The sequence below is a fragment of the Herpailurus yagouaroundi genome, unplaced genomic scaffold (genome assembly GCF_014898765.1).
Source record: "Herpailurus yagouaroundi ecotype Mexico unplaced genomic scaffold, PumYag 29, whole genome shotgun sequence".
Classification (NCBI taxonomy): Eukaryota; Metazoa; Chordata; class Mammalia; order Carnivora; family Felidae; genus Herpailurus; species Herpailurus yagouaroundi.
Genome location: NW_024412377.1, coordinates 61,595,163 through 61,659,526, shown reverse-complemented (window position 1 = coordinate 61,659,526; position 64,364 = coordinate 61,595,163). Strand labels below are relative to the sequence as shown.

Below are 64,364 nucleotides of genomic sequence, written 5' to 3'. Positions count from 1 at the left end.
CTGTCTCTCTCTCTCTCTCTCTCTCTCTCTCTCTCTCTCAAAAGTAAATAAAACATAAAAAACAAAATAAAATTAAAAAAAAAAAAAACAGAAACCCAAGGCGAGTCTTGTAGTAACATCCCTGGGCTTTTGCCGACCAAGTTGCCACTCCTGTATTGAAATCATAAATCCTCTCTTGGCCCCTTTCTGTATTTTTCTGGCAGCGATACTCTCTCCAGCCAGGTTTTTGTACCTGCTTCTCCTTCTTCCACCTACGATGCTTACTCCTCCCACCCCCATCTATTCCTGCCAACACGTTCTCATTCTTCGGGTCTCAGCTTCCATGACTCTTCTTCTCTGACTCCCCTTTTGCACTATGCTTGTCCGTTGTGTCACTTGTCACAGTGTGTGGTCAATGTTAATGGTCTGTCCCCTCAATAATACTTGCGGGGACAGAGACCCTGCCACATTCATTGCTTTATCTCCAAGGAACCCAGTACAGAGTAGGCACTCAGCGTAGCAAGAAAGAAGGAGGGAGGAAGGGAGGCATGACCTTGCGCTATGTTAGTGCTGCTGTGTGCTCTTGGCTGAGCATGGCAGTGTGACTGTTCACACATGTGCAGATCAGGGTGCACGTGAACACAGATGCACGTGTGCCGTGCAGGAGGGCCACTCAAAAATGGGAGCCTACAAAAGCCACAGCCTTGACTCTCTTACTTCTCTCTCCTCCCAGCTGCAACCTCCCACCACGCGGCCTCACGTTTCCCACCTTCTGCCACACTTTGCTGGGTTTTTGTTCCTCTCTGCCTTTGCACTGCTCTTCCTTCTGCTGAGCTGCCCTTCCCTGTTTTGCAGTTAAACCTCATTTCAGATTGTCAGAGCAGATTGAACTGCCCTTACCCAGTTCATCCCCTCGTCCTCTGTGCATCCAAGACATCTGGGCCTCCACCTATACGCTCTTGTCTTGCTGAGTTATAGTCCACCTGTTCGCAGCATCCAGCTGGGAGCTCCCCAAGGGCTATCTCTCGGGGCACCTGCAAGGGACTATGTTGTGGCACCTCTGTGCTCACAGCTGCAGAAAATAGGCAAGCAAGCCAGTGTTTCCAGATTGAGACTGCACTGTCTGTGCATGGGTGCAGAGCGTACAGATGCATGGATTGGTCTAGAATGGGGTCTCCACATTTTTTTTACTCATAAGCCCCTTAAGTAATTTTGAAAACTAGATCTTTTTGGTAGAATCCATGCCACGCACAACTAAATTCATCTACATTTAATAAAAATGCACTGAGAATGAACAAATGAACAAGCGACAGCAAATAAGAGATTTACACCCAAGGAAAACATAAACGTGGATTTACGGTAGCCAGTAATCTTTCCGCAAAAGTTAAATGAAAATATTTCTCCTACCGGTCTGAACAAGTGTTCAAGAATATATGAAACACTAACTTCCATCTGAGACAAGATATTTTACTCAAATATGACCTGTAGGAAGTAAGTTTGGAACATTTCACCTATTCCTATTTGAAGTTGGGCAAAAATACTCCACAGAGACATGGACCAAGGAAAGGATGGATAAGAAGCACGAGGCTCTTTCTCATCACTGAGAATAGCGGCAACACAGTAGGGATGCACTTGGTCTACACTTGTATTTCCCAGGCTGCTTTTTCCAAATTATGAATGTTGTCATTCTAAGATGGTTCAGTAGATAGATAGATAAATAGGCAGATAGGTGGACGGATGGGTGAATAGATAGACAGGCGGACAGATAGATGGACAGATGGAAATTATCTATGAGTTTGTATCCCCTGAATAAGTTACTTCCATTACCAACACTCCTTAGTTGTGAGTGAATTCCAGAACAACATTTGCGGAATAAAGGAGGCAAAGTAATTAAAGAAAAATCGCCGGGGCGCCTGGGTGGCGTAGTCGGTTAAGCGTCCGACTTCAGCCAGGTCACGATCTTGCGGTCTGTGAGTTCGAGCCCCGCGTCAGGCTCTGGGCTGATGGCTCAGAGCCTGGAGCCTGTTTCCGATTCTGTGTCTCCCTCTCTGCCCCTCCCCCCTTTATGCCCTGGTCCCCCCTGGCCCCCCCCAAAAAAAAAAAAAAAAAAAGTTGGAAAAAAAAAAAGAAAAATCGCCAATACATCTTGCTGTGCAATATACCTGAACTCAGAATAAACCACCATGATCCAAAACGAAATCCACAATTTGCCCTGTTACAAAATAGACCAGTATTAAGGCAGGGGAGAGCATGAAGACTTCCCACAGATTCATGGCACTACGACCAAAGGGAGCTCCCCACACTCTCATCCCTTTATTCCATGATCTGGGCTTCCCTACACTCCAGGCAATGCCCACAGTGAGATGCAGGCAGGGTAAGACGTGCACTTTCTTTTCTCTCTTTCTTTCTTCTTTCTTTCTTTCTTTCTTTCTTCTTTCTTTTTCTTTTTCTTTTTCTTTTTCTTTTTTTTTTTAGTTTATTTATTTATTTTGAGAGAGAAAGAGCACAAGCAGGGGAGGGGCAGAGAGAAGGAGAGACAGAATCCCAAGCTCCATACCATTAGCACAGAGCCTGATGCGGGGCTCAAAGTCATGAACCCTGAGATCATGACCTGAGCTGAGATCAAGAGTCAGACACTTAACTGACATGTACCTTCTACTCTAAAGTAGAGGAGGGACTTTGTAGAAAGGGTGGTGAGCGGGGGAGCCTGCCGACCACAGAAGCATTCTCCAGTAGAACAATTCGGGGGAAAGCACTCAGGAAAGTTGAACATCTGTACGTTGATTCCCACAAGATGATTGTACCCATGGACCTCTTGGAAAGCCCTCGCATAGCCTGGAGTGTACGGGTCCCCAGTCTGAACTCCTGAATGAGAATACATAGCATATGGTGACAGTGGGGAGAATGAAGGCAAAGGAAAGGGGTAAACCAGTGGTCCTTAAAAATCCCAGGCCAGCAGCATCAGCATCCCCTGGGAACTTGCAAATTCTTGAGCCTACCCCAAACCTACTGAAGCAGAACCTGCAGGGGTGAGGCTCAGCAATCTGTATGTGAGCAAGTCCTCTTGGGACTCTGAGGCACACCCAAGTGGGGAAGCATTGCAACATATTTGTCTCGCTTTTGTCCCTTGGCTTCTGGTAAGAACACTTCCATATTCCTTTGGGAAACCACCCCTTCTTTGACTTACAGAGCTTATAGTTAGTTGGGTGGACTGGCCCATGCCTCCCTCACTCCAGCTCCAGGGGCCGGTGCATGACGTACACCTGGTCACTTAAACTAATCTGTCCCCCTGATCGCAGTGATTGATTCAAAGATATGCAGGAGAGAGAACTGATCCAATGAGAGTCAGCCCCGGGACTTGTACTGGAGCCTTTGGGAAAGATATGTTTTCTTTCCTCTAAAGTTATTAAGCCAGTAAGATATGAGCTTGGAACTACAGGGAAGCCCTCCTGAGAATGAAACCAACCCAGAAGAAGGCAGAGAGAGACACGCTTGGATCCAGCTTTGCCTGAAGCCCGATGCCTGTACACATTTCTGTTACACAGGCCAATACATTTTTTTATCGGCTTCAGTCAGTTTTCATGTGTTTCTGTCACTCGTAACCAAAAGAATCCAGAATAACACAGGGACAGAAATAGAGGGTTGGGAGGAATGGAGAGGTAAGACACTAGAAAACAACAGACCTAGCTTCAAATCCTGGCTTCACTACTTAGTAACCGTGTGACTTTGAATAGGTCATTTCTCTGATCCTCTATCCTTATGTAAACCAAGGTGACACTAACTCCTCAGGGGGCTGCTTTGGGGCACAATAATAGTCACGTGCAGGATTTGGGAAGTCAGATGGCCTTGAGCAGGTGACTTCCCTTCTCTGAGCCTCCGTTTCCTCATTGGTAGGAAGCAGATAAAAATAGCTGTCTCAGGCAATTGGGGTGAGAAGTAAGAGGGGGTAAAGTGCCTGCACACAGCTGGTGCCCAGTAGATGACAATTAGTCCTGCGTGGGGCAGGCAAACAAGACTTCAGTCTGTGACAGTCTTTTAAAATCAGCCTGGGCCTCTGACCCAGTGGGTGACCCACAGTCTGGCAGCTACGGAGTGGTCAGCCTGGGAGGCCGGAACATTGAAAGAGTGGCTTCTTCCGCAAGCAGAGGAGGTGGGCAGAAATTCTAGCAAGTGCTAATTAGGTCTAAGTAGCTACCCCAAGGAGGGGAGGAATGTCTGATTAAGCACTGGCCTGCTCTGCAGGGGGCCACACCCCCAGGGCTACCTGCCGCCTTTCCTGCTTTCCAGAGCTGGAAACCTCAGCCAGGAGGCCAGGCAGTTCTGGGACAGGACAGCGAGGGTGAGCCTCACCGACATCTGGTCCCAACTCCCCCCCTAATGTTTGTAACAGACCCACTACCTAATTGCATAGTTGGGGAGCAGCCGTCACATCTTTCACACCTAATTCACTATTGTTTCTTTGGAAGCCCCAATCCTGTGCCTGGGGAGGGAGGGTTCTGCCCAAGTTTATGAGGCTTTCAAGCCCCGGGCATCCCAGCCCGGTCTGATTAGGCTCCAGCTGTGCAGGCAGCCAGGAGGGCATCTCCACCCCAACTTCCTGCACTCAGCCTGGGGCTTCACAGCCTCCCCCTGCCCAGGCTCACCTGGTTTGGCAGGAACACCCCCAGATACAGCCTCTCCTGGTTGTCATGCCCTCCCCACCCACACAGGAAGGCCACTTTATTTCCCTTGCTCCGCGTTTTGGGGCTTTTTTGCCCTCTCCACCCCCAACGAAGGGAGGAAGGCAAAGTGGAAAGTGGGAACAGGGAAACCTGGGTTCAAATCTCACCTCTGTCACTTTTTACCCAGGGACCTGGGGCCAATCACATTCTTTTATAGGCCTCAGTTTCCCCATCTACGAAATAGGCCTCCTGACACTTATCTTGCCAAGTTCTTGTACCAGTCAAATGAAGTCACAGTAATAGCTAGGGTACCAAGAGCTCACTGTGCACCGGGAACCATCCCGAACAGGGTGGGTGCAGAGTGCTAGGATCATGAGTCCATCTAGATCAGATGCCCAATAAACATCACTTTCCTCTCCTAGGCCAGTGGGGGGATGGGTGGCCATAGAGGGGGAAGACTGAATGCAAACAATGGCCAAAGGTGGGGCAGGTAGAGAGAGCACTCTCATTCTCAAACCCACTTCTCTCCCTTTTGGGGGCCAGTCCCACTTTGCTTGCATGCTGACCCTGTGAAGTGCTAGGGCAAAGCTCCATCTTTCCTCACTTCTGGCACTTGGGTCACATGGTACCCCGATGGGGTGAAGAACAGAGGGGTAGGGTCTGGGACCAAGAAACCTCAGCCTTCTCCTCCCCGCCCTCTGCTTCCTTGGGTCAGAGAAGCAGATTTGGGAAGGATGCTAAGAGGGACCAGACTGGCCACTGAACTGGCCCTCGACCTCCCTAGAAGAGCCCCCACTCATCTCCCTTTGCCATATTCCATCGTGTTTATTAATCACTACCATCACTATCCATTAGTCATCTAATGGGCTCTGTCATGAACTCGCTGGGTGTGCTGGAGCAAGTCGATCTCCCTGTGTCCTGATTGCTTCCTCTCTAAAGCAACGGGGTTGAAGGGAAATGGAGAGAGAAGGCTGCGGGTGAAACACCTGCATGGGTGCCTCCTGGCTCTTACTGGGCAGGAATAATCCACAACTCTTTGCTCTGCTGTCTCTTTTGAACAGTACATTGGCCCTGCAAGGTGAAAACAATTGGATTGATGAGGGATACTACTCAAGGTCACATAGCTGGCAAAGGGCCAAGCTGAAAATAAACTCAGGGGCCATAGGTCCCAGATCCCTGTACCCTCTGTGACGCTGACATCCTGGAAAGGATCCAGGGGAGTAGGAGAGGAGCTGTCATCAGGGGCCTGGGAATGTGGTGTATATCTGCCCCCTCCCTCTGGTGGTTTGGGAGATGATGGACACCGAGACAGGAGTGGGGAGGCGGGAGGCGGGCAAAGACGGAAACCCTGGACAGGTGCCAGGAGCTCCAAGTTCTAGCAACCAGACAGACCTGGGTTCACATCCCAGCTCCATCATGAACTATCTGTGTGACTTCAGGCAAGTGACTCCACTTCTCTGACCCTGCTCTATAAAATAAGGCTAAAAATGCCCACCTCAAAGACTGTTGGGTAGATGCAGTAAGATTGTGCTTGGTACATAATAGGTGCTCTGAAAAGGCTCCCTACTCAGCGGGACCGTGGAAACACTCGGCTCCTCCATCAAGTGAACATCCTCCGACCTCATCCGTGTTGGGAAATCTTCCCACCAGTCCACTGTGCCTGTCGTTAACATATGTCGCATTTGCTCCGGATATATCCAGAAAGCTCCGTCTAGAGGAAAGCGAGGCTGGGCCCACACCTTCCCCGCTGGAGGGGCAGGAAAAGAAAAGAACCACTGGCCCCATTGTTCCGGGAGGTGGAGCAAAGGCAGGGTGTTGGGTGGGGGAGACACCTGCGGCCTGTAAGGGGGTGGGCAGAACCAGCAGCAGAAGGTGACCCAGGGTAGCGGTGAGAGCCCAGGTTAGGGCATCAGGCAAGCCCAGCCTGGGAACTGCCACCCTCCTTCACAGAGTAGCCGGAGCAGTCCCTTCACAGTGTAAGGTATGCCACATGTGGTCCCCCATCTCACTCTGGATAAAAGCCCGTGTCAGGGAGCTCCCGAGTGCTCAGTGCCTGAGCAATGCGAAATATGTTAACGACAGGCACAGTCTTGATTTGGGCTCAGGTCACGATCTCACGGTTTGTGGGTTCAAGGCCCGCCTCGGGCTCTGCGTTGACAGCTCAGAGCCTGCTTGGAATCCTCTCTCTCCTCTCTCTCTCTGCCCACCTCCGCTCATGCTCTCTCACTCTCTCTCTCTCTCTCTCTCTCTCTCAAATAAACTTAAAAAAAAAAAAAAAAAGCCAAGTCGTGGTCTGGCCCTCTCCAATACGCTGTCTTCTCCCCCATTCACTATGCCCTACCCCCCTGGCCCCTCCTTATTTCATGACAGGCCTCCAGGCCTTAGCACTCTCTTTCCTCTGCCCAGAATGCTCTTCCCTTCAGTGTCTGCCTGTACCCCCCACTCCAGAGGCCTTCCCTGAGCACTCTATCTAAAATAGCATCCCCATCCCCCTCTATCCCCTCACCCCATTTTATTGTTCCCTATTTTATGATTTACCTCTATCTGACATATTTGTATCTATTTGGTTTATTGTCGATTTTCCCCAATGGAATGTAAGCTCCATGAGGGCAGGGGCTCTATCTCTAGCCCTTGGAACAGCATCTGGCACAGAGTAAACTAAACACATTTCTTGGATGAATAAATAAATGATTGATTGAATGCTGACTCCATGATTTTCTACCTTGAATCGCTTTGGGCAGGTCATTTCACTTATCTGGAACTTCCGGTGCAAAAGATAGTGCACACCCATCTCATAGGGTTATTGTTTAAACTAAATAACAGTGTGAAAGGAACCGACACATAGTAGGTGCTCAATAAATGACAACTACCATCACGGTTATTATCACCAGGTGTCTCAGGCTCAGTCACCCACTCACTGAGTCCTTGAACACATTGATGGTCTCTCTGGACCTCAGTCAAGAGTACCCATGTCCCACACCGGGATGTATGGTGGATGCCCAGGCAGGGTATGTAAAATACCCAGCAGGGCATCTGAAACACAGTAGGCATTCACCAGGTGGCCGCTACTGCAATCCTGGAGAGTGTAGGATTTGGACACCAGCCCCAGAACTTTCTTATTCTGTGACCTTGGGGAAGCTGCTAAATGTTTCTAAAAAATGGGTATAATGATAGTATCTTCCTCGCAGGTTGTCCTGAGGTTACAATGAGATGGTGCACCTGAAAGGGCTTCATAAAATCCTAAGGAAATGTGCTGTGACACGCAGGACAGAGCCCAGGGATGGGGAGGGACCTTGATAATGCAGGGAGGAAGGACAGAACCGGGAGATGTGCTTGACCCAAGCTCTGAGGTGTGTTGCCGAGGGAGCACACAGTTCAGAAGCCAAGCCCCGATCCAGCCAGGAGTCCTTTACCAAGATGCTCCCACCCCCCCTTTCCTTCCTGTCTGTAGGGCCTCACTGGGGACTTCTGGACAGTTTTGGCAGGAGAAGGTTTCAAGGGAGGCAGGTGACAGCAGCAGGACCCCACAGAAGGCATCTTCCTCTTCAGTCAACCTCCTGCCCGATCTGCTTCCTACCCCAAGACCAACCCGGCCTCTTGCCTACCTCCTGGCCAGGCCCTGGGGAAGAAGACCTAGAAGAAAGTTTTAGAGGCAGACAGACTCCTTACATTCCAGCACATGAGAACCTAAGGTCTTCAGAGTGGACCTGGGCCCTCTGACCCCACTGCCACCAGATGCAGAACAGGGCCCCGCTCCCTCCTCAGCCTGTTTCTGGCAGAATCCAGATACGGGCTGCACAAATGACTCAAGCAATAACCCCTAGACTGCAAGCTCCATGATTTTTCGTCTGTTTCGGTCTTTGGTGAATCGCCAGTACCTAAAACAGTCCCTGGCACTTGGTAAGGCCTTAATAAATATAGGTTGAATAAGTGGTTCCATCAATAAATGAATGAATGAAGCAATGAATCGGTGAATACGTGACGTTCCCTGCAGGCTGGAATTTTTCTGGTATGTTCTTTGATACATGCCCAGTACACAGAATAACACAGGAGGTGCCGAGCAAATGTATGTGACCCTATGACTGGTGACTCCTTGGAATGTAATCTCTCTGAAGGCAAGGATTTCCAGAAGTAAAGATCTCTTTGTCTGAGGCTGCATTCCCAGGGCCTAGAACAGTGCATGGGAGCATGGTGGGGTGGAAGCAGAGGGGAGTTGGGGGGGGGGGGGGGGGGGGGGGCAGGGAGTGAATCAGTGAATGAATGAGTGAGGCCCCAGCTCTCAGCGCAAACACCAAGAAGAATGAAACACAAACAGGCCACCCTGCCTGAGCTCTGCACGCCTCCCCTCGCCCCACCTGCCACCACTCACCTCATGGTTTTTTAAATAATTTGTCGATTGTTTTTAATTGTTGAGGCAGTAATACTTGGTTCATGAAACTGCAATATACAGAGAGGTGAAATAAATAGCTTATATATATATAATATATATAATATAGCTGGTTTTAAAATATTCCCTTATCATTGGTGTACTAGGTCACGTGAGTCACGGAAGGTCGATAGCAGCATCCTCCAGAACTGCGAGCAATGCAGGGTCACTTGATTGGACGAGGCCGTCTGTCGTCGGAGGTCGGAGGTCGAGGCGCCGAGAATTCCCGAGGGGCACGCCTTCCCTGCGCGGTGTCTCGGGACAGCTTGCAGCGGACAATAAATAAATGACTGCAAACCAGAGAGCGATTTTTGTTGGAGATTGGGACAGGGACGGGGGATTGGAGAAGAAGGGGAGTTTGGGGGTGGGTACTACTTTCTCTTTGTTTTTCTCTTTTTTCTTTTTTTTCTTTTTTTTTGTTTTGTTTTGTTTTGTTTTTGTTTTTGTTTTTGTTTTGTTCTTTGCTTTCAGAACCTTTGGGAAAAAGGACTTTGGTTTCTCAGAGTGTCGTTTTCCTCATTCAAATCCTCCTCTGGGGACAAGTTTAGAGTTGTCGGTTCCTAGAGAGAGACAAGCACCTGTGCGTTGACAACAGTCCCTTCTCGTGAGTCTTTTGTCATAGACAGGGGGTTTCAAGTCAACAATAAAATCCTTATCGCTCCCCCTCCCCCCAAGAGTTTTGGTTCAGTTTTTGTCTTCTTTTAAACACAATGTACAAAAATAGAGCTTCTTCCTAATTTTTCATGTAAAAATATTCCTCTGATGCAGTTCTCTGTGAGTGTGAGTGTGGGCCTGGGGGCAGCCTGGGGGGCTGCGGTGGGGCCAGCCTAGCCTGGGTGCGTGGGGCGGATCCGCCGGGACCTCTTGGTCACCGTGGTGTACTTGAAGGGCTTCTGCAGCTCTGCCTGTCCCTTGGGGTAGCGCTTCATGAAGTGCACGTCCTGCTGGTTCTCCCGGGTCTTGGGACCCTTCCGTGGCCGCCCCTTCTTGGTGAAGCCCACGTACCAGCCAGAGTATTTGGCGGACATCAGGGCTGTGTAGTTGTTCTCCAGGACCTTCTCAATGAACACACACTCCTTGCTGGTGCCATCGGGCTGGAGGAGGCAAGAGAAGAAGGAGGTGAGACAGGGAGGGTGGGTGTGAGGGGCAGGCTGTGTGGCCCGGGTACAGACAGGTGACTGAGGGTTGGCGCAATAGCGTAGAGAGGGCCTGACCTGAGCAACTTCACTTCCTTGGTCTGTGGAGTGGAGTTGTCATGTTGGCCCCTGCCTTCTTCCCTGCCAGCCAATTAGGTAATAGATTCCCTCGTCATTCAGGAATCCAGCCCTTCCCCACTCTCTACCCTACAGCCAAGGGCTCCCACCTCAACTCTGCTAGTACATGAGACCCAGACCTGGCCAATAAAACATTCCTGTGACTGGGGCAGAGCTGGGCATGTGGTATGAGCCATCCAATCAGAATGTTCCTAAAGACCCCTGTATAAGCAATCCCCAAACACATAGGCTGATTTAAACATGAGGAAAATGTGAGGCTGAAGCAAAGGCAGCCATTTTACCACCATGAGGAGAAACGCCATCTGACAACAAAGCCAACACAGAGAAAGTGAAGCCAAGACGAAGAGAATGAGAGAAATCAAGTTCTGGTCACATCCTTTGGGCTCTGGACCAAGCAGCAGCTGCAGCTCATTACCTCACTGTGATGTGGGCCAATAATGTCTCATCTCCTTTAAAGTAGTTGAGATTATGTTCTGTCACTTGCAACAGAAAGAGTCCCCGCAGATGTGCACAAAACCCGATATAAAGTCAACTACTGCACTGCCACTCAACCCCACTGCCATATAGTTAAATTTCAATTCCATTTAATATGGGATATGGTGCCTTTTAAGTGTTTGGTGTGAAGAGGGGTGGGGACCTCCAAAAATACGAGTTTTTACATGGCCAAACGCCGAAGCCTATGCCCTTGGTTCTGAGACTGCAGGCTCCCGAGCAGATGTGTGAACTGCCCAGGAGACAAGGGATGCCAGGAAAGGAGTCAGAAGTTGAATCGACTCGAACGCTTCCTCACGTGACCTCAGGCTAGTTAATTCCACTCTCTAGACCTCGGATTCCTCATCTTACCAAACTGGGACGGCGACCCCTGCGTCACAGAAATGTGAGGAATGACGCTTATAAATGAGCCTCATACACAGCAGGAACTTGCTAAACTATTTCTGAAAAGCAGGTGGTTCAGATGGTTCTGGCCTCCCTCCCTGGATCGGCTCTGGACAAAGGATGGTGGGAGGCAGGGCTTTGAACCTCCTCCCCGAGACGGCCGGACTGGTCCATGTAGAGGAGTGGGAAGTGCACAGAGTTGGAAGGCCTGAATTAGCAGCACTTGAGTTTCCAACTAACATCTCCAAATTTAGGCCGGGCCCACTCCTCGTTACGGACGGATGCCCCGCCAAGTTGGAAGCCCAGCGGTCTGGCCGTGCGTGGAGACTGAGGTGCGAGTTCCAGCCTTTTGTTTGAAGTGGAAAACAGGCTGGAGCTTCCAGGAACGTTCACCTTTGAGTGGAGGGCAGGCTCAGGCCCTGCAGACAAAGTGCTGAACTTTGCAGAAAGGGACAGGCAGGGTAAGAAAACATTGTCTGGAGGATGAGATCCTTCGAGGAGGCTGCGGAACGGGCAGGGGGTGGGGCCGGAAGACATGTAGGACCCAGAAGACAGTGCGTGTCGGGCAGCACGGGGTGGGGCTGGGCAGTGAGGAACTCTTGTGAGGGAAGTGGGGCTTATGTGCAAGGTAGACGGGAGTGGTCTCTGGGCCCCCCATGGATAATTCTGGAAGCTGCCTATCCAACCTGGGCCCAGGTCCTTTGGCCAGTCTCCATGGAACAGTGACAGCAAACTGAGCAAAGCCTCTACCGTGCTGTTTCCCCATCACAGAATGCCTGCCACTGCCTGGAAGACTGCTTTCGTCCTCCAAGGTTCGGCTCAGTAACCACTTCCTCCAGGAAGCTTTCCTTCACTGCCTTCTATCTCCCTGGGCATTTCCTCTTCTTCCTTTAAGACTCCATTCAAGCATCCGGTTTGAGTGGATTCACGTACTCCATCTTCTTCCCTTGGCACCCATTCCTCCTCCTGCGCCCCAACAGAGCAATTCCATATCTGCCTGCCTCCTCACTAGCCCAAGAGCTTGAGCAGGTCAAGACCACTTGTCAGCTGCCCGCAGGGCTCAGCACAGGTCCGGGCACCCAGAGCATTTGTGGTCGAACGAATGAAGGGTTCTGGGATAGACTCACCAAAGGGCTTTCCTCTAAAAGAAAGTAGCCTTTGCGTCCCAGACCCCTCACTGATGTCCCAGAGACAGTCAGTCATGAGCCGTGAGAGGCCCTCCTGGGGGATGTGCTGAGAAGGGGACACAGCGAGCAGAGGGCCAGACCTACTTGGTCTCCCTCCTCATTCATTCACTCATTCCTTCAACTTTTATCGATTGTCAATTATAGGCCAGACATTTCCACATGCATTATTTCATTTAATCCTCTCGACTTGCTGAGGTAGACTCTCTCTCCGCGAGAAGAAAAGGGTAAAATGGCTTGCCCAAGGTCATGGGGCTTGTAAGAGGCAGAGCCGGCTTTTAACCTGCATTTGCCACTGCAGCTCATTTCTCCTCTGTCCAGTTCCGGAGAGGTCCGTGAGGAGAAAGGGTATGGAAGAGCGGGCACCCACTATCAAGGCACCTCACCTCCCCAGGGCCCACACAGCCACCATCAGCATGAAGCAAGGTCTCGGATGTGCAAGGAGCTAGCACATGTGCTTGTACAGGTTTGGGGTTACTTATGAGAGCCCAAATTCCCAGCACCCGAGACCTCAGGAGCTCCTTGGGAGGAGCCATGGTGCCAGTGACGGTCATAAGTTCCCCCCATGAACTCAGACATAGCAGATATGAAGTTAAATGGCAGGCTGCACCTGGGCTTGACCCTCACCTCTGCTCCCGACTACCTCCAAGGTCCTGCTTATTGCCTGCAAAGGTTTTTTAAAAACAAACACAAAAACAAAAACCCGTGCTTGGGCTTCGCCCCCAAAAATGCTGACTCAATTGGTTCGGGCAAGGTAGATCATCAGTATTTACGGAGTGAGTGAATATCCCATCCCAGGACCTCGGTGATTAAGTAGAATTTGAGCATCTCTCCCTGCCCACTACCTCCAACCTCCTCCTTTCCAAACCGGAGTCCCATTCCTTCTATTTGATCTGAAGACCGAATCCTAATGACATCATTTGGCCCCTAGATCCAGTCTAACTTGAAGCTACAACTACCCCCTGGACATTTTAAGTTTTGTCAGCCAAAAGAATTCCTTTTTCGCTTAAGGCCTTTTGAGTTGGGTTTCAGTCATCTACAAATGAAACAGTCCTCACAAAGATGGGGTGGTGGGCAGGGTACCCCTCTGCCCTGAAAGGTCTGGGGCCATATGTTGCCTCAGCCCAAAGAGGGTTCACCAGGGATCACACAGGGGATTGGGTTGAATAGTCAGAGACGGGGAGGTGGGGGGAATGCCTGGCACACAGTGCTTCATACTTAGCAACTGTTTATGGAATGAAAGGGTGTACTCCTTCCCAGGAGTGGGATGGTTGTGGGGTCCAGAAAGGTGACAAGAAGAAAAGGGGCTGCCTGAGCACGCAGGGGCTCAGCGCAGAGCCTTGGTGTGTGATTGTTACAACAGAGAAGCTACAGCCGGGGTCCAGAACATCTGAATGGTCTCTGTTGGGGGCTCAACGCACGTGCCCTACCAGGGCCAAAGACGTGCAAGGTTGGCACCCACGGCCAAGACCACCCAAGAAAGCTATCCTGTTAGGCCACTCCAAAGGAGCCAGAGCCTAAGCTGAGGCCACAAAGGTCCTCCTTCCCACAGGCGAGGGAGTAACGTCATGGCCTGGCTTCAAAGGGAAAGGGAAGGAATATTTAACAAGTGCCAGTAAATGCCAGCATGATCACTGCCATTTTACAGAGGAGAACACTGAGGCTCAGCAGTTAGGGCACTTGACTCCCCGGCCTGACGTGAATAATTCTGGCGGTAGGTTAAGACCAACCTCGGAAAGCATGAACTATTTTTCTACTTCTTTGGTGGGTGCTTCTGAGAGGCCAGGTACACAGAGCATGGATGGCTGGACCCAGAATCAGCCCTCAGTGAGCTCTCAATCTAACTGGGAGGTGTAGGCACACAGACAAACGTGACAACTCAGGTTAGCAATAGGTGATGGAGGACTGTGTGAGGGACTGTGGGCTCCAGGGTGGGTGTGCTGTACGAGGGGCCAGGGAAGTAAGAAGCTGTTGAAGGCTGAGCAGGACTCGGGGCAGACAGACAGAGGGAAGGGCAACCTGGGCAGAGGGAATGGCTTGTACACAGCCGGAAGGTCCCGTCCACGGGAGTGGCAGTTCGCAGTGTTATGTGTCTGTGGCTTAAGAATGTGAGGATGGGTGGCAGGGCTGTGAGGCCAGGGAGACCCCCCCCTCCCAGGGCCTTGTGTGTCTGTGTGTCTCCCCAGAGAGTGTGGCCTTTCTCTGGTAGATGGTAGATGGTGCGGACCCAGGGATGGGTTTTGACAGGAGTTGGGGTGGAGGACAGGGGGTGCGTTTTAGAAAGCGGAACGTGGTTAGTGAGCAAAGGCAAAAGCCTGAGGCTAGCAGCCCTAGGGCAGCTGGGGCAAAGTATGAGGTCAGAACAGAGGCAGTGGCAGCAGTGAAGGACGGAGGGGTAACCCCAGGACCTTAGCCCCTGACTGCCTAGGAGGCTGTGATGGAACAGCACCCCAAGAGCCTGTGGCTTTTTGCCCCGGGGGCGAGAGGCAGTAAGGGGAGCTGAGCTAGGCAGAGGCCAACAGGGGGCCTGCCCAGGGCCATCCTGGGGCAGGTGGATTTGGGGGGCAGGCTCTGGGCCAGCCCAGAAGACAGACGCCTGTACGGGGATGGGGGAGCTGCCGCGAGGCGGGGGGCGGGAAGGAGGGGGCCCTCCCTGGGCTGCGCCGAGCCGGCAGAGCCAGCGCCAGCTGAACCGTCCCCAATATTAATGACGGGAGAGAGGGCGAGGGGGCAGGAAATCGGAGCCGGCTCCTGTGGAAGCGGTGACTCAGCGGCCAGCCGGCGGGCGGGCAGGCGGGCGGTGGGCGGTGGGCGGCCGGCGGCGGGGAGCGGGGCTGCTCTTTTGACCCCAGCACGGCCCTCCTGGGGTCAAGCTGCCGGGAAGCGCGCAGACGGGATGGGGGGGGGGGGCGGGGGCGCGGGCACCGGGCACGGCGGGCTGCCGCGCGCCCCTCCTGGAAGCCGCGAGCAAAGGAAGCCGAGCGTCCAGCCGCGGGCAGGTTGGGCCTGGGAGGCGGCCCGGGCGGGCAGGAGAACAAAGCGCCTGACGCGGGGCCGGGCAGCGCCGCCACAGGAAACGCACGGCCAGGCCAGGGGACCCGGCGCCCGGCCCGCCCCTGCCCCGATCCCCTCGCCGGCCGGCCGGCCTGCCGGCCGCCCTGGGACGCGGAAAGTGAATCACTAATTAAAACCACTCCCGGGCGTCCCGGGGCCGCGCTCGGCCGATTACTATTATTGTGCTCGGTGAGCGAGCGGCTTCAGTCGGTGTGGGCAGTGCGGCTGGAACCTCTGCCTTCCAAGCTGGGCTTTGAATCCCCGCCCAGCTGTAGTGTGGGACCCGGGACAAGTGCCTGGGCGGGGGCCAAGCCTCGGCTTTCTCATCTGCGAAGTGAGGATGGTAGTGGTACGGCCCTCGTGGGATTATTTGGGAGTATTTTTTGCACAGTGCCTGGCAGAAAGTAGGTGCTCAATTAACAGAAGCTTTTGGTCCTGTTATTATTAAGAAATAATAAGCAACAATACTCTGGCCTGTGACACTCTCCCCAGCCACTAGGGTGTGGAGGAGGGGAAGAAGGGGAAGAGGGGAAGAGTTGGAGGTCTCAGGGAAACGAAACTATGTGTTATTACAGGAATTGGGGAAAGAGGAAAGAAAAGAGAAAAGGAATAGGGAGGGGAGGGGAGGGGAGGGGAGGGAAGGGAAGGGAAGGGAAGGGAAGGCCAGCCGCATCCCTGTTCCTAGACAGCAGGTGCATGTAGGCAGGGAGCCCCCAAAACCCCTCGAAGTCTACACCCAGCAGGAGGGATCAGGACCCTACGTGCTTCCCAAAGTCCTAGCCGTGGGTACCTTTGCCTGGTAGGCTATGATAGGGTGGCAGAGAAGGGGCTAAAGGAAGAGGGTACAGCTGGAATCTCATACACACACATATTCCCCCCCACCCCCCGCCGTTTTCCCTTTGGGGCTGACAGGGCCCCCAGCACCCCGTGCCAGCTACCCAGGGATGCCAGGGAGATAACACCCAGGGAATCCCAGACCATCACTCACCTTCCCCACGAGCTTGCCTTTCCGGTTCATACACAGGTAGAATTCCGTCTCCTTGCCCTTGATCCGGACTTGACTACCGAAGGTGTCTGTCTCCACTAGGAGCTGGGCTTCGAAAGGCAGAAGGAGAACGAGACACATTTTTTTTACCAGGGGCAAAGATCCCTGACCCTGTCCTTGGACCCTCACTGCTCCAACATCAGGCATGAGGGAGGCATCTAACAGGTCTCATTGGAGCGCCCTGCCCCTTGGACACATGAGACTGTCCATCATTTGTTCTCTACCCCCAGCCTCTGTCGACGCCACTCGGCACCTAGATGGCTCCAGCTGGAGGGTTGTTCTGCCCCTTGCGGCTAAACACCAGTGTGCCCTTCTCCCCTCATCACCCACCCTCACCAGCCCCTCACCTCTGTTCCCCAAAACAGGACAGACAGCCACATGAATAACCTCAGAGAAGTAGCAGTCTCTGGAACGAGGGGACAGACAAACGCAGGCGAGTTTGCACGGGTACTCACGCACACTGCCTTGGGGGACATCAAGCTACCTCCCCCAAAATTTAGGTCAAAGGCCCCTTCCCCCAGGGCAAACATCTAGAACCCCTGCTAGTGTACCCTCCCCACTCCACACTTTTGCCACTTGAAGTGGGGAAGGTCCAGGGAGGGGAGGTTCAAGGCCCCTGGGAAATGAAGGCTCTCTTCAGGATATTCTACTTTCTTTAGTCAAGGCCACCAAGGCTGAAAGGTGGCTAACTTCCAGGAGCCCAGAAGTCCCAATCAGGACCCAGTAGCTATCCCCTGATCTGGAGTAGGAGACCCCACACTAAACCATCCATTCTCCACAGAGCCTCCCTCAGGAGAGGGGTGTCCAGAGCTAATGCCCCAAGCCCTGACTGAGAAAGAACATCCAATGATCAAAGGGTGACTGTCCCTTGAATAGGCAAGCTGTGTCCAGACCCCTCTCTGTCCCTCTGTCAGTTCATATTCTCTCACCAGTAAGGTGCTGTGTGACTTTGGTAGGCCATGTACCCTCTCTGAGCTCTCTCTCCTCTCTGGACTTGAATTCCTGTGCCTGATTCCCTCCCCAGCATCTCCTCCCACTGCTGCCTTCTTTGCCTATGACCCCCCCCCCAACTTAATTCTCACCCTCCCATCTCTGAGCCTTTGCTTCCCGGCACCTGCCCCTCCCTCACCCGCAAACTTTTAATTTCAGTGACAAGGGACTTACTTCTCCATAACAAAAATCATAGCCCTAAATACGGCATCTTTGGAGCCACAAAGAGTGTACCTCAGTGCCCCTAAAATACACTAGGTATGATTTTAATAAAAAAATTTAAAAATATATACCCTGGTGCCCTGCTGTGAAAATTAAAACCATCTGGAACTCAGGATTTCCAATAATTAATCTAGCCCTCCTTTGACACCACTACTAATTAAAATATGATACCCCACCTTTCCAAGGAAAATAAGAAGAATTTACATAAAATTTAAAGATCTAACAAGAATTCAGTAATTCTAGAAACAGGGAGGGAGCGGGAGGCACATTCTTCTCTCCACCTTCCCCCATCCCTAGTAAACACTGAATGGAGAACATTAAGCAACAGTGAGATAGGGGGTTATGAGCCCTGCATCCTCCCTGCTCCCCTTTAATTCAAACTCCCTATAACTCTCCCTGGGAACCCAGGGTCAAACATCAGAGCAGCCCGGGGCCTGCTTTCTGCATCTGCCCCACACAGGATGGAGGTTGTGGGGGTTCAAGAGGGTCTCCAATCCCAGGAGCTTCTAAAGAAGCCAGCACATGTTAAGGGAAAGGCGAGAGCTTTGGAATGGACAGAGCTGGGTATAAATCCCTGGCCCCACTTGCCAACTCTATGACCCTGGGCCTCAGTTTCCTCATCTGTAAAATGGGTATAATCAACCCTAATCTTCAAAAGTTATTGTGAGGATTCCACAACATGAAGGCAGAAAGGGCTTAGTCCCTTGTACTCAGAAGCCAGGTAAGGCAAGTAACTATTGTTTACGTTTCTTAATAACTGCAAAACAAAACTGTTTTCCTCTAACACACACACACACACACACACACACACACACACACACACACACAAACGCATGCGCGTGCACCATAGTGGGAAAAAATCAGATGTGTGTAAAAGGGCAGAATAGAGCCAGACTTGCCTCCCCAGGCACGCCCTCTGACCTGAACTTCTTCAGCGTCCTCCGGGGTAGCAGGCATCTCACACTGAGAAGTGAGTGCATCAGGAAATGCCTTGGGCTGGGACTTATGGGGTCTGATCATTGCCATGCTGGGCTGTGTGACCCTGAGTAAGTCACAGCCCCCTCTGAGTCTCAGTCTCCTTACCTGTGCAAGGTGGGGGGTGGGGGGTGGGGGGTGGGGTCAAGCCTATTCTGATTCTCTCCCGGATTGGGGCAGAGCCTTGAAGAGGGGTAGAAATGGGAGGCAGCATGTAGGAAGGGGATTAGGCCCCAGGACCGCAGCCCAGGCAACCCCAAGGCAACCCCAGACCTCTCTGTCTGCCCCTCTCCCCGCATGTGCCTAGACCTCCATCCTCAGAACATTTCCTACCGTTCTTGCTCCCACATGAGCCCACTGAAGTCACACATCACCACGAGCTGGGGTGTCTCTGTCCCCATTTTACAGTTTAGGAAACTGAGGTTCAAAGGAGCAACTCAGCAGGTCTACCTGACTTTCTGATGGGGCCTGGGCTCCAGGGGAGGGCCCCTAACTCTGGGGAGATGTAGTTCCCTGCCCCCCCAACCCCCAGTGCTCATAAGCCACAGCCCAGCACAGGAAGCCCCGGCCTTTGCCTGAGCTGTCCCAAAGGCCTAGGGCTGGAGCTGGGCTGCACCTCCACCCCCACAAACCTCGCTACCCCCACCCCAGCCTGGGGAAGGTCTGCTCCAGATGCCATGCCAGGGAGCCAGCAGTCTGTTCTCCCCGACCACAGCAAGCCTTGCAGTGACCTAGACTCCACTCAGCGCATGACATAATGAGGAGGGAGCTGGGCCAGAATTATGTAAAGTCTGTGGGGAGTAATAGCGGCAGCAATTCTCAGAAAGAGAGAGAGAAAGAGAGACAGATGGAGAGAGAGACCCCACCCACCCAGGCCAGGTTTGCTCTAGAGCCTACCTCGTCCTCAGCATCACGCTCCCCCTTCTCATGACCCAAGCCCCCAACATGCAGCTCTCAGGAGCTAAAGACTTCTTCTGGGCTCAGTTCCATTCTTGAGGCCTGTACCAGGCCAGGCAGGAGGAGTCTGGAACTTTATCTGGCTCCACTCATCAGACCTCCTCTCCAGGCATCCCCTCCAGACTGCACAACTCAACAGCCTCCTCCCTCTGCCAGAGAGATCCTTTAAAAATATAAAATTAATTCTCTCTCGTCCCTGCTAGAGGCCTCCTAAGTGATCTCCAACTTGCTGAAAATCCAGCCTCTTCATGGGGACCCATATGGGACACATGCTCTGGCCCCTGCTGACCATTCCTACATCCCAACCTCACTCACAGCCCTCCAGTCAGCAAGCCTCCTTGCTATTCCTCTCTGACATACCAAGCACACTCCCACCTCAGGGCCTTTGCACTTGCTGTTCCCTCTACCTGGATCTTCCCACAGCAGCTTCTCTTCTCTTAGGTTGCCACTCAAATGTCACCCCCTGAGAGAGGCCTTTCCTGGCCACACGGTCCAATGTCATACCACCCTCCCCAGTCCAGCTCTACCCACCCCCTGCTCCATTTTCCTTAGAGCTCTTCTCCAAATTGTCTTAGTTGCTAAGACAATTGTCTGTCTCTATTTACCGGAAGGTAAGCTCCACCAGAGCAAGGGCTTATCTGTCTTATTCACCACTGTGATTTCTAGCCCCTAGCCCAAACTTGGCCTGTAGTAAATGACCAACGAGTAAATTTTAGTAAATGCATAAATGGCTTTGTGAAGTAGATATGAGTAATACTATTTAAGGGTTAAAGAAAGCAAGGTGAAGGGAGGTGAAGGGACTTGCCCAAAGGCACACAGCTGGTCAAAGCGGCGCAGATGCTGGGAGCCAGTGTGACGCCACAGTCAACACCCTTGGCCACGCTGCTCCCCACTGGTGTCCTCCAGTACTACTCCTGCTCTCGCTAGAACCCGGAGCTCCCACCCACCCGTCCCCCCAGGCTCAGGAGACTCGCCGTGTGACAAAGGGAAAAACCCTCTTCCTCTCTGGGCCAGGCCTAGTGACCTCCGAGTCACTGGCTTTCAGTTCCGCCCTTCTAGAAAGTATCATTTATTTGGAGCTTATAATGTCGTGGCCACTGTTCTCATTCCCCTCTATGCATCCTCTCACTTACAATATCCTCACAATAATCTCCCGAGGTTAGAACTGTTATCCTCATCCCCATATTACAGGTGAGAAAACTGAGTGCCAAGGTTACACAGTGACGGAGGTACAACCCAGGCAGGCTAACTCACAAATCTTGGTCTCGCCCTGTCCACCCCTCGCTTTACCCTTCCTCTGCAGCCGTTCCTTTCCTGGGGCAGTGGGTGAGTAAACCAAGCCAGGGAAGCTCTTTGCTTTGACCTCACTTTCTTGAGGCAGAGGGCTATAGGTAGAGATGCCCACAGAGCCCTTTCTATAAAAAAACACCCATGACACTGGCAGAGTCACTCCAGAGGTAGTCTGAGGCAGACGAGAGATTCAGAGGTAGGCAGAATGCGACAGACATCACGCAGAGCAGCCATGGTGGAGAAAAGGGAAGTGACGTTGACTGACTGATTGATTGATTCCAGTGTGATTCCCTAGCGGGGCCTCCCAACATGTGATCCAGGGCCTCACTTGGAAGACTTTGGGCTTGAAGGGTAGGAAACAGCAGGGAAAGACACAGAGAGGCAGCCAGAAACCAGAGAGAAACACAGTACAAAGAGAGACACAGGAGACAGGAACCAAAGAGAGGAAACCCGAGAGAACAAAGCTGGAAATGGGGATTTCTTTTTCCCCAGCCTCAGGCTAAAACCCCACAAGACCTGCAAGAGCAGTACGGGAGCCAGGAGCCACCTGGACCTTGCATGAGGTGACCAGCAGCTGGCTCACCGCTACGGTTCCAGTGCCGACTGCATGCTGGCCACTGTCCAGGTGTCCTCCAGAGAGGAAATGTCCTTGCCACAAAAGGCACTGGGAGGTCATAGCAAATCAGTCTTCCCTTCCTCCCTTCTGAAGGTGGACCAGGTCGACAGGAAGGGGTGGGGAGAAAGATGCTTTCTGGAGATGTCTCCACATCACTGTCCACACACACACACACACACACACACACACACACACACAGCCTTTCTCCCAAAGTCCCCTTCTCCTAAAGTCCCCCAAGGAGGTTTGCAGGCCACGTGGGCTTGCTGGAAAGGAACAGGGAAAAAAAATCAATAGGATTGATCAGGAGCTATATTTAATCCCAGCCATAGCTCTAGTATGGTCATTTCAGCTGCAGAGTCAGCGAGGTGTGGGGGATCACTCCTCACTGGGGACAGAAGTTATGGGACATGAGCTCAAAGGGCAGGGGTTTTAATGCCCCTTCCCAGCTGCAAAAGCCCTAGGGGAAGCCAGGTCTGTGGCTCGCTGTATCCCCACCGCACGACACAGAGCTGGCAGGCTGAAAGGATGGGAGGGAGGATGAGAGGACAGCAGAGGAGAGGCAGGGAGCACTAATTTGCCAAGTATCTTCTGAGTGCCTGAGCTCTGTGTCAGGCACCTGCCCCAGGGGGAGCACTCCCAGATGCACACATGGCTCGTCCATGCATTCACTGGGCTCAAGTGTCTACCGAGCACCTGCTTGTGGTTGGCTCTGTGCATGGTGATACAGCAGCAGACAAAATAGACAAAAGCTTCCTACCTCAAGGAGCTTGCATTGTAACAGGAGAGACAGAGAGCAAATAGCCAAATACATAATAGAATATCTAGTAGCAATAAGTGCTAGGAACAAAAATATGCCCAGGAGGAGACAGAGACGGGAAGTCTCTGATAAGAAGAAAATTGAACAGAAGCCTGAGTGAAGTCAGGGAGCAAGCCATGAGGGTGTCTGGGAGAAGAGCCCCATCAGGTCAAGAGAACAGCAAATGCAAAGGGCCTTAGCCGGGGACATGCTTGACATGGTCCGGGGATGGCAGGGAGGGGCTGGGGCCGGAGCTGTGTGGGCAAGGAAGGGGCAGTGCAGCCAAGGCTTGAGTGGTAGCCAGGAGCCAGGCCATTCCGCGCTTTCCTGCTGACCCAAGAACTGGGATTTTAATCTCAGTAAGACAAGCGCCTTTGACAATGCTGTGACACAGTCTCACATCTCAGACTGCTATGTGGAGAAGGGGCTATGGGCATCAGACTCAGAGAGTAGGGGGTCCCTGCTGCTCGTTTCTCCACCACAGCCCTCCAGCAGATGCCAGAGTGAAGGAAATGCAGACCAGAGGACCCCACCTCACCCCGGCTCTTGTCATCTGCTCAGCAAAAGCCCTGGAACACCCCACATGTCTTTCGATGTGAGCCACACAAGTCAGTCCCCGATTATGCTTTGAGTCGCCCCACAATTACTTTATACGTTCATCCAGCAACCTTTAAGTGGGGACCTGCTTTCTGCCAAGCCTTGTACTGGACATGGGGACATGCAGAAGGGTCACTATTTCCAAGGGGCTCGCGTTCTCAGAGGGGCAAGGCTGAGCAAGGGATGCAGGAAGCTGGCCCAGCTCAGCAGGCCTATGCCGGGACAGGCTGAGTCCTCATGATCCCGCACAGCAATACCACAGCTGGAGTCACAGACTGATCCATGCCTGAGCTCTCGAGGAAGCCATCAGACTGCTAACTCCACCCCCCCGCACCCAGCCCCCATTCATGGTGAAGAAGCCCAGACTCAGGGAGGGAATGAGGAGGACCCAAGGTCACACTTGGAGGTTAGAGAACTAGACTCTTCCTACTCAGAGTCAACCGCTGAGAGGGAGCACAGTCTCTGGCCTGGGAGCAGCTTGAAGGCTGGGACCAGGTGTCTTACCACCGGGTCCCAAGGGCTCAGTAATTCTGTGCCGAGTGAGTGAGGGACCCCAGTTCAAACTAAGAAAAGAGCAGACCACACCCAACAAGAAGGTCCAAAGACCCTTCTTCCTCTGGCCAGACAGCAGCCCGAACAGGCAGTCCCGCTGCCTGGAATCGTGCTGAAGAAGCCTCTTAAGTCTGCAGCTGACCTGCCAGGGCCCCACTGATGAGTGAGAGAGACAAGGTTCTTTCTGGAAGCCCCAGGAATCAGTTCCTGAGAGGGGAACCTCCACCAGAGCCCGGGATGGCACCCCCAGCCCCATACAACAGCACCGAGTTCAAGCAGTTATTACTTATATTTTTGCTTTAATAATCATACAATCTTTGAGCATTAGATATGCTCTCTTTCCCATCACCCCACTTCACAGAAGAGCAAACAGGACCAGAAAGGCTAACTCAGATCCTAGGTCTCGAGCTCGCAAGTGGGGGAGCTAGACTCAAATCTTGTCCAACTCCAGAGTCTACCTGCTCGACTCCTCCAAAGATCACCTTCCTGGCTAACACAGTCCCTCCAGTGGCCTGCCAGGGGCTGTTCCGAGCACAGTCAGTCCTGGGAGCCTGGCCTTCTGCAACATGTTGGGTTTGTGCTTACCATTTTTTTTTTTTTCCTCAAGTAGAAAAACCTTTTTTTCAAATGAAAACCGGCAGGAATATCCAATCATAGAGTGCATATCAAAGCAGAGTCACCTCCACGCCACCACCCCCGGTGCCAGGGTCCCTCCCTGCTCCCTGAGCACAGACTCAGTTGGTCCCAGCCCTCCCCTTCTAAAACGCCAGTTCTGTCACTGTCAGCCCTGCTTCCCACGGCCAAGAGGATCTAATGCCTCCACACCTAGGGCTTAAGTGCATCCATCCCAGAGGCAGGTGGAGTGTGGCTTTCTCACCCTCACTTGGCACAGGAAGAAGTGGAGCCCAGAGCCAGACAAGCTTGCCCCAAGCTCCGCGGGCTGCTCAGTGGCATGGCTGCAACAAAACCCAGGTGTCCTGCATGGTCTGGTGCTGTTTCTTCAACATGGTGACTGCCGATAAGGCAGAGGGGGCCAGGACCAAGAGCCGGAAGGGGAGAGGCTGCTGTAAGAACCCCAGGTGGGCAGGGTGACCAGGTCCTGAGCCACTGGCCTGCCAGGTGTCCCACGACTTAAACTTCCAACTTCCTGGCTCCCATTCTTGGCCAGAGCCTGGCCCACCCGCAGGGCCCTCAGGTGCTCTGGGAAAGCTTTAGGGAGTCATGGGGAGACCCTCTTGCAGAGCAGCATGGTGTGGGGGTGTGCTCCCCTCCATGCAGATTTCACCAAAGACTGCTCATGGGGACAGCAGGCCAAGAGCTCCTGGGCAGGGCACCCAGACTAAGGTGGGCCTGTGCCCTGGGCCCGCCCAGAGTCTAACACCTCTGGACGCCACTGAATCTGAGGCCATGAGTGTCTGTCGGGGTTCCAGACTCCATGTGTTCATGGGGATTCTGTTTATACTTGGTGTTTGCCGCAAGTCCCCGACTGCATTATAATTGCACGTAGATGGAAGCCGTGGGCTGCATCATTCTTTCAGCTGCACAGAGTCCTGAGAAGGAGGGAGCAGGCTCTCGGACTGTCCGGGGAGGCCCCCCCCCCCCCGCCCACCGCCACCGGCCTGGCTGGGGGCTACTGGCTGCCCATCCCCCCACAGGCAGGGCAGGCCCCTAACACAGCCCCATCCTCCAGGCTGGCTTGGCCACATAAATCACCCTCCCAATAATATTTGTATTGATTATCTAGATTGGAAGCCTCAATTGGCTCCATTGTCTCACTTCCTCTCCCAGGGCTCACAGATGGGGTCCCTTCGCCTCATCTGCGTTTCTAATGCGACACTTAAATGAAGCAGCCTCCTCAGTCAGCAGAGCCCCACGCTGCCCTGGGTGTCAGGGGGGTGGAGGAGTGATAAACATATTCCTTGAGAGAGAGTGATTAAATCTGGGGTTTGTGGAGCTGGAGAAGCCAAAACGGGCTAGTTCCTGGATACTCAAAGTGCGGTCCCTGCACACCACCTGGGCACAGGTTAGAAATGCAGCGCTCAGGCCCCACTCCAGACCCACCAAATCAGTATCAGCATTTAAAAAGGTCCCTGAGTGATTCACAGGCATGTTCATGTTTAAGAAGCACTGCTCTGGTCCAACCCTTGTATTGTACACATGGGAAACTGAGGCCCAGAGCAGGCGAAGGGCTTGCCTGACGTCACGCAGCAGGTGAGATCCCCTAAGTCTCTGGCTGAGGCAGAGGAAGTGAGAGGCAAGTAACTTCTGGATGAGGGGGTGGCCATTTCTGGGCTCCTCTCCCTCCCGAGCTCCTACCTCCTGTCTCAGGGCGTGGACAGATGGCTCAGACCAGAGTCTGACCCCCCTCTACTCTTCCCAGCCTGGAGGGGCCAGTGAGAGCTCCGGGGACTCCCCAGGAGGGCACCCTCCTCCCGCCTGGCCGGCCAGCTGCCCCTTCCCTGGCAGCAAGAGGACAGCAGATCCCAGGGAAAAGCACCACCTGGGTCTGCCCAGCACAGCGGGGGGCACAGAGAGACAGAGGCCCCTGAGAGGCAGCCAGCAGAGGACCTGAGAGAGGTGGGGCGGAGGGACTGGAGCGCTGTGGTCTGAGGGAGGGAGGCAGGGAGGGCAGAGATGGTGGGGAGGTGGGGGGAAGAGGTGGACAGAAACAAAGAGGGGAAGGGATGAGTACCCAGAAGGATAGGAGAAGGACTCAGAGAGAGGGGCCGGTTGAAAGCAGCAGCAGCACCAGCAGCAAGACTGAGAAAGGAAGAAGGGGAAAGAGGGAGGGAGGGAGGGGAACGGAGGCAGTAAAGAGTGACGGCACAGGGAGAAGGGAGGCAGCTGGCCTGGAGACGGGGAGCCCGGCCCGGCCCAGCCCTGCCCGGCCTGGCCGGCCCCAGCCCCCAGTGACGGTGCAGCTGCCGCACTTGGGCCCTACCATGAGGTCAGTCTTGCCCTGGGGCGGAGGGAAAATAAATGGTGTCCAAGATAAAAGGTCCAAGAAATTATTTGTCTTGTTGTCACGTCTTGACTGCAATGGGCAGGGGCCGGCGGGCAGGCGGGGGGCATCATCCCAGAAAAGCCTAGGCTGGCAGTCCCACAGTGCATACACAGGACCCCGGTCCCAGGCCCATGCCTTGGCCACCCACAGCCCCAGCTCCCCTGCCCAAGGCCGGGGCCCGGGACACCTCCCACCCAAATCCTGGCCTAAGAAGGCAAGAACCCATGGGGCAAGGTCAGTATTTGCTCAGTGCCTCTCCCAAGATCCACTCCAAGCTCTAGGAAATTAGAGTCCTGTTTCTCTTACTGCTGAGGGTCTTTGTGGGCAGGGGGCCTGGGGAGGGAAGGGGGTCAGGGTGTCTCATTCCTCCCAGCCCCCTTGCAGAGGCAGCATGAGGCGAGTGATGGTTCCCAAACATCTCAGAGGAGGGCTGGACAGTTCCGGGGTCAAGGGCAGGTCAAAGGGACCATAGCCCAAGGTGCTAAGAGCGAGCGCTCCCATTCCTCACAGGTGTTCAAGCTCAAGCTCGCAGAACACACACCCATTTGCACACAGGAGCACCCACCCTCACCCCAGGCCGATTTCCAGCACCACCGGCAGCACCCAAATAACATTCCCTAGAGACTCCCCGCTCTCCAAGCACCTGAACCTGGGGCTGGTGAAGCAAGGCCACGGGGAGCAGCTACCCACGACCACTGGCATTTGCCGGCAAAAGCACTTTTGATTCACAGCTTCAGTTAGTGCCCCACAAAGGCTCTCAGGGGATACACTACTTACTGCAGCTCCATTTTACAGATGAGGAACCTGAAGGCCAGAAAGGCTCGGTGCCAGGTGCAAGATACACAGCCGGGACGCGGCAGAGCTGGGATCTGAACCTGAGGTCTCAGAGGGGCCCAGTTAGGGGGGCGGGGCCGGCACCTACCATACTTGTCCCCGTCCTCGCCGCGGGCACTGATCCTGCGGCCCAGGACCTGGATGTGCTTCCCGCTGGTCCGGCTGTAGAGCTGGTACAGCCGCAGCTGCTTACGGCTCACATCGTCCCGAGCCCGCGTCTGGTTCTCCACGTGGATGCGGAAGTCCACGTTCTCCTCGGCCGCCAGCACCTGGGCAGGGAAAGGGGCATCAGTGATCTACCTGGGAGGTCCTAGGTCCCCTGCAGATAGGAGCTGCATTCACAGCAAAGAGCCAGAGCCCCTGTGTGCTGGCTCTGTATGAGGCCTTGGCCCAGACTCATACCTGCCCTGTTACCACCCCTGTTTCACAGATGAGGCAACCAAGTCTCGGAGAGGTGAGGCAAGTTGACCAAGGGGGCCCAGCCAGGAAGTGGCAAAGCTAAGAATCAGGCCTAGGTCTACGGGACAACCACACTTGCCATCTTTCCACCACAGCACCAAGTTAAAGGAAGCAACATGGAGCATTTGACCTTGGCCACACCGACTCCTTCCCAGTAAAACGGCAGAGCGGAGCCCCGACCCCGACCACATTCCAGGGTGGCCATGAGGATAAAGCGAGCAAGTGGGGAGTAAAATACCAACATGGACACGGAGATGGGAGAAGTGTGGTGGGCATATCACTGTCGTTTGGGTGCACGGCCGGGAAGGACAGAGGGTGACAAGTCACCCTGGGAAGGAATGGGCCAAAATCCACTGTCACTCGTCCCCAGGAGCCGGGGACTCTCCTCTCCATGTCCAGAGAGTCCTCATGCTCACCCACACTCGCCCAGCATCTGCCCACACCACTGGCCGCTCTTGGAGAAGACTTCATTTTGCACCTCCCACCAAAAGTCCCCGTATCCCCAGAGGTTTAGTTCATGTCTGACCACATCCTCCAGGAAGCGGCCTCTGGCTATGCCGACATACAACTCTCCAGTCTCACTTCCTGAACATGGCCTCTCACCTGGACAACTTGCAGCCACCTCCTCGCCAGTATCCTGTTCCCATTCTTGCCCCCTGGTAGTCTGTCTTCCACCAAACCCAGTCACTTAGTATAATCCTCCCTCTTCACACTCTCCAGAACTTCCATCACATCTCGACAAAGGTCCCCACCACGGCCTCAAGGTCCTTCATGATGAGCCCCCCCCCCCACCTTCATCTTTTACCACTCCCTCACCACCAGTTACACTGGCTGCCTTATTACGTTGCTGAGGATTCCAAACACAAAACATACCTGCCTCGGGGCCTTTGCACATGCTTTTTCCTTGGTTTCAATATTCTTTCCCAGATTTATACATTCTGGCCCCTTTACTTCATTAGGGTCTCTGCTCAGTGTCACATCCTGAGACAGGCCTTCTTTGACTGTTTCTCTGAAGCAGCCCCCACTCCTCTGTCACTCTCCATCTCTCTATCATGCTTTGTTTTTTTCTTTCTAACACTGACCAACCTGACATGACTTCTATTTATCTGGTTTTTGTCTGGCTCCCCCTGACTAGGCTGACAGCACCATGAAAGCTGGGGCTGTCTCTTTCTTGCTTGTTGCTATATCCCTAGCACGTAGCATGGTAGAAACTCAAATATTTATTGAATGCATGGATGAATAAACAAATGAACATTGAAAAGATGTGGGGTTCTGGCATTCCATTTAGTATTAAATTAGGTTTTCCTATGCTTTCCTTTCCTAAATGTACATCTGCCCCATTCCATCTGAACTGAATTATTCTTGAAGCCCGGACAGTGTTCTCGGTTTGTTCTGTGTGCCCATGAGGTCTGACACGATGTTAGGCATGCAGAACCCCATTCCCATGACAGTATGGCCCCACTCAGCCCAGGGCAGGGCTCCAGGGACCAGGGCTGCCCAAGCAACTGTCTCACCTCTCAACTGTGAGCTCCCAAGGGCAGGAACTGTGTTTTCCTCATCGCACGCCCCGTGCCCGGCCCAGGGTCTCTGTCCCCAAGCTGACTTACACATGTCCTCCGACGCTGGCCTGGGCCCCACAAGCAATTCAGCAGGACCACAGTATTTAACCTTCACTATCATCCTCGGGGTGGAAGTATCATCCCACATTACAGGTGAGGAAACTGAGGCCCCAAAGCTAAACTGACAAGGTCACACAGTACAGGCAACGGCAGAGTAAGCCCCAGTTATGGCCCCAAAGCCCTTCATTCAGCCCCACTTGGCTGGGCCCCACTTGCCCCTCCGGCACGATCGGGAGGAGGTCCCAGATTCGAAACCCAGGGGTGCGCCACTCACTAGCTAAGAGACCCCAGGCAAGTCACTAACCCCTCTGTACTTCAGTTTCCTCACATAGAAAACGAGAGGGATGACAGTGACACCCACGTCACGGGCTGCCCTGCAGATGAAACATGGAAGTCTTAGAACAGGGCCTAGCACAGAGTATGCTCTCAGTAGGTGTGAGTGAGGGAACCCAAGGGGCATTAAGAGGCTCACCGTGAATCCTCTCCGGAAACACCCTCAGATCACACTCCTCGTCCCTACACGCAGGGCACTTCTCCTCGCAAATCACACTTTGGGAAGATGCTATTGCTTCCGGTCCTTCCAGACACCCCTGCAGCATGGGGATGCTTACCACCTCCATTTAACAGATGTAGAAACTGAGGCTTTGAGCCACACGGCCAGTGGTGCAAGGCCCACCAAGGGTGCACGCCCTTTACTTCCTCTATTCTCCGTGGCCAGCCGCTGTCACCATTCACAGCCAGGCTCTGACGCCTGGGACCCACCCCCTTCCATATCCTGATGCTCAGGGAGGGAAAAGCTCCATCGGCCCCTGAGGTTCACACCTGGTGGGCGCATGTCCTCAAGACCCCCCCCACCCACGGCCCTCGACCTTCCTGGTATGACTTCCTGAGGTAGCCTGGCCCTGTCCCCTCCCCCAAGGGCAGGCCTCCAGACTCCTTCCCTGTCCTCCAACTCTCCTCCTGCTCACAGGAGACCTTATCGACCAAAGGTCAAACCAATCTCCTTACCCTGGGTCCCCAAGGGGAGCTGCCCTGCCCCAGAAGCCAGCCTCCCATTAACGATTTTCTCCCTGGCCCACTGGACAGAGGCAGTGTGGGTGACCCAGGGTCAGCAGGGGCTATCCGGTGGCCCTTCTCCAGGATGTGGGGGGAACAATCCATCTTGCCCAGCTTCCACCATTTAAGCCACGTTCTGTGGTCACATTCTTCCCAAGGGAGGTAGCAGGGGTGGGCCTCTGACACATACACAGAGTCCATCCTTCTGAAAAGGCAGTGAGGCTCCTGGGCTTCCTGAGCAAGACCTCTGGGGAGCCCCAGGCCTTTGCACAGGTCAGGCCCTCTGCCCAGGGTACCCTGCCCCCTCTGCCCAGCTGACACCTGCCCTCAGGTGCCTCCTCTGGAAGCCTTTTCTGCTCCCCATCCTCCAGCTGGGTTAGGGCCTCTGGGCACTACAGTAATGGCTTAGTGTCCCCAGAGTTTAGCCTGTCCAGCTCATCCGGGGGTCTCCAGCTCTGGCCCCAGGAGGTTGCCTGGCCGATGTGTGCTAAATGACTGTGGTGAGGATGAGGGAAACCTAGAGGCCAAAATCAGCCCCACCACTTACTACCCAGACAAGCAGAATGCCCAACAGAGTGGTGGCAAGGGGCGTCTGCAAAGCTGTCAGCTGCTAGGCTTTCCTAGGCACTTCCTTCCAGGCACTGTGCTCCGAAGCCCTCTGTGGTACCTGCTACAATTCCCTCAGCCACTCTTGGAGGTGGGCACCAGGTAGAGCTCGCTTTGCAAAGGTCACTGGACTTCTGAGGCATCTCTCCAGGGCCACGGAGCCAGAATGCGGACAAGTGGGGCTCCTGCATCTGCCTCGGGACCAATCTCTCCCTCCTCCTCTCCTGCTCATGGGGTAGCAGGCCACTTGGCCCCGGTGCCTAAGAGGGGGCCTGCCTTCCAGGCCTTTCCTAGAATAGTCAGAGCGGCTGTCTGCTGGCTAACGCCCCTCCAGGTGCCCAGTCGTCTGGGCTGTTGAAGAGCTGCACAGTGAACAAAACCAGACTGGCACAACTCTCACAAGGTGAGCAGGGCTGGCACAGACAGGATGTGTCCTTAGGCACAGGAAGGCACCTTCTGTCATTCTGCCTTCCCCCCACCCCAAATTACCTTTTGGGTCGAAGCAGCTTTTCCCACAGCAGGATGGCATATAGAGGGGTCCCCATGCAGCCCAAGACTCCCAATTACCACCCCCCTGCCAGCCCCTTCCATGCCCTGAGAGCTGGGGCTCTGGTGAAAATATTCACTCCCCCATCCAGGAATTGCACAGAGGCAACAATGGGCTGACAGGTTCACATCTCCCCGCGCCGGGGTCCACCTAGGTCCCAGGCCTGGCACAGACAAGGTGTCTGGTGGGACAGAGCCCCCAGCCTTCGGCCTGGCCTGCAGTGGAGCCCAGCTCTCTAAACGCACAAGGCGAGTTCGGTTCCTACCCCACACTCTGCCTGGCTCCCCACCGCCCACAGCACCCACTTGGGGGCCTTTACAGTCTAGCCTCTCCTACCTTCCGAGCCTCCTCTCTCAGGCACCTGGGGTGAACCTTCCATGGGGTGATCTCAGTGCCAGCTTCCAAACATCAACCCAGGTCCCCTCCTTCTGGCGCATCCGTCAGCCACGACTGCTCCCACTGGCTGAAGATCTCGGCCTCATGGACCCACTCATGCTCTGAAGACACATGTGGGGGCTTCCTATATCTCCCCACCTTCCACAGACATGGTCACACATCACTTATGTACACACGCAGCACGAGTGAGCACACACCACATGTAGTCAACAACAAAATGACTCGCACTAACTGACGTCTGGGGTCACCTGGCTCCACCCTGAATCACCACTCGGTTTGGTATCTTTTTTTTTTTTTTTTTAAGTTTATTTCTTTGGCGGGGGAAGGGGCAAAGAGAAAGGGAGAGAGAGAGAATCCCAAGCAGGCTCCTCACCGCAGAGCCTGACACAGGGCTTTAACTTACAAACCGTGAGTCACAACCTGAGCTGCGACCAAGAGTCAGACGCTTAACTGTCCGAGCCATCCAGGCGCCCCAGTTTGATTTCTTTAACCCCTCAGTTTTCTCACTAGCAGAATGGGGATTGTTCGTAATATCTATCTCAGGAGCGCCTGGGTGGCTCAGTTGGTTGAATGTCCAACTTCAGCTCAGGTCACGGTCTCCCAGTTCCTGGGTTCGAGCCCCGCATCGGGCTTACCACTGTCAGCACAGAGCCTGCTTCAGATCCTCTGCCCTCCTCATTCTCTCGCTCTCTCTGCCACTCCCCTGCTTGCGTGCATGCTCTTTCTCTCTCTCAAAAATAAACACTAAAAAAAATCTATCTCAGAGAAAAAGACAACACAGCCACAACTTTTTTCTTGTTCTTTTTTCTTGTATTTTGTTTTCTGAACAGCCACACCACGACTTACTGAGTGCTTCCCTCTGTGCTAAGAATCACTTGAGGTAAACTATCTTATGTGATTCCCAGGGCGGGCCTATGAGTTCTATAATTATCGTACCCACTTTACAGATGAGGGAACTGAGGCTTAGAGAGGTTACATCGCTTGTCCAAAGACACTCACTACTGAGAAAAGGAATCCAGATTCAAATCCATCTCAGTCTAGAGCTCAAGCTCTCCACCCCTTCACCCTTCACTCTCTCCTCTCTCCACCCCCGCCTCTACCTCTATTCAGGATGGCAACTGGTTCTGGCCACAAGCCATGGCTGGGGCAGGGATTGGAGCAGGGATTAAACATGAAAGGCTCAAGGCCTTGAGCTCACTCCCCCTACTCAAGAGGAGGATGGGGTCACACTGCCCCCTCCCGCCCAGGTCCCCATCCTTGAGGCCTCATACAATCCATGCCCCTGTCTCCAGGCAGCCTGCCCAGAAAGGGAGGGTCTCCCCGTCCCAGGAGGGGCAGCCCACAGACTTCCGGCCACATTCCACCACCGCCTGCCTCCTCCTCCAGCAGCAATGTTGCCAGCCCTGCTGAGGGCGTTCAGAGTTTCTCCAAAGTCTCAATTCCCCCCTCCAGGAGTGGTCTCGGGTAAAGTCAGCCCTGCTCTCCGTCCCAAAATGCAGCTCCCCACAAACTCTTCCTAGAGAGCGGGCCTGGACTCAGGCCCAGGAGTGGCTGCCAGCCCCAGTGCTCTGTGGCTTCTTATTATTCGTGAGGGAGAAACTAACACTGGCTCCCACTTGCTAGGTACTTGCTTTGTGCCGGGGCCTGAGCTAAGCACTTTGCAAGCAAGGTCTCCTTCCTCCTCACACAATCTGGGCTGGTCAGAATGATTCCCGTCCCTGTGACAAAGGGAGACACAGACGGGCCAAGGGACTCATCCACGTTGTACACAAAACGACAGAGCCAAGATCTGAATCCATCTCTGGTTCTAGAGCCCATGGATTTTCCCCAGCCGGCATCTGTAGGCAGAAAAGGGAGGAGGAAGGTGGAGCCCACCTCTGGATCTGAGTTTGGCTCAGGTTCACGCTCCCACCACCCCCTTCAGCCCCAGGCTTTCCCCCTCTATCCCGTCACAGTCCCTACACCCAACCCAGCCAGAACGGTGATGTTGGTGATGTGGTAAAGGGCCCTTCCCCACCCCCAGTCTGTCCATTAAGCTCCCAGGGCTACCAAGGTATTGATTGGCAGGGCTGAGCCATCAGCATGGGAGGGAGGTGCTGCCACCCAAGGTGGCTGACTAGAAGCCCCTCTCCCCACACATCAACCTTCTCCATACAGATCGTCAATACGAGTACCTCTGGTGGTCAACCCTGGAGCCAGCTTGGGGAAGGAGGCAGGACCCCTAAAGACCCACATCCCCTTCTTTTATTTATTTTCCCCTCTCCTTCAAACCCTGTTTCACTTCCCTGTCCCTTAAAGCATGTGGGTGGGGAGAGTGGTCATGCATACCGACCAGAAACAAGCCCTTTATTCTGGCATTCAATGCCTACCATGGCCTTTTACATCACCCCTCTTCCTAAACTTGGTGCTCCAACAGGCTTAGAGTCCCCTGGGCATATCAGGCTGTTCCCTGTTTCCATCTAGAGATATTCCATGTGCCTGCAATGGCTTTTACACACACACACACACACACACACACACACACACACACACACACACTCATTCACTCACACATGTACACACAGGTTCACACCATCTTCACCTGCCTTATTCTTAATCTAAGATTCAAACAGGGCATCTTCTCTGGCCAGATCCTCTTCCCCCAGTCTGGTTTCATGGCCCTTCACCAGGGTACCCATGGCACCCTGGAGCCCATGTCCCCCTGCACAGACCCCTCTGATTTCTCTCAAGTCCCCAAGGGCTGGGACAGGTCCTGAGTCTCCTTGCCCCATGCCTGGTGCCAGAAGGGACCTGCCCTAGAGAAGCTATGGCCCCTCCACTCACTTACTCAACATTTATCCTGCATGCCAGGTCTGTGCGATGTGCCGTAGGGCCCTCGGGATGGGTCCAGCCTCCCTTGACTTCCAGGAACAGGCCTCTAGACACACCAACGTCAAATGCCCAGCTGCAGCGCGTATTACTTAACATTTACAGTGATCCAGGTGCTGTGCCCCCGGGTGGATCACAATTCACCCTCGCAGCAACCCCAAGAGGGAGGTTCTACCCTGACACCCACAACAAAGATGAGCCACCGTGAGGCCGAGCAATTTGCTCAATCTGAGACTACCAAGGGGCCAAGGCGGGGTGTGATCTGGTGGGCCAGATCCAGAGCCTGAGCTCCTATGCATCCCTGTGAGCCTCACGGAGAACACACTGGGGCCTGTGACAGTGACAAAGTGCAAGGAGGTTCCAAGGCAGAGGCGGAATGGGGATGAGGGAGGTAAATAAAGCTGCCCAAAGCATCAGCCCAAAGTCTCTTCACAGGGAACACTTTGAGGAAAAAACTGAAGCCTTGGATGCCTTCTTGGCATTCTCTTTAAAACCCAGTCCAAGGCCACCCAGGCAGCGGATGTCCCATAAATGTTTGCTGATTGCTACTGAGGCACAGCACCATAACTGAGTACCTACTGCATACTTGGCCCAAGACATGATTCCAATTACACCTTTGGGGAGTGGTATTATCATCCCTATATCTCCTGTGATGAGGAGGCAGAGACTCAGAGAGGTTAAGGATCTTGCCCAAGGCCACACAGCCTGGGAGTGGTGCAATGAGGATTAAATGCAGGCCTAAGTCCAAAGCCTGTGCTCTCAACTTGGACAAGAGGAGCCTGGAAGTCACCGGACGCAAGGAGTATGTCCCTCCTAGCCTTGCCCAGCACCCTGCAGCACGGTACCCACCTAACGCACACACAGAGCATGTAACTGATTTAACGAGTACCGTTACACATTGTTGAGTGCCAGCTAGCTACTCTGTGTGCATTAGCCCATTTAGTCCCCACAATAACCCTTAAGAACTAGGTATCTCTCACTGCCCCCGCTTTACAGATGGGGAAAACCGAGGTGCAAATTGTTGAAGGTTAAGAAATTTGCCCAGCAGCACACGATTCAAACCGAGGTCTCTCCTGTGCCAAAGCCCATGTGTTTAAACTCCACGGAAGTCATCTAGCTCACGTCACTGATACCCAGGTGGGTAAACTGAGGCCCAGGGAGGGAGGCCATTCAGTGAGCCAGTGACAAATCCAGGACTGATCCCAGGGGTCCTGAGAGTGTTTCTGCTCTGTGGCCCACGGGAGGCTTGTCCTTGGCCCCATCTTCGGCACTGGAGCATTTTAAATGGCTCATGGGCGTGACGCCATTTAGATGTCAGAGCAATGAACAAACACCTCCCAGCCCCTACCAGCAAGCCTGATTAAAGCCTGAGGGGCCCGCTGACCCACCAACGTTTCAGAACAAGTCCCCAGACTCAGGCCCAAAGTGGAGACAGCAGGCCTCTGCCCTTTCTGAGGCCCGGTGGCCATCGCCCAGCCCAGGCCACCCTGACAAGGCCCTTAGCACTACCGCTGTATCCCTGGCATACGGGGTCCCTGTATCCCTGGCAGTGTTCTGCCAGTCTGCGAGTGGGGGCAACTGCACCCAGTAAGAAATGCGGAGCACACAGAGGTGAACCAGAAAGTCCCCGCCCTCAGAAAGGAAACAATCCACATCTCCCCTCTCCTGGCCACCAGGAGGAGACAGTGCCCTGGGGAAGGGGAGCTTACCACCCTGACAGGGGCGTGGGGGCCAGGGAGCCCTCCCCAAACAAGAGGCATTAGGGCTAGAGCCCTGGACAGAGGACCAGGCTCCACACTGGCCCCTGCTCTCACCCTTAGGAAGCAGGGACCACTTTGTTGGTTGTTTTCTTCCCATTCTACACATGCCAAAGCTGAGACCTGAGAGGTTAAGAAACTTGCCGAGGTCATACAGCAAAGGTAAGGCAGTGCGACAACAGGGAGCCAGTCTAGCGGACTCCAGAGCCCTTAGGCTGCCGTTTAATAAGGCTGGGGCCCAGAGCCAGGTGACCCAGAGTCGAAGCCAGCTCTGCCTCTGTCCTGCTCAGTGGACAGAGGCAGGTTATTTCATGCTTCTGGGCCGCACTTCCTTGTCTGTAGAATTCCCTAGTGCCAGGCTGGTTGTGAGGCTTAGCCTCCGTGATGTGAGAAAGTGCCTGCCTGTCACATGGCGACCCTTTCAGTCCAGAACATTCCAGGAAAATCAGGGTCTGCAGACTCTGAGTCAGATGCCTTCCATCGGAGACACCTACCCGGGCTCTGACCATCTGGTACGACGGAGACCCATCAGGAGAATCCCAAGGGAATCTCTCACTGAGGAACCCTAGATGCCTCTTGGAACTCTCCTTTCCCACCAGTATTCTTTCTGAATAATTTTGGTATTCTTTCTGAAAAAGTCTGTCTGGTGTCGGGGAAAGCATACAGAATCTTGAATCCAGAGTCTTGACTCTTGGCATTGGCCTTGAACAAATCCCCTTCCCACTCTTTGCCTCAATTTCTCCAACTGTCAAGTAGAAATGCTACCCCTCCTACTTCAGGAAGAAGAATGGTAGGAAGAAGGAAACGAGCTTCCTGATGCAAGAGTCTTAGAGTTTTCCTGGGCTGGATATGCCAGCCTCCCTGCACTTCTCAGGAGGCAGGATTAAAGGAACTCAGGTTTATCTGGCACTCTCCCCTCTAGCCTGGGTGCATCTTGAGGCCAGAAACTGACTTGGGTTGTTCCCAGGGCTGGCAAGAAGCAGGTTTCCAGCAAGTGTTTGTTGAATGAATACCTGACCGGATGGACAGAGGGATGACGTTGCTGCCTTAAGAAATCAAATGCGCTACCCAATAGGATAGCTTCCCATCATCCTCACATCCCAAAGGACTCTGTCTCTGGCTTTCCTATTGTAGCCAACTAGAAGAAAGGTTCAAATCCTCACTGAGGAAGCCAGGTGTGGGGGGTGGTCAGGCCAAGAGGGGGCGTGGAAGGAAACTTCAAAACTTGAACACATCATGCGGTGAGGGAGGAAGTGGAGCTCTGGGAGTGACAAGGGCTGGGTGGCAGAAACCCCCCTTCCCAGGCTTGCCTCAAGCCTGGCCTGTCTGGGGAAGGCCAGGACCTAGCCGAGCCTGGCGGTAGGAACAATGTCAGGCAGGTGCCGGCCAAGCTGCGTGAAAAGCCCAGCCCGGTGTCATTGTCAGCGCTCAGCCAAGTGCAGAAAAGCAATTTACTGGTCACGCCGCCTGCTCCCCTCGGAAATTTTTAAAATTCTTCCGATTTGAGCTATCCGTGGCGTCCCAAGTTGTATGGAGAAGGGATTTTATTAAATTCCCAGCTTCCCGCTTCCTGGGGTGGCCAGCAGGGGGGAGGGGGCAGGGCGGGGCTCACCACATGGTTGGTTGGGGGGGAGCGAGGGGGAGGGCAGTGTCTGGCATTGACTGTGCTGTCTCGAAAATGTGGCTAGAGATGGGGGCTGATGACTGATGGCTGGGGAGAAGGGAGGAGCCCAGAAACTCTAATGCTAAGACTGGAGCAGTCCCCCAAAACATAGAGGTGGGGGAAGGGAAGGGCATAGGTGTGTCCATTTCCCAGCAGAACAACATACTCTCCTGGGTAGGTGAGAGTTTCCAAACCCTTCTCCACACTTAGCATGTATCACTTCAGCCTCGAAGCCACCCATCTCCCAAATGATGAAGCTAACACTCACAGGGGTCTACAAAGGAGGAAGGAGGAAGCTGGGACTTGGGTCCAGTATGCCAGATTGTAAAGCCCTGAGCCCTTCCCACCATGCAGGAAGGCCTCCCCTGGCCCCAAGGGAGCTCTCGCCACCCCTGCTAAGTGCACCCCGCCAGCGAAGTAGCTGCTCTCCCAACACCGCCTCAGCAGGCAGCGGACCTCAGCTCCCAGCAACTACCACTCCCACCCCTCATCTCTACCTCTCATGGCCACTCCACCTTTGTCCCTAAAAGCATGAGTGGGGACATAAACCTGCCGTTTCTTTATTGTTTGGGAATCATAGGTGCTTTTGAAAATCCATGGAGAGCTGAGAGTCCTCTCGAAGATGTGAGCGCATCTGAGCACCATTTTGGTGCAACGTTTCAGGGGCCTGCCTCCTCCATAAGCCCGTCCTTACATACTCTCTGGGTGCATGGACCATGGGTTAACTACATCAGCCTGATGGCAGTTCGGATGGGGAAAGGCTGCCAAGAAAGGAAGAGGGAAGAGAGCGGGGAGAGGAGGCGCCATCACCTGCTTGAAGCCCGAACCCAGGTGTCCCACCCAGCTCTTTCCTAAGAAGCTAGCTCTAGCTCTGGCCAGGAGGTGGAGGTGGGATGCAGAGTCCAGGTTCCCTCCCTCACGCTTCCCCAGAGAATACAAAGACCATACTGCAAACCCTCCTGGGCCCTGTTTTAAGGACCAAGGGGCAGCCAGCACCAGGAGGGCAACCAAGTCCACAGCCATTCCCTGCCTCCAATGCCCATTTCATCACGGCCGCATTCCCGGGTGCAGCACTTAGGGAAAAGAGCTCCCATCCAGGTAAGACAAACAGATCCCCTGGAGTGACCCTGGGACCTGCCCTCTGCTTGGAGACTCAGCTGTAAACCAGGCAGGCCACGCCTGGCACTGGCTCTCTGACACCAGCCATTCCCACCCCTGCCCCCGCCATCATAGGGTCACATCTGCTTTGGCAAACAGCCAGTTTTAAGTTACTGACTCCAGTTATATTGATTCAAGGAGTCACTGGGGACCCCGGCCTGACTAACAGGAGAAGAGAACCCATCAGTCTGTCTGTCCGTCCACCCATCCATCCATCCATCCTTATAGCCCCCCGCCCCAATTAGCTGCCCCAAGCTGTCCCTGACGCTGAGTCCTCTCCCAGGAGTGGAAGGCGAGGTAAGCAGACCCGCCACCACACCAAACACTGAGAGAGGCTGCTTGAGTCTCAGCAGCACTCAACACTCACAACACTCCTTATGCCGTAAAACTGGGAGAGCCACCATTTTCCCTGCTCGAGGGTCTTTTGGGGCACCTCTGGAACCCCAAAAGCTAAAACCTGAGCATCTTCTCTAACCCTGCAGACACCTGCCTTCAACCCAGGGGGTAAGGGGCAGATAATCTCTTTTGGCCCCTATCCAGCTCCTCCTAGGGCCCCTCCCTTGCAGCTCTAAGTGGGTGGGGGGCTAGGGCAGCTGGCACTTCCTATTCCCTTTCCCTTTGCCGCCCCCCCCCCCCCCCCATGCGGGGGCGGCCCTGGTCTGGTTCGGAGGGGGGCTGAAGTCGCCCCCCCCTTCCCAGTTTTTCTTCTCCCCCCCCCCCCCCCCCGCTTTTCCTTCATTTCCAGGGCTTTGGAAGCCAGCGCGTTCCAACTGTCTGCGTGCCAAGACCTTCCCGAGTCTGAAAGCTGCTGAAGTAACAGATCAGATTTTAGCAAGTGCTTTCCAGGCTGAGCGCCAAGCCCTCTTCTGATTCACAGGGAGCGAGCAAGCGAGCGGGGAGCAAGGCGGGGAACAAGCCGAGGGCCACACCACCTTGGGCAAGGGTGTACAGAACGTGGCCAGTTCCGTAGCGGCTTCCAGGGCAATGGCCCCTCAGTCCAATAGCCCGTCTCTGCTACCTCTCACCGAGTCTCCTAGCGCTCGCTCGCGTGCTCTCTCTCTCTCTCCCTCTCTCTCTCCTGCAAACGCCTTTGAAACCACAGAGTAATTTACAACTGAAGCTTTCTCCCTGGACTCAAAATCCATTCGGCTGAAAGGAGCTTTTTTGTTTGGAAGAGTGAGCGGAGATATTAAGGGACGGTTGGCAGGAAAAATGCCCAGGTCCCAACTCCTCGCCGATTGTGGGCAGGGGGGCTTGAAGCAGGGCACATTGCAGCGGGTGAGTCCGCTGGTTCCGGGGATCTCTTCCCAGCCGAGGCCGACAGGGGCCGCGCCAGTCTGAGCCCTGCAGCACAGCCCCTTGCCCTTGGCTGGTCCCCCGCCGGCGCAGGGCGCGCGCGGAGCCGCCCTTTGGCGCCCTGGGAACAGGTGCACTGGGCTCGGCGCCCAGTATGGGTGGGGCACAAGGAGGGGGCGCGGCCCGGGGAAGGGGGGTCGACCTGTACCGAGAGGCAGGGGCAGGGGGAGGTCAGAGTCAGGATCCCACATACCTGTACCTGGAAGCACAACAGCAGGAAGTGTAAACACCTGCGGGAGAGAGATGGAGAGGTGGTCAGTGGGACTTGAAGGAGGGGGGCGCACGGACAGACAGACCGATACGCAGGCGGAAAGTCAGACGAACGGCCGGGCGGGCAGACAGAGTCACAGGCACACGGACAGACGGCAAGGCAGGGTAGGCAGCCCCGCGCGCGGGCGCTTACAGGCAAGTGCAGGCGGAGGGCGCTGAATACATCGCTGGGCGGGGGGGAGGCGGCGGCTCCTAGCCCAGCCTGCACATGTCCGCTCCGCGCGGCCGGGACCGGGCGCCTCCGCCGCCGCCGCCGCCGCCGCCGCCGCTGCTGCTGCTCCCTCCTCGCCGGCTGCTGCTGCTGCAGACTCTGCTGCTCCGGGGCGCTCCGCGGCGCGCCCTGCGGCATCAGCGCCCCGCGCGGCTCCTCCCGAGCGCTGCGCCCTCCGGGCTGGCGCGGGGGCTACGGGGTGGCCGCCGCTGTGCAAGAGGCGCCCGGCTGGTGCGGGGAAGCTTGCTCACTGCTAGCCGTCCGTCTGTCCGGGCGTCTGCGGGAGGCTGGCTGCTCGGTTCACTCCGGGGGCAGCATGCGCGGCGGGGCTGGAAGCTGGGGCGCGCTCTCCGGCCAGGGCCCGGGGCGGTGCGGGGCCAGAGGTCAGCGCTCCAGGGCCGGGGCGCGCGGCTGCAGCAGGAACGCGTCACGGCCGCACCGTCTGGGCGCCCGCCGGCTCATGTCTCCTCCTCCGCGTCTCTCCGGCCGTGCGCATCGCCGCCTCCCACCACTGGCGGCGGCCGGGGCGTTTTCTACGCGCGGGCGGCGAGGGGGCGGGGGGCCGGGGGCGGGCCCGGGCCCGAGTCGGCACAATGAGGATGCGGGGCCCGGGGGCTCCCCCCTCGGGGCGCGGCCGGACGGGCGCTCAGCTCGGCTGGGTGCGCCGCGCCCACATCAAAGGCGGCCCAGCCTGCTTGCCTGCCTGCCGCGGCCTCTCCACTGCCTCCGCCTTCTCCTGGCGGCTCCGGGTTGGAGGGAGGCGCTCAGACTCTCGGCGACAGGACCGGCGAGGGGCAGAGCCCGCGAGGCTGGAGCTGGTGAGCGCTGGAAGCCGTCGGAGCTCTGCGCCCGGACGCAATGACCCGCGCCGCGGCGCAAATGCTGCCGGAATTGGGAAGGCTGCGGTCCCCAAGAACGCAGTTAGGTGCGGGGCGTCCTCACTCGCCCACATTCGCTACTAGCACTCACTCACACCCTTTAGCGCAGGAGTGGGGAGCCAGGAGGGGGCGGGTCAGGCCCAGCCCCCGGGGCGGCACCGCTTAAGAGGGTTCGTTTTTACCCGCCCTGTGAGTCCACGCAGGAACGTGGCGTGCCCCAGATGCCTACTCGGATGGCTGGCACTCTTAAGTGAGACCCCTTCGTATCTCTCCGTCCTTGCCCCTGCGGGAAAGGGGTCTCCAGGACTTCTCTCCCCCTCAACCCCTTCCAGGACTCTCGGGTCGCTTCTCCCGCTCCCAGCTGGGCTCCCGGGTAGACAAGCCTGCTTTGGAAACGCGCGGCTGCCACCTAGCGGCACTGAAGCGTCGCTGCAATCCCGCCCAAGAAGGCTACAGGAAGCAACCAGCAGGACTCTGGTCAGCGACCACTCCAGGCCCTCCTCCCGCCACCTGGCTGAGACTTGCTTCCGTTTGCACACTAAGCGAATTTAGTCCCTTTTTAACCAGGTCAACAAGGAGAACATCTCTTCTCACCGCCTCTCCCCGCTTCAGAGGCGTCACTCCCGTCCTTCCCACAAACTTCAGAATTGTAGGTGTTCTTGTCATGTGCAACTGCCTCACTCTCTAGTGAAGTTTCTAGTGGCAGGCTTCCTGATGCTAAGGGAAAGAGGTCATAGTGGGAAGGACACTGAAGAACAAACTCAAAAAGCAAAATTCAGAAATCCATGCTATCTGGCTAGATCCCTCCTGTGTCCTTGGCGGCAGCTGACAGCCTTCATTTCACTAGAGCATAAACTGAAGTAGCTGCTGTCAAACAGCGCTATTTCTCAGTTACGGAATACGAAATTTCAACTGTTCCAAGTATCAGTCCAAGCTGTTTTAAGTTCCTTTTAAAGCTGAGGCTCGTAAACAGGCCGCCTCTATTTCAGCATTGGACACAAGAGCAGAAAACTTTTTGAAAACTGGGTACTGGGTGATGGAAAAGGTCCCTGTGTAAAGCACTGGACTCAATTTAGACATTCTCATTGCAAGGACTGATCTTGCTATATACTATTATTAGTTACTTTTAAATGGAATGCGTATATAACTATGTTCTACGTAAAATGCTTGCAACTTTTTCCAATGTTCAGATAAAGTGTGTCTTTCAACTGCACAAATATCACCCAAGTTAAGGCTGACCCAAAAGGTCCAGTCAAGAGAACAGTCCTGAATAAGAGCATCAACTCAAAAGTCAGAAATCCTGGATTTGAATATTGCCTCCAACATTTACTTATAAATTCCAGCAAGTAACAGTCTGAGACTCTGCTTCATCTACAAACTATGGCTAAGAACAGTAACAACCCAAGAGTTGTTTCCAGTTACTGAATGAGGTCATTCAGAGTCTGGCACATAATGAAGGCTCCAATGGTTTTAGCTGTTATTAGTAATTGTAATTATGATTCTCAGATTTTCACTTATGATTTCATGAAGTAGGTAGTATCATTCTCAACTTACAGTTGAAGAGGTGTCTAACCAGAAGGTCGGGACTCCAAATTTACACCTCAAATCTAGTTTTCATACTTTTCTTACTCCATACGTGAATCTTATATGAGGTTTTCCTATCTCAATTTGACATGTTCATATAGCACTTAATATGTAATACTAATTTGGTAGTCACTTATCAATTCATTCAATCACCATTTATTGAGATCCTACTGTCAGGCCATGGGGGAAGAAAGACAAGTTCTTGTCCTGAAAAAGCCACTTCATTGGGGGCACCAGAGTGGCTCAGTCTGTTAAACATCTGACTCCTGATTTTTTGGTTCAGGTGATGCTCTCACGGTTGGTGGGATCAAGGTCCGCATCAGGCTCTACACTGCCAGGACAGAGCCTGCCTGGGATTCTCTCTCCTTCTCTGCTCCCTTCCCCAAAATAAACTTAAAAGTAATAAAAAAATAATAAGAAGCCACTTCACTTCTAGGGAAGATGGGCAATGAGCAAGTTAAGAGAGAGAAATTCTAGCTTGTTATCAGGGCTTTGAAGAAAACCAGTGGTATAGAAAACACTTCTAGGTAATACTTGGGCTAAGACACAAAGGTGGGGAGAACCAGCTATGCAAAGAAATATTCCAAGCAAAAGACGTCAAGTGCCTGCAAGCAGAAAAAGGCTAGGTGACAGGAAGGACTAAGCCAGGGGTGAGTGGCAAAAGTTGAGGGTAAAAACAGGCAAATGCTCAATCACGACTTGTAGGCTCTCAGAGGCCAATATGTACCCCAAAAGACTTTTTTTTTAAAGCCACTATTTACGTACAATTTTTAAGTGCGTAGGTTTTAAGTGTGAGTTTGGAAAATGTTTGTATGTATGTCAACACCTTTCTGGGGGTACCTGTGTGGCTGTCAGTTAAGCATCGGTCAAGCACCTCGATTTTACTTCAGGTCACATGGTCTCAAGGTTCTTGAGTTCAAGCCCCGCCCCTGCATCCAGTTCTGTGCTGGACTGTGTGAAGCCTGCTGGGATTCCCCCTCCCTGTCCCTCCTCTCAAAATATAAACAAAACAAAAACCTGAGGCATAGGCTCCCCACACCCATCACTGGTCCCAATTTAACATTTGTTGGCACTAGATTCTAGTGTAACATAAACTGAACCATGTATTATGTGCGATTTTGTGTCTGGCCTCTTGCTCTCATGTTGAGATTCATCCTCCTCCATTGTTGATCAGTTGTTCATTCTTATTGCCAAGTAGTACTCACCAGTGTGGACATGCAATTAGTCTGTCAAAGGCTTTGAAACTAAGGGTCAAAATCCATTTTTTCAAAAGGTTACTGTAGGTAATAATGAGTTGGAATGTTCCAATTGTGGCAGTGAGGGAGGCCAATGCAGGCCACTACAGTTTGGGCTACATGCCTGTGTGCTAATTCAGTTCCCAGCTGTAATAAGCCAGTAATACCCCCTTGTTGTCTTCCGCAGAACTGAAAATTTAAAGGGAGTTGAGAATGTGTATTGACTGCTAGTACAATGGGATGTTAAGTCCAACAGGACAGTTAACTGTTTTGCTTACTTATCCTAAACACTTAGAACTTTGGGACACAGTATACATTTAATTATTTTAGATTCCTCCCATCTCTTTTTCAAGAGTGAAAGTAAATTAACATCTGACATCTTTTTTCCCACTTCTCCCCAACATAAGACTGTAAAATAAAGTATTTTGGAGACAGATGGGAGAACCTCCAGCCTAAGAACCCAGGACAGAGCCTCAAGCCTTCAACAGCATCAAGTAGTTTGGTTAAGAGCAGACCCTTAACACAGATGAGCCTCAACAATTTTCTCAAAACCAGCACTTAGAACTTTCACAGCATTAAACAGGACCTCTAACTGCCAAATTCATGAGTCAGGGAGCAGCAACTGGCTCTTTGGCAAGAACTGGCTGGAAGGTAGCCTTAGACTTTCTGAAATAACATTAACCCTTTACTGTTAACTATACTGGAATTAAAAAACTCAACAAAATAAAAAATTTTAACCCCTTTATCTCCAGAGCCCAGACCACTACCTTTGATTCAGAGCATCAGTGCACGTGACCCTCAACTTTTCTTGGACAATTTCAAAAAGCCCCACACCCTAGACATTTTCTCTCCCCTCATTAAGCTAGTGGTTGTCAGCCAAAAAAGTTACAGTGAAATACCAATACAGGATTTCAGGATACTTAAAACTCAATACACTTCCAGAGGCTACCAGAACATCAACCCATTCTGAAAATTGGTAAGTGAAAAGAATAAAACATTAAAATATATTTTTCAAAGTCAGGTACAAAGGGAAACAATTAAAGTGGGGATTTTAAAAGAAATGTCTGCAGAACAGTGAATGGTACTGCTAAGAACTAAGCCATTAAACATTCATATTCAGCAGACTGGCTTAAGGAAGAGAAATAGAATTATTCCATCAAAAAGTACTAAATATAAAAAGTATTACTCCTGGCAAATCCATAAGTTCTCAAAATTAAGAACAAAGCAGCTTCTCTTACAGGTCCCTCTACTATGAATCAAAAAAGATTAGTATTAGGGACAAAGGAAAATAATTGTTTTTTTCCTATTTATCTTAGAAAACTAAAAATGTGGGGTGCCTGAGTTAAGCACCTCGTGATTTCATCTCAGGTCATGACTGAGCCCCGTATGTTGGGCTGCATGCTGGACATGGAGTCTGCTTGAGATTCTCTCTCCCCCTCTGCCTCTCTGCCCGGCTGGTGCTCTAACATAAAACTATTTTTTAAAAGCTAAATATGCTTTTAAAACTTTAGTTTTCCCAAAGTACCTCATTTGTCTTTAGCAATTAAACCAATATTGATCTAAGTACGGCCAATGTCACTTAATAATTTGCACTCCTTGAAAAGGAGGAATTTCTAGTCATAAGCCTTACCGTATTTAGTTGGCTGAGGTCTAGAACCAAGCACTATTAGTGACTTTTGAGGCACATGACATACCTGGAATCTTTACTGAAGATGGATCTGATTAGTTTTATCTTATGAGCAAGAACAGGGTACAGGGTCACCAGTAAGGCCAACCCTAAGAATGGGGAGTAGTGCTTTTGATTTTCCTGCTACATTCGTACCCATGATATAATAAACCCAAGTGTTAACTTCTACACAAAGCTACTCAAATAAACAAATCAGACCTACATTTTGGAGACGTAATGCAAAAGTACACTTCTACTTTTGAACATTTTAAGTAACTAATTACCTAATATACTCCCATATCATCACATTCTGCAATGTAAATCACTACCTAGGAAAGAAACGACAACTCTAATGTATTTAACTCATGGTAGCACTATTTTACACCAATAAGTTTTAAAAAATCATGTGTAGCTTGTTTTGGAATTCTATCAACTTAATGATCTTTTAAACATTAATATAAACATCCTTTAAGCCAAAGGCACTGTTCAGTGAAATGAAGAACAATGAACATTCACCATTTCCATTGGAGTCTCCATTAACAATGGTATAAAATGAGAAACTACAAGGATAGACCTCCTGGAGCGAGGAAATGGAACACTCAATGAAGAAAAACAAAACCTGAAGTAAACGACTAGAAGAAGCACCTAACACCTGGAAACTGGGATTAGAAAGACAGTACTGCACCAACCTTTTCCCCACCTCCCAAAATAAGGTTACTGTACCAAAAACACTCAAGAAATTAAAAGGCTGGTGTTGTCTGTTCATCCCATCAAAATATCTGCAACTGCAGCCTCATGAGCAAGAGCAATCCTCCTAATCAATATAAAAAAGACTGAGAGGTGAAAAAAAATGAGTAAACAATGCATGGGGTGAAGAGTTTCTTCAGACTTCAGATACTATGTCCCCAAACACCAAGGAAGAGCATTTGGAAGTTAAAAAAATAAAACACAATTTTGATGACATAAAATAGTCTCTTCTCCTAAAGTTTAAACAGAAAGGAATGAGGAAAAACATCCAAGAGAACCAAACAGAAGGCCTAAGAACGGATAGAAGTTAAGCAAGAGACTGAAATCTCCCAAGAAAATGGCCCCAAACTGGAAAAGTCTCTGGAGGACAGACCCAGTTTACCCAGGGCCCAGAATAAGACATAAAACTTTAGAAAACCAACAATCTTAATGAATTCTCAGAAAAACTGGTCATATACAAAAGAACACATGAAAACATCAGGAGGAGGACAAAACGGCACAATTAAAATTCTAAGATTTAGCGGCACTGAACTTTGTTAAAAAGTGACTTTTCAGATTACATGTACTCAGAAAATACCTCCTCCATAGATTAGCAAACTACTGGATACACCACAACAAAACAAAAGAACAGTAATCTAACCATGACACCATCATGCAACTGGCACATGGTAAAACACAGATCCCAAGGATTAGCCTCTGAATGTCCTCATGTAACCACCACATGCAATAAATTAACTTTTCTCCCAAGGATCTAAAAATGTATAAATTATGTGCTATTTTGGGCAAACTGAGAAAAAGGTCAACAGAATTTATTTTCTGTTCTGGTTTAGATGAAGAACCCAAGTTAAGAAAGCCTGCTACAAGCTGTTTAACATGCCAGATTTTACCAGTGAAAAGGCTGGGTACGTGGATAGGTGGCCTGACTGAACATCTGGAAACACGCCTGCATGACCACAATTATCAACCATTATCAGGAGGTAGGAAAGTAGAAGCATTAAATGCTCACAATGAAAAATTAAGAAGCAGGAACAATTTAAAGGGTTTAGGGCAAGGACTGTTTCTCAGGGGATTTTTAGGTGTTATCTGATACTTTTAACTATGTACAGCTAGTTCTTTGACAAAGTTTAAGGGTAAATAATAGAAAGAGAAACAGTGCTACTTTATTAAAATACTGAGTTTATTTCACATGTATATTTTTGTCTCCCCACCATTTCCATTTGTCTGACCACCACTACTACTATGTCCTATCATAACATTCCATACATACTTAAAACCAAGCAAAGGGTGGAGCTCCATCTTTAAAAACTAAACAGGCATTTTGGACAACACATTCTTGGCAATGGAACCTGGACAACATTTATCAGACACGGTAGGGAAAGTTCTCACTCTGCATTATAAAAAGGACAGCCAGATATCAACTGTTACAGAAATGAAATAAGACGGAAAATTTTAACAAACTGTTTAAACTATTTTCTTAAAGAGACTTCCTCCACTGCCAGAGATCTTGAATAGCCTGGAAAACAAAAAAAGAAATGTGGTTAAAAGAACCACAACACTTCACAGACACCAATAAATTAAACCATGTTTCTTTGTACAGTTCAACATACCTATTATTTTTCATCCTACCACCAAAAAGGTTCAACTCTAGATAATTAAGAACTGATTGCAAGGGAATTTATACTCAGACATAATTTACTTTCAAATACTTCAAAAAAGACAAAGTCATGTGAATCTTTGTAAACGAAGTCAATGGTACTAGTAGGCATTTAACAGCTTACATAAATGAAATGAAAGAGCAGAGAGGCCAGTTTGGCCAATGCTGCCTATGTCCTCTGCTCAGGGCTGCCAGACTTAGCACATAAAAATACAGAAAATGCAGTTAAATAAGATTTCTGTTAACACAGTTACATATACTTAGTTCTAAGCCTGTAGAACACATACGAAAATATTATGTGTACTTGAAATACACTAGATTAACTACTCAGCCTTGTTCTTATCTGATTTGTTAAAGCACTTAAAACACCCGTCTTCTATTCTAAGGCATCATCTGCTTTTCCATTCCTTAAATGTAAGGATTTAAATGTTGTCTACTGACAAAAAAAAAAAAAAAAAAAAAAAAAGCATCACTCCACTTCTACGCCTTACTTCAATACATGAAATCTATACTTGTTCTCATACTAGTATGAATATCCATGCGAAAGAATTATTCTTCAAATGAGTCATGATTAAGTATAGTTGTTATACACTTCAAGTTCGCATTTCATTTCCTATCCATAAATAATGTTCTTTTAAGTCCCAGGGTGCCTGGCTGGCTCAGTCAGTGTAGCATGTGACTCGATCTCAAGGTTGTGGGTTCAAACCCTACATTGGGTAGAGAGATTACTCCAAAATAAAACCTTTTAAAAAGTAAATAGATAAAAAATAGTCTTGATGTTTGTCAATTCTTTACAGGATTCAACAAATTCCTTTAAAACAATAAAATACAGGTCAGTGAGTTCTTTGAATATCTCTGAATTTACATAATCCTGCTAAACAGTCATTTAAAACTAAGAAAGTAACCTTTATTTGATGTACTATTTAAAAAATGTCACTAAGAACATTTACAGCCTCTTCTCCCAAAATATGATTTTAGTGCTTCAAATACACAGGATTGATTCTCTCAACTACTGTTTTTCAACAGCCACTGGGTTTCAAATGCAAGGGAAATGAATATCAAATGTTGAGAGTCTCATAAAATCTTCCTGGTCACTCAGAATTTTGTACAATCAGTTTTGAGTAAACAATACCTTTAAATAAACATTTACCAAACTTTGATCTGTGGTTTCTCCACAAAAAAACTACAGTTGTTTTCATTAGCTCTTAATTCAAGAGCTTATACAAAGACTTACTAGTATTTCTCAAGTCCCATCTGGAAGGGATTTTACTAGCCAAATCCTCATAAGCAACTTTTTCACAAGGAAAACTATACAAGCAATGGCAATATTTTATACATTGTGATTACTTGTATATGTAGGCACGCCATAAAAACGTGAAGCATTTAAGCTTTGATAATCTCTACAACAATAAATGAAACTACTTTTTAATACTGTAGAAATTTCATCCTGGCACTTCAAAATATGCTTCCAGTTGTGTTTATTTTAATTTTAGAAAGAGAAGAGAGCACATGTGTATGAGGGGAGAGGGGCAGAGAAAGAAAGAATGAATCCAGGGCAGGCTCCACACTCAGGTCCACATGGGGCTCTATCCAACAACCCTGGATCATGACCTGAGCCAAAAATCAAGAGTCCGATGCTCAAACAGAGGCTGAGCCACCCAGGCACCTGCCCAGTATGCTTCCAGTTTTAGAGTCAGAAAATACTTCTGGTAACAGTGAATTCAGTTACTTTAGCTCCAAGACTGATACTATACCATTTGTGGAAGGCCTTTACAACTTTGGTTATTATTTTATCTTCTCTGAATTTTTCTTAATCACACACTTTATTTCACCACTTTCTTTGGTACTAGCGGGAAAAATCACGTCTTAGGCTTCCTTGTTAGTGCATGCATCTTTCCACTATTTGCAATACTGGACAATTGTATACTGCAGTTTCATAGACTTTTAACAAATGTCCAGTATTCAGAAAACTCACAGAATTCACTTGCATTTTGGGGTTCAAATATAAATAAACAGAATAGCAACCAAAAGAGTAAAAACGAATTTCATCTCACAGCCTTATCAATCAAGGCTAACTTCCAAAGTAATAGTAAACAGTGTTGAAACACTGAAAAGGGTTTCAAATTGGAGAAAAATAGTGCTGCCATGTAAATGATTTAAGTGCTACCTACTGCTGCAGAAAATTACCTCAAAAGGACAAATTTCATTTACTGAAAAAAGTTGGGCACAGGAGGCTTAGGGATTGATTCCTGACAAAAACCATTTAACACAGCATATATTCTGTATATACAAGATACCTAGCACCCTTACCTGTTTTTTACATTTTCCTTACATTTGAGTCAGCAACCATAAGACAATAAAAATAAATGCATCAATTTCTACTAACAAAATAATATATAACACAAATTAACAGCTGATTCAAGCTACTACATTGAGTATTAACTACAATTTGACTTCTTGCTTCCTGATTTTACACATTAGGTCGATTTCAGCAAAATGTGTTTCCCAAGCACACAAAAAAGCAAAAGACCAGACTACCTCAAATAGTCAAATGGAGCAAGGAAACCACAGCACATTTCTTTAGCCAACAGAGTAAAACTGCGCTCAGTAACGAAGAGATAATTTACCAACTATATAAAAACTGAGAAAAATGTACTAAGAAGTTATCTTCTCAATCTCTGCCAACTAAATTCTTAAGAGTTTCCATGTACTTAATCTGAAGTGTAATAGTCTGTGGTTAGGAACCTTTTAAAAGAAGCCAACACTTAAAGAAAATAATCATAAATAAATCACAATAAAAAATTTGGATTTGGTCAGGTCTCCTGAAAATTCAGTTACCTCTTGGTCAGTCATCCGGAAGCAATTCTTCACATAATTGATGAACTTGGCTTCCACTTTGGGAAGAGAACCACCCTAGGAAACAAAAGCATTATTGCGTTTAAGTATAGGAACACTGTTTTTGAGATATTATGAAATTCCTCACAGATCTGCATACTCTTACATGGACCATTGATTCCTTGCCCCTTCAACTCTTTCATTTTAATAATACTGAGTTTTTAGACCCAGAAAGACCTATTAGGCAACAATATATAGAACAGGAGTCTTTCATAGTCCTCCTATATTGATAGGTTTGTCAAAATTTCAAATTCTCTCCAACCACCCTAAAAATATAAAATATGAGCTACAACAGATTCTCAGGCACTCAAATATGTCAGCTTGACTGCCTACTCTATTATATACTCCCCCAAACCAAATGTAAAGCAAATGTATACCCCTTGAGTACTGCAAAGAGATCAAAACTGAACATCACTTAATACATACTAAGAACCTAAGTCCAGCACGCTAACCTGGAAGTCAGTTCAAGAGGTATATGAAGTCCAAACGGGAGAAAAATTAGTCCTACATTTCACTGATCTCTAAAACTTGGCACCTCCTTCAGTTATAGACATAGGGGATGAATCACAACAGTACTAACACCAAGTTATTTTCAAAATATTTCATCAAATATTTTCAAAGACTGCAATTACTGCAAATATCTTGCGGTTTACAGTCATTTCTACTTTTGAATTATCTTATTTAACATACTAAGTATATCGTCTTTGTTCCTTATTTTGGTAACTAAATTTTACTTTTTCTTGTAACCTGAAACATCTATGCGTTTTAAAAAGACCAAGGTTTCAGAATGCCAAAGGAATCATAGCACAAAATAACTGATCAGAAATATGGTATGGGATTCTTAAATTGCCTCTATAACCTAGAAAATAAACCTGTCATTTCCATTTTCAAATTATTTGCCACATACATTCTTATTTGATTCATTCAAATATTTATTGAGCAGCTAAGGAGATACAAACAAAGGTGATTAAAACATGGTCAAAGAGGTGAGGCAAATGCACAAATCATAGAAGGTATAATGTTCACTGAATCACAGCAGCCAAAAGAAAGTGCTTTAGGAGACTAAGAATGAGATTGCTTCCAGCCTGGAAGGGGGCGTGGGTGGGTGGCAAATCAGGAAAGGAGATTTGAGATTAAAATAGAAGACTTCAGTCTGGATTGTTGATGACACTCAGTATGGACTACATTTCTCTCTCCTTTTCCTCTCTCCCCAGCTTGGGGCTTAATTTACCAGTAGTGCCCAGGACTGTTCAATTCGCCTGTAATTAAACCAAGGAGATAGGTCCATATTAAAATGGGGGGGGGAGGGTTATCTAAAAAGGTCATTTTAGCACTGTGAAAGGGATAAATATAAAGCAGTGACACCAGAAGACTAGAAAGGTTTACAGTATTACTAAAGCAAAAACAATACATAATACATTCTGCTTCTAAATGTTATTTTTCCAACTGACTCTTCACTGCACAAGGAAATCTACTGAAGCCAGGTAGAACCTAGAAAACACAGGAAAAACATGGGCAAAGGAGCAACTTTTCCTCACCATCCCACGTTTATTCTCAAAAACTGGGGTCTAATATTATATCTCTCAGAATTCTAGCTTTTCTCAAATGTTTGAATACATTTAAATTGATTATTCCATTCCATTTTCTACAAGTCCAAATTCACTAGTTTAAGAAGTTTAGTTCTCCAGTCAAGTAAGCAGCAGGATGAGAGCAAATTTCTTGTTTCCACTATTTAAGACAAAAGGCAACTAAATGTAAGCGTATTGGTCAAAGATCCACATATATTGACTGGTAATACCTTGGTGTAAAAGGCAAATAAAAGGACTCAAATTAGGAGGTTTTTTTTTTTTTTAACTATACCAAGCAACCAGCAGCTTGCAATTTTGTAAGACTCATACGCCCTCTGCTGGTTCTGTAGCATCTTACAAAAAGAAAGGAAAACGTTCTCATTGAATCTTTAACATCTGAAGTCAGAGACAAATCTTAAAATCAACTTACTTGTATTTCTTTTATGAAAGAATATATACGTAACTTCAAATACGCAAAAAAAAAAAAAAAAAAATCACTGAGACTAGAAATGAATGTAAATAACAAGTAATACACTTCTGAAAACCAAGAGCACATAAGGGACAGATACATCAAGGAAAAACAATAAGGAACAATCTTGTTCCAAGCCTTCACAATGGTGTTTGAGAGAGGGGAAAATATACCTTTATCAAGCTTCTTCAGGAAAGATCATTTTACTCACTTTTTCTATACTTGCTTGCATTTTTGCTTTAATGTCTTCTACAGAACTAGGTCCTTTCGGTGTTTTGGGAGTCTTTTCCTGTTTTTTGAAAGATTCTTGACCCTGAAAAACAAGTTGAATTTCGAAAGGTTGTAAGTGTATACACTTACGTATACTGTTAAAACCCATCCTACATATGTTCTCAAGAAAAGCATTATTTACAATCCTTCCTTGTAAAATGTATACAACCAGAATTCAGGTGTCATAAATTAATTCATGACTGAACAATTATATTCTTAAAATCGTTCCTTAAAAAATAGAATAGTTTGAGTTTGCTTTTATATTTCACATCAGATTAGTTCACACTTAAAAAGGATACCATCAAAATTGAAAGCATAAGGCTCCAAGAATTAAGCAAGTCAATGCAGCTAGATGCCTGATACCCATTCCCATAGCTTTTAAATAGTAACCTCCAAGACCAGGTATTGTGGTTCCTTTAAGCTGCTATTAGGTTCTAACATGCAGCCAGGGTTGAGAAACTCTGCTATGCCATAAATAATATCTTTCAACAAATAAGATTCCTTACAGGAGACAACTCTAACACAATAAAATCTTTGTGCTGGCTTTCTCTTCCACTAGAATGCCAGAAATGATACATATAGGATAATGATTACCAACAAGCGTATTTTAGTGCTTTTAAGACATCAATTACAAGTGTTCTCCAAGCACTATCAAATTTCAGACTACCTTCTTCCATAGAACTTTTAACTTTCCTAACTACTTCAACAAAGGCTGTGTTTAGGTATATGATGCCACTCACTTTTGATCTTGGTGTTGATGGTTTTGAGTCTTTTCCATTCTGGTTAGATTTTTGTGCATTTTTGGCTGGAGTATCTCGTATAGACTGCAATTATAAATTAATCTTAATCAATGCCCTCCTACGTAACTGCCCCAAACCATATAAAAGTAGTAGTTTGCTAAAACCAAAAAAAAAAAAAATTCTGACCAAAGTTTTAAAGTGGAAGAAGGCCACATGGGTAAAAAAAGTAGATCACTGTCCACTACTAGGAAATCTTAAGACTACCCCAACTCAGGGCTAATTTAAAAAAAAATTTTTTTTCAACGTTTATTTATTTTTGGGACAGAGAGAGACAGAGCATGAATGGGGGAGGGGCAGAGAGGGAGACACAGAATCGGAAACAGGCTCCAGCCTCTGAGCCATCAGCCCAGAGCCCGACGCGGGGCTCGAACTCCCGGACCGCGAGATTGTGACCTGGCTGAAGTCGGACGCTTAACCAACTGCACCACCCAGGCGCCCCATGGGCTAATTTTTAAAGTATTAGATCATTAACTCCTCCCAAGCCAGCTTTCATTAACTACAAGTGAAGAGCACAAAAATTTATCTATCATCATTTGTTACTAGCAACTTCTGGCAACCCTGTACCATTGTATCCTACTTACTTTCTTTACTGGAGCCTTTTCTTCAGCTTCCTCATCATCAAAATCATCATCATCATCACTACAAATGAAATGAGCCATTATTACTGATTCAACGCACTCATAAACCAAGAAGCCTATGTAGAAACTGGCTACGAACCAATTTCATAGAAGAGCCGATGAATCAATAAGTTTAGACAATCAAATCAAGGTATTAAGAAATTTTGAACTTTCTGGAATTGACAAAAAGAACTGAAAGCAGGATCTTAAGAGATATTTGTCCATTCATCATCATTATAGCATTATTCACAATTTCCAAGAGGTAGAAGCAACTCACATATCCATTAACAGTCAAACAGATTTTTAAAATGTTCTATATATTTAATGGAATATTTGAGGTTTTTTGACAGTTATCACAATTTACATTCTTGGAATATTCTGTTTTAATGAATTCCTGTCACATGCTGAAGATGAATAAATCTTGAGGACATTAACTGAAAAAAGACAGTCACAAAAAGAAACATACTGTACAATCCCACTTAATATAACACATCAAAAGTAATCTTTATACTCTTTATAGAGCCAAAAGTAGAATGGTGGTTGCCAGGGGCTGAAGATAGAAATGAGTTGTTTTCATGAGATTTTCAGTATTACTACAAGAGTTTGAGACCTGTCAAACAATGTGAATATGGATAACATTCCTGAACTGTACACTTTAAAAAAAACCATGGTTAAAATGAGAATTATGTTTTTACAATTAAAAGGCATAAAAATTTTACAAAGTGGAGATTATAGTTTAAAGAAATTAAAATAAACACATCTAACGTTCACAGATCAGTAGAAATATTTTACTGAGGTGGCAACTCTATTAATCTACAGGTTCATCGAAATCCTTGAGTCCCAGCTGGCTTCTCTATAGAAATTGATCCTAAAATTTGCATCAAAATTCAAGGAACCGAGAGCAGCCAACAACAAACTTGAGAAAGAACAAAGTTAGGATTCAGTATTTTCAAAAGAAACCCACAAGAACTACAAACCAGGACAATTGTTTTAGCAGAAGGATAGACCTATATCAATAAAATTCAAGAGTTGAAAGGCTAATAAATAGTGCTGGGAAAACTAGAAATCCACATGCAGAATTTAAGTTAGTCCTCTACCTCACACCATGTACAAAAACTGATTCAAAATGGACCAAGGGTCTAAATTTTTAGGTTTGACACCAAAAGCACAAGCTAACAAACTGGACTTCATAAAACCTTAAAAAAAAAATGTAAGCTAATATAACACTGTGTTGTCAACTATGCTTCAATTAAAAAAAAAAAAAAGAAAAAAAACCAAAAAATTTTTGTGCAAAGGATACCACTGAAGAGTGGAAAGAATGGAAGAAAATATTTATGAATTGTATGTATCTGATAAGGGACTTGTCCCAAAACATTAAAAGAAAACTAACACTGGGATACCTAAGTGGCTCAGTCAGTTCAGCTCAGATCATGATCCCACAGTTCTGTGAGTTTCAGCCCCACATGGGACTCTGTGCTGACAGCTGGGAACCTGCCTGAGATGTGTTCTCTCTCCCTCTCAGCCCCTCCCCAGCATGCCCACGCTCTCTCAGAAATAAACAAAAAAAAACCCTCTTTTAACTCAGTAATCTAGAAAAAAATCAAGACACAAACCTTGGATTGTAACTTGTTCTGTGAGCGTTCCACAAGACGAGCAAACAAGTCTACAATAAATTAACTTGATAAACCAGTGAAATCTGTAGTTAAGAAGAGTATGTGACACCAAACATCCTATCTCACAACTAAACCAACGGTTCGCTCTGTAGGATTGGGGGTGATTGTCTCCTATGCTCGGATGATTGGTCTCAGGTCGCAGTGTTTGGTAGAAATCAGTGATTTTTCAAAATGTTGGAAGGTGCCCACAACTGGCACTAGGGTATTTTTTGTCACTTCAAAGCGCCTATGGACAATCCTTTGCTCCTTTGCTTCATTCTAGGTCAGGCTGCCGGCAGATACAGACCCTTTCCTCTGCTGCTTTATTGCCAGTTACACTAAATAGATGACAAGTTTATTAATACTGTACTGTAAAAAAGATTCCACTGAGCCAATAGATAGCAGTGGTGCCATTACTGGTAGTGAAAGTCATCCTACACAATAACCCTCCTCTCGTCTCCCTCACACCAGCTATGAAGGTTTTCCAAGTGCAGGTTAAATTTAAATTCTCTTTATGTTTTGTATTCTTTATTATTTTTGTATTATATTCCAGTATTACAATCATTTTCATATGAATATTTTTGCATTGTGGGACGAATCATCTGAGTTTCCACTATTTCTTATGAGGAAATTCACTGATCTATGAGTGCAAACATGTTTCTGGAATAAATTATGCCTGCAAACCAAGGTTTTACTGTACTAGGAATGCTTCAACATAAATAATTTTTTTAAGTTGTGTATTTCTTTTTGAGACACCATGCACACGCGAGCAGGAGAGGGGCAGAGAGAAAGAATCCCAAGTAGGGCGTGATCCCACAAACCATGAGACTATGACCTCAGCCAAAATCAAGAGTTGGATACTTAACCAACTGAGCCACCGAGGTGCCCCAAAGTAAATGGTTCTTTTAAAACCCAGTCATAAATCACGTATTGTATGATTCCATTTACATTAAATATGCAAAATAACTGATTTTATTAAAAATGAGAAACAGTGGCTGAGTAGAGCCAGGTGAAGGAAGTGATTATAGAATGATTTCGGACGACATAACAACATTATATACTAGTCAAAAAGTTATTCTTCAAGGCGCCTGGGTGGCTCAGTTGGTTAAGCGTCTGACTTCGGCTCAGGTCATGATCTCACGGTTCGTGAGTGCGAGCCCCGTCAGGCTCTGTGCTGACAGCTCAGAGCCTGGAACCTGCTTTGGATCCTGTGTCTCCCTTTCTCTCTGCTCCTCCCCTGCTCACGCTCTGTCTCTCTTTCCCTCAAAAATAATAAACATTCAAAAATAATTTTTTTTTAAGTTTCCTTTCCTTCTCAGGAGCAGTTTCATCTATGTGCAACCAAAGGAAACACCCATCTTTTCAGAATTGGGTTAAAATGGTCAAGTATCATGTAATACATACAAAGCCATAGATACAGTCCTTTAAACAGTGATTCTGTCAATTTTGGCTTTAGAACCCAATCTCTTTATGTGCCTCCCCACACTAGAAACAAGAATGACAATGATTTCTATAAAACCACTGTCATAAGCGGTTTTATTTAACTATCTCTACCCTATACATACGTTATCTGACTACCCACCCCTTTACCCCTTCTTCCCTTCCATGAAAACTAACAAATACACACACACTTCATTCTTCCCACACTACCAAACCTAAAGGCAACTTGGAACATGGAAGAACAGAGACTACTCTATGTTGTGGTTGTATCAGGAAAAATCCCCATTTTAAAGACAGGAAATCTTTCAAAACCCAAGCAGATTGAAGGTAACAATCAGGTCCCTACTCGAAAGCCTTTCTTCCTAGAAGAGATTTTCTCCTCAGTGAATATGCTACTGTGCATAGACAGTATACCTAGACAAAGGTAACCTGAAATCAAGGACTAAATAAACTCAAATATAACTAAGCACCATACACCATCCATATACACCATCCATATTTCTCATTTGTTTTAAGCCCATTTCCCCTATTTCTCTTGGAGTGTATCACTTTAATTCTTACTGATAACTATACTCAAAAGCAGTTAACAATAAAGTACCAACTATATTGTTTTAAATTTGATATGCAAGTAATTTTGAATTTTGTTAAGCATTCAACTCAGCCTTTTCCTACTTTCTGCCTTCACTGTCCTGCCCAAAGGGCTTTTTAAAGAACTACCAGGTTGGCTACTTGAGGTTACTGAAAACCTAACTCCCAGACATGATCATTAACTAGTGCATGTTTGATCAGTCTTTCCTATATTCTATTCGAATTACGTTTTCAATAAATATATATGGACCAACCTGGGAACTCAGAAACAAAGCTGTCAATTAAAAGTTCAACTTATTACAAATTACTGACATTACTGGAAACAGGAAAGACCAATTATAAATACCATTTTATTCTTTAGTGGGCATGTAACTGTTTACTTAGCCTAACCAAATTTAATAAACCTATCAAATCCTTTCCAAGAAAATCTTAATCTCTTTTAGAAAAATTTTATCAGTAACAATCAGAGAACCAAGGGCCAAAATCCTTTGGGGGGGGGGGGGGAGTCGTTAAATGACAACACACAAAACAAATGTTGCTGGAGCTATTCAGATTCTCTTTTCACCCAAACCATTCATCATAAACTGTTCAGTGGAAGACATACCTAATCACATGTTCACTAAATCTTCGTCAGAAAAAAGTTATCTAGTCGGACACGTTTGGGAAATCCTGCATACTCTTGAAAATTTGCAACACACTGCAACTTTTCGTTAACGTTTCTGAGAAAAAGAGCCAACAGCAGGGGAGGGGCAGAAAGGGGGAGACACAATCTGAAGCAGCCTCCAGGTTCTGAGCTGTCAGCACAGGGCCTGACGCAGGGCTCGAACCAACCGTGAGATCAAGACCTGAGCTGGAAGTAGGACATTTAACTGACAGAAGCACTCCCACACTGCATTTTAAAGGTTCTTAATCCCAATAGTATCCTTCAACTCAGCTAATGTAATGCAGTGACAACCACTGATCATTTACTCTTTCTTTAATTAAACTCACTTAATTTCATGGAGGACTGTGGTAAATAACTTTCATAAACTACTCCCCATACAGCTACATCAAGTTTCTAGAACACACTTACTCTTCATCATCATCGTCATCATCGTCATCTTCATCATCATCTTCATCGGCAGCAAGTTTTACTTTTTTCTTAAAAAATAATACATATATATATGTTAATATATACACACATACTCATATACAAGTGCTGATCTTAATCACCAAACCAAAGACCAAAATCACCAAACCAAAAGAGATCTTTACACCTATACCTGTGGAACCTTGCTACCACTTCCAGGGGCAGAACGTTTTCCAGATATACTAAGGAGTTTCACATCCTCTTCCTCTTCATCTTCTGACTCTGCATCTTCCTCCACAGCTAAAATAAAAAATTATTTATTAGCTACGAATAAAACTCAACCAACAAGCAAGAACTCAGAAAAAAGAGCATAACATACAGTAAGGAGCATTTAAAAATTTTAAATGAACATTAAAAAAGAACTATGAGGGGCGCCTGGGTGGCGCAGTCGGTTAAGCGTCCGACTTCAGCCAGGTCACGATCTCGCGGTCCGTGAGTTCGAGCCCCGCGTCGGGCTCTGGGCTGATGGCTCAGAGCCTGGACCCTGTTTCTGATTCTGTGTCTCCCTCTCTCTCTGCCCCTCCCCCGTTCATGCTCTGTCTCTCTCTGTCCCAAAAAAATAAATAAACGTTAAAAAAAATTTAAAAAAAAAAGAACTATGAAAACAGCAAATAGGGAACCGAAAATTTTTTTAAAAAGCAACTTTGAAGGCCAGCACTCTACTAGGCTTTAAATGAAAAACAAAAACAAAAAAAACAGGCTTTTCCAGTTTAAGTTACTCTATTTCCACTTCAACCTATTAATAAAGACGGCAGTACTAAAACTAAGCATGCTTTACAAAGTCCAAATTGGGAACAAAGTTAACTGCATTAAAAGAGAATAAACAGCACAATACATAACATACCTACTAAGTGCTGTCCACTAATATGCACAGGCCCTGAACCGCATTTCAACCGTAAGACCACAGGTGGTGTTATTTCAAAGCCCCCAAGGGAAACCTGAAAAGGAAAAACTTTTAAAAATCACTAAATATTGTGAAAACAAAAGTATTTGGTATAAATACCTGTTCATAACAGACTTACAAAAATGTAAATAGGCAAACTCATAAACCAAATGAACAAACCAGTGAACCTGTTTCTCACCTCTAACAGGTAGCAAACCACTATGTTCAAGAGTTGACCATTCAACCCCACAGTGACATAAGACACAGCCAGTTACCAGAAGTACCAAAGAAAATTCCTTCTTCAATGCCCTTGGTGTAGTAACCTAAAGGGCACCTACCGTAACACAACAGAATTAGACCTTAACATAAAATCCAGCAGTTAAGTGCCCTTACCGTCGGCTGTACAGACATTTTCAAAGTTGCCAGTGTGACTTTAATTGGACTGCCTTCATAATTCATTGCCTCTGCTTCAACAATGTGCAATTCATCCTTTGCACCAGCTCCTAAACTGACCTGTGAACAAAAAGTTACTTCAACTTTAGTTATTCTACTTTAAAATTCCCCCAAAATTTGTCTGCAAAAAAGAAAAACCAGAATTATAAACCCATTATCACCACTAATGGAAAACTAATTTGTGCACAACGTTGTCTCAAGTTTTATGTGGCCTTGCCAATCATTTCTCATACTCAAATTTGAAACGCTTAAAAATTTGATGGCATTGTTATAGGTTATCATCTACCCACAGTATGGATCACCTAACGTTTACTGACCACTGACTGCAAGCTAGGCAGAAAGGCTACAGGCTAGTCACTATAGAGGACAAAAAGATTTATCACTGCCTTAAAGGGCTTTACAATGCAGCCAAAGAAGCAAAGTACATAAATATGGGCAGCATATGTCACAGTATGTCACAGTAGTGTGACAGAACTTTGCGTGATTACTAAATGAGAGGTAAAGAGGCCAAGTTTTACACCACAGGTACGTAAGCAAATACATACAATACTCAGTTATAAAAAATACTATTACAAAGTTATTAAGTCACTCAAACAGGAATAGACTGAAATCAAGAAAGGTTAAATAGTTTATTTTGAAAAGTTTAACTTACCGTTCTTAAAGATAACTGGTGCTCGTTTTCATCATTATCCACTTTAAAGTGATAATCTTTGTCAGCCTTTAGTTCACAACCTGAAAAGGGGAAAATAGCAACAACAAAAAAGAATTAGCTCTGAAACTTAAGTGAGGGTAACCAAAAAAAAAAAAAAAAAAAAAAAAAAAACAGTTAATTTGTGAACAGATTTTCCACTATTCTAGCTACCAGATGGCAAGGCAGAAGTATCTCTTCCTGGGTTTCTTAAACACAAGTGTCTATAAATATCAAATAACATCCATACAGGGCTTTATAAATTCTACTTCCCCACTATACTATCTCATTTTCAGCTACACTATTACATTCTTAGGTAGAAACAGGCCCAAAAGTTTAGTAAAAACTGAAACCAGTATCTGAAACTAAGTCTAATATACAAGGTTGATAAAATCGCACTGTTTAAAAAAAAAAATTACCTACCTAAGTATACAGGACAAGTGGCAAATTTAGAAATGAATGGTTACACAAACACCTACGTGAATTTGTATTTACAAGGGAAAAACTACAAACATGCATCAAAACTTGGCACAGGGATCAATATCCTATCCTTGAAGTTAACAGAAATGATATGCATTAAATTATGCTCAAATTATGTTTAAGATTAGCTATATCATAAGGATATTTCCAATAGAAAGGATTAAACCGTATACTGACCAGAAACCCCAGCTAGTCAAAACAGCCTTACTTAATGTAGGAGTTATCTACTCCCATTCCATCAATAGGCAAGTTGTTTCAAGTACCGACAGAATAACATTTTAATTATAGGATTCCATTTAATTGTCATCTAACAGTTACGGGCACATAAATGCCTAAATGTTATGTCAATTAACACATCTCAGCATGGTCTATTAAAAAAAAATGTGTAACCAAATTTGCACTATTTCACAGCCTGACTGACAAAGATATGGCCACGACGATCAATTTCACTTAAGATTCAAAAACCAAAGCTGGTCGCTTTCTACTATGGTACTGGAGTTCTGGAGGGAAGGGAGGTCAAGATTCCAAAATTGTATCAGATCTTATGGACTCAAACTGAAACCTACACACATCTCCTATCTTTTCAAAAAGCCTGAAACCTACACACATCTCCTATCTTCTCAAAAAGGCTGTTTGCTCAATGCCGCACAGAAGGCTGTTTCCACCAGCTTCCCTCCAAAAAAAAAAAAGAACATACATATACTTACAAATAACGCATAGAGACAAGGGTCTTGCTTTAGATCTATCTAGTCTCTAACTACAAGTACAACCTTCACTGAATCACTTCAGTTCTGAGCACGAGCATCGTCACCTGCAAAGTGGGCTAATTTCCACTTACCAATATGAGATAGGAAAAGTACTCTGTAATTGAGATCTGCCATCGTAGATGTTAAGCACCGAACAAAGACTTCCAGAATCTTGGCTCTACTCCCCACTTCACCCAACATTTCCCGCCTAACAGTTTCAATTAAGCCCCAGGATCCCAGGCTCCGGAGTGACAAGACACCAGGGAGCCCCGGATGTAGTGCCCACACCCCCCTCCTTCCCCCAACCACGTGGCAACCACGTGCTCCCAGCGGTTGCGGCCTCCTCACGCCCGGCCGCGCCTCCCCTCCCCCCGTAAGCGGCCGAGGCACCGGGACTGAATTCTCCGCTGTAGGGCTCCAGACTCCTCAGGCCTGAGGCCAACGCCGGACTCTAAGTATCCTTTCCCCCAGAAAAGCAGCCACTGCCGCACACCACGGACCCCCACAACCTCCAGCCGGACGCCGGGACCCGGCATCAATGACCCCAGCCAAGAATCACAAGCCTATGAAATCACACACTCCAAGGGAGAATAATGCCCGTGGCCCTACCGTGTGCTACAAGCA

General features: G+C 48.9%; 2 protein-coding genes across 3 annotated transcripts in view; both read right to left on the bottom strand.

The window, feature by feature from the left end:
* Positions 1-9,016: 9,016 nt before the first annotated feature.
* FGF18 (fibroblast growth factor 18) lies at positions 9,017-42,252 on the bottom strand. The gene is made up of 5 exons (XM_040444874.1): positions 41,221-42,252; positions 41,011-41,047; positions 27,421-27,601; positions 16,443-16,549; positions 9,017-10,160 (listed from the first exon to the last, which is right to left on the bottom strand). Exons 1-5 carry the CDS (start codon positions 41,250-41,252, stop codon positions 9,894-9,896), a joined length of 624 nt encoding a protein of 207 aa, XP_040300808.1. The 5' UTR covers positions 41,253-42,252; the 3' UTR covers positions 9,017-9,893.
* A 6,312-nt stretch (positions 42,253-48,564) lies between these two features.
* The window catches only part of NPM1 (nucleophosmin 1), a 16,252-nt gene continuing 452 nt past the window's right edge, over positions 48,565-64,364 (bottom strand). The window contains exons 2-11 of one of the 2 annotated variants that reach the window (XM_040444847.1): positions 62,479-62,558; positions 61,767-61,886; positions 61,335-61,428; positions 60,624-60,730; positions 60,434-60,501; positions 55,646-55,703; positions 55,005-55,088; positions 54,206-54,307; positions 51,901-51,975; positions 48,565-48,921 (exon numbers count right to left, since the gene is read on the bottom strand). In XM_040444847.1, the coding sequence (XP_040300781.1) occupies positions 48,883-48,921; positions 51,901-51,975; positions 54,206-54,307; positions 55,005-55,088; positions 55,646-55,703; positions 60,434-60,501; positions 60,624-60,730; positions 61,335-61,428; positions 61,767-61,886; positions 62,479-62,558 (827 nt within the window). In that variant the 3' untranslated portion in view covers positions 48,565-48,882. Of the gene's footprint in view, positions 48,922-51,900; positions 51,976-53,158; positions 53,217-54,205; positions 54,308-55,004; positions 55,089-55,645; positions 55,704-60,433; positions 60,502-60,623; positions 60,731-61,334; positions 61,429-61,766; positions 61,887-62,478; positions 62,559-64,364 lie in introns of those variants that run through there. The other variant, XM_040444854.1, reaches the window with a different exon arrangement.

Excerpts from the sequence above, each read along its gene's own strand:
- FGF18 (XM_040444874.1), bottom strand. The coding sequence starts at position 41,252 with ATGTATTCAGCGCCCTCCGCCTGCACTTGCCT. Across the intron at positions 27,602-41,010 it reads TGTTGTGCTTCCAGGTACAG|GTGCTGGCGGCCGAGGAGAA; the intron begins GTATGTGGGATC and ends TTCCCTGCCCAG. Across the intron at positions 16,550-27,420 it reads CGAGGACGGGGACAAGTATG|CCCAGCTCCTAGTGGAGACA; the intron begins GTAGGTGCCGGC and ends TGCCTTTCGAAG.